At 41.9% G+C, this 72,089-nt stretch overlaps 2 protein-coding genes across 2 annotated transcripts; one reads left to right on the plus strand and one right to left on the minus strand.

Annotated features, from left to right (window-relative positions):
• Window positions 1–14,586: 14,586 nt before the first annotated feature.
• Window positions 14,587–18,029, minus strand: LOC124676827 (zealexin A1 synthase-like). Its single transcript, XM_047212852.1, has 2 exons — window positions 17,133–18,029; window positions 14,587–15,374 (listed from the first exon to the last, which is right to left on the minus strand). Exons 1-2 carry the CDS (start codon window positions 18,027–18,029, stop codon window positions 14,745–14,747), a joined length of 1,527 nt encoding a protein of 508 aa, XP_047068808.1. The 3' UTR covers window positions 14,587–14,744.
• Window positions 18,030–27,305: 9,276 nt separating this feature from the next.
• LOC124673546 (syn-copalyl diphosphate synthase-like) lies at window positions 27,306–34,154 on the plus strand. The gene is made up of 13 exons (XM_047209606.1): window positions 27,306–27,377; window positions 27,489–27,804; window positions 27,892–28,078; window positions 28,263–28,477; window positions 28,855–28,975; window positions 29,056–29,168; window positions 29,247–29,473; window positions 31,710–31,825; window positions 32,353–32,451; window positions 32,540–32,782; window positions 32,885–32,987; window positions 33,660–33,851; window positions 33,936–34,154. The coding sequence occupies exons 1-13, from the start codon at window positions 27,306–27,308 to the stop codon at window positions 34,152–34,154; spliced, it is 2,223 nt and encodes a 740-aa protein (XP_047065562.1).
• The last annotated feature ends 37,935 nt before the right edge of the window (window positions 34,155–72,089 follow it).

A 72,089-nucleotide genomic window follows, 5' to 3' on the forward strand; every position in this document is an offset into this window, starting at 1 on the left:
CATGATGAGGGAGAAAATTTTCGATCAACTGTTTATACTCGTCTTAGTTGGTTAATGATGCTTAATCTGCCTATGGACTACCGCAATGAGGAGTTCTTGCGGGATTCTGTCACCAAGTTTGGTAAGATGAGGGGATGGATTAGAGAAGATCCTACCCCTGCACGTACTCTGATTAGAGTTGCTTATGGAGGAACTAGAGATGTGCCCAGGTCTTTAGTTATTAGGGAACCACAGAGGTATGGGGGGACAGTGGTTTCATGGACAGTTCCAATATACATATTGACTAGTGAACCAGAGGATGTTCTGCCACCTGATGAATCCCCTGAGCCAGAAAATGGTAATCCCCATCCTCAATTTTTTGTTGGTCCTGTTCCACCACAAGAACATTGGGTTCCCCCAATGAACCAAGGTTGGGATGATTGGAATGTATAAGGTCATGCTGGAAATGACAATGTTAATCCTGGATGGGATTTACCTGGGCCAGGTTTTATGCAGCAGCTCCCTTCCTCATTGTCTATTCAGTTCACTGATCAGACTATCTCTTCTGTTCATTTTGTTCCTGGAGAAGGGCCAGTCCTTGTACAGCAAGGAAACATAGAGCTTATTGAGATAGAAGACATTACTGAAGATTTGGAGGAAGAATATTCACAGAATGCAGTAGTACATGAGGTGCAGGAGGATATGAATGCTCATCTTGCCCTGGTCCCATACAAGTTCTCTGTCTGGCACTCTGTTTGGTCTCAGGTTGGCTCATCTGCAACTACTGATCACCATGCTCTGCTCACTGATCAAGTGCAAGAAGATACTCTGGGAATGCCTGCCTCTCTGATGTTGTCTGTTACTGTTGATCCTGTTGTATCTGGTGGTAGTTCAGACTCAGATACTTTTGTGCAAGATCCTGCAGATATGCTACTTGATCAGCTGGTGGTGCCTCCTGTGGGGGGTACAAGGAAGAGGGGGAGGGGAAAAAGGTGGTGCCTGCTTCAGAAGAAGGGGTCAGGAGAAGTACTAGACAGGCTGCCATCAAACAGGGGTATAAGGCTGAGCCCATCAGTGATCAGCTGGAACCCAAGAAGGAGACAAAGAAGAAGCCCAAGTCCAAGCCCAGTAAGGAGAATGTTGCACCTTTTACTCCTGTCAAGGTGCTTCAGCAGGTTGGTGCAGCCCTGGAGATACCAGCAGACAAGTTGACTGAGGAGAAGCTTATGGCCTCTTCTGTGCAAGATTCTACTTCAGGGGTTTAAATGATAGTTCATCTTTATGTGATGCTTTTGTGCCCAACTGTGGGCTTATTTTGTTGCTTTAGCCACACTTATGGTGTCTCTGTGCAAGACTATCCATCTCAGTACTATATATATATGAACTACAATGATATGTTGCTTGGATCTTTTTTGTTGCCTTGTGTGCTGTATGGGCTGTTGGTTATCCAATGGCTATGTGTTGCTTTTTACTCAGTTATTTAATGGATAGCACAAAACAATGGCTAATGGACTGGCTGGTTCTGGATTGGAATGTGAGAGGTCTAAATGATAAGGATAAAAGATTGGCAGTTGATGTCTACAGGAGCTTCTATTCTTGTAGACAGTGTTGGGCCTCCAAGAGCAGAGGTTTGTAGAACAGCAGCAAGTTTCCCTTAAGTGGATACCCAAGGTTTATCGAACTCAGGGAGGAAGAGGTCAAAGATATCCCTCTCATGCAACCCCTGCAACCACAAAGCAAGAAGTCTCTTGTGTCCCCAACACACCAAATAGGTGCACTAGTTCGGCGAAGAGATAGTGAAATACGGGTGGTATAAATAAGTATGAGCGGTAGCAACGGTGGCGAGAAAAGTGCTTGGCGTGTAGTTGATGGTGGTGGTATTGCGGCGGTAGTAACGTGATAAAACGGTAACAAGCGGTAGTAACTCAGCGGTAGTAACGCAGCGGTAGTAAACAAGCGGTAGTAACTCAGCGGTATTTAGGAACAAGGCCTAGGGATTACACTTTCACTAGTGGACACTCTCAACATTGATCACATAACAGAACAGATAAATGCATACTCTACACTTTTGTTGGATGATGAACACATTGCGTAGGATTACACGAACCCTCAATGCCGGAGTTAACAAGCTCCACAATAATGCTCATGTTTAAGTAACCTTTAGTGTAAGATAGATCAACGCTACTAAACCAAGTACTAGCATAGCATGCGCACTGTCACCTTCATGCATATGTAGGAGGAATAGATCACATCAATATATCATAGCAATAGTTAACTCCATAATCTACAAGAGATCATGATCATAGCATAAACCAAGTACTAACACGGTGCACGCACTTGTCACCTTTGCACACATGCGGGAGGAATAAAACTACTTTAATAACACATTGCTAGAGTAGCACATAGATAAATTGTGATACAACATGCTGCAATCATAAAGAGATATAAATAAGCACCTCACTATGCCATTCAACGGTGAATAAGTATTACGTGAAATCTAGCCTAAGAGACCCACACGGTGCACACACTTGTCACCTTTACACACGTGGGACGAGGAGTCTCCGGAGATCACATAAGTAAAACTCACTTGACTAGCATAATGACATCTAGATTACAAGCATCATCACATGAATCTCAATCATGTAGGGCAGCTCATGAGATTATTGTATTGAAACACATAGGAGAGAGATGAACCACATAGCTACCGGTACGGCCCAGAGCCTCGATGGAGAACTACTCCCTCCTCATGGGAGCAGCGGCGGTGATGAAGATGGCGGTGGAGATGGCAGCGGTGTCGATGGAGAAGCCTTCCGGGGGCACTTCCCCGCTCCGGCGGGGTGCCGGAGCGGAGATCCTGTCCCCGGATCTTGGCTTCGCGATGGCGGCGGCTGCGGCAGGTTTTCGTGGGTTTCGTCAATTGGTCTCGGGTTTTCGATCCGGGGGCTCTTTATAGGCGGAGAGGCGGCGCGGGAAGGTCGAAGGGGGTCCACACCCTAGGGGCGCGCCCCCCTTGGCCGCGCCGGGCTAGGGTTTGGTGGCCTGTGCCTCTTCTCTGGCGGTTCTCGTGTGTTACGGATGCTTCGGGTAAAATAGGAACACTGGGCGTTGATTTCGTCCGATTCGAGAATATTTCGTTACTAGGATTTACGAAACCAAAAACAGCAGAAAACGAAGCGGCACTTCGGCATCTTGTTAATAGGTTAGTTCCGAGAAAATGCACGAATATGACATAAAGTGTGCATATAACATGTAGATAACATCAATAATGTGGCATGGAACACAAGAAATTATCGATACGTTGGAGACGTATCGGCATCCCCAAGCTTAGTTACGCTCGTCCCGAGCGAGGTAAAACGATAACAAAGATAATTTACGGAGTGACATGCCATCATAAACTTGATCATACTATTTGTAAAGCATATGTAGAGAATGCGGCGATCAAAACAATGTGTATGACATGAGTAAACAAGCTGAATCATAAAGCAAAGACTTTTCATGAATAGCACTTCAAGACAAGCATCAATAAGTCTTGCATAAGAGTTAACTCATAAAGCAATAATTCAAAGTAAAGGTATTGAAGCAACACAAAAGAAGATTAAGTTTCAGCGGTTGCTTTCAACTTATAACATGTATATCTCATGGATATTGTCAACATAGAGTAATATAATAAGTGCAATAAGCAAGTATGTAAGAATCAATGCACAGTTCACACAAGTGTTTGCTTCTTGAGGTGGAGAGAAATAGGTGAAGCTGACTCAACATTGAAAGTAAAAGAATGGTCCTCATAGAGGAAAAGCATCGATTGCTATATTTGTGCTAGAGCTTTGATTTTGAAAACATAAAGAGAGCATAAAAATAAAGTTTTGAGAGGTGTATGTTGTTGTCAACGAATGGTAGCGGGTACTCTAACCCCCTTGCCGGACAAACCTTCAAAGAGCGGCTCCCATTTTATTTTATTTTTGGATGGCACTCCTTCCAACCTTTCTTTCACAAACCATGGCTAACCGAATCCTCGGGTGCACTGCCAACAATCTCATACCATGAAGGAGTGCCTTTTTATTTTAGTTTTATTATGATGACACTCCTCCCAACCTTTGCTTACACAAGCCATGGCTAACCAGAATCCTTCGGGTGCCGTCCAACAATCACATACCATGGAGGAGTGTCTATTTTAGTTTGTTAATTTGGGATGGGAATCCCATTGCCGGCTCTTTTTGCAAAATTATTGGATAAGCGGATGAAGCCACTAGTCCATTGGTGAAAGTTGCCCAACAAGATTGAAAGATAAACACCACATACTTCCTCATGAGCTATAAAACATTGACACAAATAAGAGGTAATAAATTTTGAATTGTTTAAAGGTAGCACTCAAGCAATTTACTTTGGAATGGCGGAGAAATACCATGTAGTAGGTAGGTATGGTGGACACAAATGGCATAGTGTTGTTTGGCTCAAGGTTTTGGATGCATGAGAAGTATTCCCTCTCGATACAAGGTTTAGGCTAGCAAGGTTGTTTGAAGCAAACACAAGTATGAACTAGTACAGCAAAACTCACATAAAAGACATATTACAAGCATTATAAGACTATACATCGTCTTCCTTGTTGTTCAAACACCTTACTAGAAATTATCTAGACCTTAGAGAGACCAATTATGCAAACCAAATTTTAGCATGCTCTATGTATTCTTCACTAATAGGTGCAAAGTATATGATGCAAGAGCTTAAACATGAGCACAACAATTTCCAAGTATCACATTACCCAAGACATTATAGCAAATTACTACATGTATCATTTTCCAATTCCAACCATATAACAATTTAACGAAGAGGAAACTTCGCCATGAATATTATGAGCTAAGAACACATGTGTTCATATGAACCAGCGGAGCGTGTCTCTCTCCCACACAAGCATGATGTAATCCAATTTATTCAAACACAAACAAAAACAAAAGCAAACAAACGGACGCTCCAAGAAAAAGCACATAAGATGTGATGGAATAAAAATATAGTTTCGGGGGAGGAACCTGATAATGTTGTCGATGAAGAAGGGGATGCCTTGGGCATCCCCAAGCTTAAACGCTTGAGTCTTCTTGATATATGCAGGGGTGAACCACCGGGTGCATCCCCAAGCTTAGAGCTTTCACTCTCCTTGATCATAGTATATCATCCTCCTCTCTTGATCCTTGAAAACTTCCTCCACACCAAACTCGAAACAACTCATTAGAGGGTTAGTGCACAATAAAAATTCACATGTTCAGAGGTGACACAATCATTCTTAACACTTCTGGACATTGCATAAAGCTACTGGACATTAATGGATCAAAGAAATTCATCCAACATAGCAAAAGAGGCAATGCGAAATAAAAGGCAGAATCTGTCAAAACAGAACAGTCCGTAAAGATGGATTTTATTAGGCCACCAGACTTGCTCAAATGAAAATGCTCAAATTGAATGAAAGTTGCGTACATATCTGAGGATCATGCACGTAAATTGGAATAATTTTCTGAGCTTCCTGCAGGGCAGTGGGCTCAGATTCGTGACAGCAAAGAAATCTGGAACTGCGCAGTAATCCAAATCTAGTACTTACTTTTCTATCAACGGCTTAACTTGGCACAACAAAACTCAAAACTAAGATAAGGAGAGGTTGCTACAGTAGTAAACAACTTCCAAGACACAAATATAAAACAAAGTACTGTAGCAAAATAACACATGGGTTATCTCCCAAGAAGTTCTTTCTTTTTAGCCATTAAGATGGGCTCGGCGAGTTTTAATGATGCACTCGCAAGAAATAGTATTTGAAGCAAAAGAGAGCATCAAGAGGCAAATTCAAAACACATTTAAGTCTAACATGCTTCCTATGCATAGGAATCTTGTAAATAAACAAGTTCATGAAGAGCAAAGTAACAAGCATAGGAAGATAAAACAAGTGTAGCATCAAAAATTTCAGCACATAGAGAGGCATTTTAGTAACATGAAAATTTCTACAACCATATTTTCCTCTCTCATAATAACTTTCGGTAGCAACATGAGCAAACTCAACAATATAACTATCACATAAAGCATTCTTATCATGAGTCTCATGCATAAAATTATTACTCTCCACATAAGCATAATCAATTTTATTAGTTGTAGTGGGAGCAAATTCAACAAAGTAGCTATCATTATTATTCTCATCAAGTGTAGGAGGCATAGTATAATCACAACAAAATTTACTCTCAGCAGTAAGTGGCATCAAAAGACCACTATCATTATAATCATCAGAAATAGGAGGCAAAGTATCATCAAAGAAAATTTTCTCCTCAATGCTTGGGGGACTAAAAATATCATGAAAACCAGCTTCCCCAAGCTTAGAACTTTCTATATCATTGTCAACAATGGTGTTCAAAACGTTCATACTAATATTACTACCAGCATGCAAAGAAGATTTCATAGGTTTTTTAATTTTCGCATCAAACAATCCATGTTTTAAATCAGGAAATAGAATAAGAAGCTCACTCTTGTACATTATGCCAAACTAGTGTAAACAAGAAACAACAAGATGCAATTGCGGGATCTAAAGGAAATAGCTTTGAGCACACACACAACGGCGACGAGAAAAATACTTTACACGGGACCGTAGTATGAGAGCCTTTTTACCTTTCCTCCCCGGCAACGGCGCCGAGAAAAGTGCTTGATGTCTACGGGAGCTTCTATTCTTGTAGACAGTGTTGGGCCTCCAAGAGCGAGAGGTTTGTAGAACGGCGACAAGTTTCCCTTAAGTGGATACCCAAGGTTTATCGAACTCGGGGAGGAAGAGGTCAAAGATATCCCTCTCATGCAACCACTGCAACCACAAAGCAAGAAGTCTCTTGTGTCCCCAACACACCAAATAGGTGCACTAGTTCGGCGAAGAGATAGTGAAATACGAGGTGGTATAAATAAGTATGAGCGGTAGCAACGGTGGCGAGAAAAGTGCTTGGCGTGTAGTTGATGGTGGTGGTATTGCAGCGGTAGTACGTGATAAAACGGTAACAAGCGGTAGTAACTCAGCGGTAGTAACGCGGTAGTAAACAAGCGGTAGTAACTCGGCGGTATTTAGGAACAAGGCCTAGGGATTACACTTTCACTAGTGGACACTCTCAACATTGATCACATAACGGAACAGATAAATGCATACTCTACACTTTTGTTGGATGATGAACACATTGCGTAGGATTACACGAACCCTCAATGCCGGAGTTAACAAGCTCCACAATAATGCTCATGTTTAAGTAACCTTTAGTGTAAGATAGATCAACGCTACTAAACCAAGTACTAGCATAGCATGCACCCTGTCACCTTCATGCATATGTAGGAGGAATAGATCACATCAATATATCATAGCAATAGTTAACTCCATAATCTACAAGAGATCATGATCATAGCATAAACCAAGTACTAACACGGTGCACGCACTTGTCACCTTTGCACACATGCGGGAGGAATAAAACTACTTTAATAACACATTGCTAGAGTAGCACATAGATAAATTGTGATACAACATGCTGCAATCATAAAGAGATATAAATAAGCACCTCACTATGCCATTCAACGGTGAATAAGTATTACGTGAAATCTAGCCTAAGAGACCCACACGGTGCACACGCTTGTCACCTTTACACACGTGGGACGAGGAGTCTCACGGAGATCACATAAGTAAAACTCACTTGACTAGCATAATGACATCTAGATTACAAGCATCATCATATGAATCTCAATCATGTAGGGCAGCTCATGAGATTATTGTATTGAAACACATAGGAGAGAGATGAACCACATAGCTACCGGTACAGCCCAGAGCCTCGATGGAGAACTACTCCCTCCTCATGGGAGCGGCGGCGGTGATGAAGATGGCGGTGGAGATGGCAGCGGTGTCGATGGAGAAGCCTTCGGGGGCACTTCCCCGCTCCGGCGGGGTGCCGGAGCAGAGATCTGTCCCCGGATCTTGGCTTCGCGATGGCGGCGGCTGCGGCAGGTTTTCGTGGGTTTCGTCAATTGGTCTCGGGTTTTCGATCCGGGGGCTCTTTATAGGCGGAGAGGCGGCGCGGGAAGGTCGAAGGGGGTCCACACCCTAGGGGGCGCGCCCCCCTTGGCCGCGCCGGGCTAGGGTTTGGTGGCCCTGTGCCTCCTTCTGCGGCGGTTCTCGTGTGTTACGGATGCTTCGGGTAAAATAGGAACACAGGCGTTGATTTCGTCCGATTCGAGAATATTTCGTTACTAGGATTTACGAAACCAAAAACGGCGAGAAAACGAGAGCGGCACTTCGGCATCTTGTTAATAGGTTAGTTCCAGAAAATGCACGAATATGACATAAAGTGTGCATATAACATGTAGATAACATCAATAATGTGGCATGGAACACAAGAAATTATCGATACGTTGGAGACGTATCAGCGAGTTTATAATAAAATTGATGAAAGTAACTGTTCAGTAATATGTCTGCAAGAAACTAAGTGTGAAAATTTTGATCACTCTTTTATAAGGAGTTTTTGCCCTAAAAGGTTTGATCAGTTTGCTTTCTCCCCTTCTGTGGGAGCCTCTGGTGGCATTATTGTTTTATGGAACAGTTCCATTTTTGATGGCACTCTTTTGGAAGTACATAGATCAGCAGTGAGGGTCCTTTTCACCTCAAAGCACACAAAAGAGTCTTGGACTCTGGTTAGTGTCTATGGCCCCTGCAGAGGCATGGAGAGAGATAATTTTGTTCAATGGCTGCATGATCTTCAGATTCCTTTTGATGAACATTGGTTGCTAGTGGGAGATTTTAATTTTATGAGGTCTGTTGACAATAGAAACAAGCCTGGAGCTGATATGAATGACATTTTTATTTTTAATGAAATTATCAGTTACCTTGGTCTAGTGGAGATTCCCTTAAAAGGAAGGAAGTTTACTTGGTCCAATATGCAAGATCAGCCCTTGCTTGAGCAGCTGGATTGGTTCTTTACTAGTTGTCAATGGACTCTTAAATATCCAAATACTTTAGTCCATCCCTTGGCCAAACCAGTGTCTGACCATACACCTTGTGTGATTCAAATTGCCACACATATCCCTAAGGCACATATTTTTAGGTTTGAAAATCACTGGGTTGAGCAGCCTGGGTTTATGGATTTGGTTAAGGAGGTATGGGCTTGGCTAGTTAGATCTACTTCTGCTGCAGGCATTCTTTCAGCCAAGTTAAAAAACTTGAGGTATGAGCTCAAAAGATGGGGGAAAAGCTTATCTGCTATTAAACAGTTAATTCTGAAATGCAACCAAGCTATTTGATTCTTGATCAGTTGGAGGATGATAGGGAGTTGAGTAGGCCTGAATTTAATTTCAGGAATATAGTAAAGGAGCACTTGAAAGTTTTGATGCAGTCTCAGTCTGATTACTGGAAGAAGAGATGCACTATAAGATGGATCAAACTTGGGGGTGAAAACACTAAATTTTTTCACTCCAAGGCCACAGAGAGATATAGGCATAATGTGATTGCAGATATCATGGATGATTATGGGAACATTTTGTCCACTCATAATGAAAAAGCTAATGCCTTCCTTCATAGCTTCAAAAATAGGATGGGAGTTTGCAGGACAACTAGTCCTATGGATCTTGAAGCTGTCATTCAGAGAGTGGATAATCTTGATTCCCTGGTAACTCATTTTTCTGATGAGGAGATTGATAAGATTGTTCAGCACATGAAACCAGATAGAGCCCCTGGTCCTGATGGTTTCAATGGCCTATTCTTGAAGAAATGTTGGGGAATAGTCAAAGCAGATTTTACTAAATTATGTCATGACTTTCATTGTGGTCAAGCCTCTCTGCAGAGTATAAATGGGTCCTTCATTACTCTAGTGCCTAAGAAGCACAGTCCTGAGTCTATAAATGATTTTAGACCAATTTCTCTGACTAACACTTGCCTCAAATTCTTGACTAAGTTGGCTGCTAATAGGATGCAAAGTGAGATTAAAAGAACTATTCATGCCAATCAGTATGGGTTTATCCAGAATAGAACTATTCAAGATTGCCTTGCATGGTCTTTTGAGTTTTTGTACCAATGCCAGCAGTCCAAGAGGAAGATTGTAGTCCTAAAAATTGACTTTGAGAAGGCTTCTCTGGACCATGAAGCCATCATTCAGATAATGAGGGCCAAGGGATACCCTGAATTATTTCTGACCTGGGTAAAAGAGGTGCTGTCCTCAGGATCTTCCTCTATATTGGTTAATGGAGTGCCTGGTAAATCTTTTCCATGCAAAAGGGGAGTAAGGCAAGGGGATCCCCTGTCTCCTTTACTGTTTGTGCAAGGTGCTGATCTTTTACAGATTTTGGTCAATATTGCATATAGGGAAGGAATTCTGATTGCTCCTATTCCTGTTGGAACTGATTTTCCTATCATTCAGTATGCTGATGATACTATAATTGTATTACCTGCTGAGAAAGTGCAATTGGCTGCCTTCAAAAAGATCCTGGAACAGTATGCTGCTTTCACAGGTCTTAAGGTCAACTATAATAAATCCTCTATGATCCCCATAAACTTGTCAAATGATGAGGCTGCTGAGTTTGCCAGAGATTTTGATTGCCAGTTGGGTAGCATGCCTTTCACTTATTTAGGTCTTCCAATGGGAACCACTAAACCAACCATCAGAGATATGTCTCCTCTCATTGATAGGGTGGAAAGGAGATTATCTGCCACTACATCCTTTTTATCATATGGAGATCGATTGGTCTTGGTCAACTCAGTGCTATCCTCTCTGCCCACTTTTTTCATGCTCTCTTTAAGGATTCCTGTGGGAGTGGTAGAGGTAGTTGATAGAGCAAGACGGCATTGCTTGTGGAGAAGGAAAGATAAGGAGAAAATTCATTCTTTGGCTGCTTGGAATATGATATGCAAACCCAAGAATAAGGGTGGTCTAGGCATCATTGATTTAAGAATTCAGAATGTAGCACTTCTGTTGAAATATCTTCATAAATTCTATAATAATGATGATACACCCTGGGTACAATTAGTGAGGGACTCTTATTATTTTGAAACAGTCCCTCATGCCACAGTTCTTGTTGGCTCCTTTTGGTGGAGAGATGTGTTCAGCTTGGTGGACCAGTACAGAGCTGTTACTCATTGTAGGATAGGGAATGGTGAGTCCATCTTATTTTGGGCTGACAAGTGGAAGGAAGGAACGCTAGATGTCAGGTTTCCTAGGCTTTTTTCCTTTGCTAAGGATAGACTCCAGTCAGTCAAGGAATTTTGTAATATGGAGGACATTACAGATGGGTTTCACCTTCCTTTATCCACACAAGCTCATGGAGAAATGTTGCAGTTGAAAACTTTCATACAAAGTGTGGAATTAACAGAAGGGACAAAGGACACTTGGTTGGTGGAAAAGGGAAATGGGCAGTATAAGCCAAGTCTGATATACAGGTTACATTTTGGCTCAATGTTAAATCACACTCCTTCTGTTTGGTTGTGGAAGAGCAAGTGTACCTCGAAACACAAATTTTTTGCTTGGCTTATTCTTCATGACAGAATAAATACTAAGGACATGCTACTAAGGAGGCATTGGAATGTTTCGGATAGTCACAGCTGTGTTTTATGCCATGATGATTCATATGAAGATTGGAGACACTTATTCTTTAACTGCATGTACAGCATACGTATTTGGAATTATTTGCAAATCCCTTGGCAGCCAGGAGACACTCTTGCATCACTCTTCAATGCTAAGAGAAATTACCAGGGACCATGCTTTGTTGAAATTGTGATCATTGCATGTTGGAACATTTGGAAACAAAGGAATGCATGCATTTTTGAGCATATCAGGCCGACTTTCAGAGGTTGGAAGGCAGGGTTTTTTCATGATGTCACCATGCTTAAGCATAGGGTGAAAGCTGCTGATGTGGATCTTTTGTCAATATGGCTTAAGTCTCTTCCTTAGTTTTCCTTTTGTATATATTTTGGTTCTTTTTTCCCTGTTTTGTAAATATTGTAACTCTTTTGTTTCGTTGTTGGGTTTAATAAAGTGAGGCTGTGGGGGGCTCTCCCACAGTAGAAAGTTTCAAAAAAAAGTAGAAAAGAGACATGCTCCTCGGATGAACCAGCAGACAACAAAGCTCGGGCTGGTGCAACAGGTGAACTACAGCTGAAGATGACGAACAAAACACAGTACCATGCTGCAGAACAACACTACGACCGAAGCGGACATGCCCTTGAGCACCATCGCCCGAAATGACGTGGTCGTGCACCATCGCCGACCAAACACACTGACCATTGGGACGAGAAAGGTAGCACGTCATCACGAACCCCTGGACAGGGTGGAGAAGAAGACCAGACGATCAAGAAAAGAAAATGGTACGGGGAAGAACAAAAGAGAAGAGCCTTATGCAACAGCCAAGCCATGCGCACATAAAATTAAGATGGTCAAGCACAACCCAACATGTTGCACGCACCAACCAACGCGTCAATGTGCACCCCATGCAGGCTGCCACAAAGGCACACATGCCGATGACACTCGGCACGTTGCCGCATGGAACCCATACAGCCGATACGGCAAACCGATCGACTCTCGGATGCCGTCCCGTTAAGTCGGATGATGGCCGGCCTGTCCCAACACCTCAAGGACCATGCTGTGCACGGCCCGGTAGCCAACCCAGTAAGTCAGGCGATGTTTGGCTTGGCCTAGCCCCGCACATGCAGCAATTACGGCAGGAGTATCGAAGGTCCCATGCCGGATGATCGGAGAACATGTGTCAGCGTCTTGGCATGGCCCCACGGGTCAGACGCGCTACCAGCACACGAGTGGACCACAATGCAAGCCGGGCAAATAATGGTGGAGAGGATCTGACTCAAAAAAAAAAATATTGTCGTGCCAACAAAAATTGCCGGAGCACCCAAAAACGGAAGAAGAAAAGGAAAGGTACGATGTTTAGTTTAGTTAGTATATGATTTATTTTGAAAAAACATAAGGCCATCTGTCCGGCTTTATAGATAAAGCCATACACTGCATAAAAATAGAGTTATACAACCACTCACTCACACCTCAGACTCAAGTTCGATCACCCTGGGATCAAGTTTGGACATACAACATGCAGGGACAGAGCCACACATGTCGAAACTACAAGTCTGGATCATGCCCAAGCGTTGGCACTCGAGGTCGAACTCAAGTTTGCTCCACAATGGTCCACGTTTACAGCCTCCTAACATCGCCCACCGCCTCGTCTAGAATCGCCATGTCACTCTGTGTGAGCAAAACCTCCATCCTTGCATATGAATAAGAATTTGATAAAAAAACATCAGCAGGATTTCCAATGAGCTTGCCTTCAGTAGTTAGTTTGTTTCTAACATTCCAGATGGTCCAGCATTGGGCCGCAAAGGTAAACCAAACTAGCCTATGAAGAGGGCCGGAGAGGCTTGGGATAATGCAATGAAATCCCCCGCTATGCAGGTTCCAGTCACATTGTAGGAGTTCCCTAGCTAACTCCAGCCCACATTAACTGCATAATAGGACATGAGAAGAAGATATGGTTGCACTCCTCTAACTCGTGGCATAAGGAACACAACCCATTGGAGGGGCCATTTCTCTTAGCAACCTGCTCACAGGAGAATAGTCGTCCCCGTATGAGCTGCCAAAGGAAGACCTTGACCTTTGGGGGAACTCTGGTCCGCCAGACCTCCTTAAAGCAGGTGACTGCCACCCCTCACGACAAGCTGAGGTAAACCAACCTGGTGGAGTAGCCCCCTGAAGGCTCTAGGGACCATGAGAGTGTGTCATCCTAAAAGGACGTCGCGATAGCCTACACTTTCCTACAGAGGTTGTCCCATCCAATCCGCTCAGCAAGCCTAAGTTGTCGTCTAAACCGCATGCTCCACTCCCTGGGCTCACCGTCCAGGACCCCCGCTCCATGAACCGTAGCGAAGGGCACCGCACAATAGCTAAAGAAGCGTGGGAATCTGGCACGGAAGGGCCTCGCACCGGACCACCAGTCAAGCCAGAAGTAGGTTCGCCTCCCATTGCGAACCTCGTGTTTGCCCTGTAGCTTGAAATAACATAAGATCTTTTGGATGGCATTCCAGAATTGGGAGCCGCGGGGTGGGACCTCACTCGGGAAGAGGTCGCGGTCACCCAAGTATTTGGCCCGAACTAGGTCTGCCCACAAACCCTCCACGTTTTGATAGAGTTTCCAAATCCATTTAAACATCAGAGCTATGTTCATGAACTTGGTATTCAGGATCCCCATACCCCCGAACTCCTTCGGTTTGCACATAGTGGCCTAATCAACCGTGTGGTAATTCCACTTGTTCCCACCCCCTGCCAGAAGAAACGGGAGCGTGGTCTTGTGGGTGCTATCATGAATGAAGTATAGGCTCATGGCAAACATTGGCAAACTTGACAGGCAAGAATTGGTTATTTCTAATCTGCTTGCCAAGGCCAGGAACAATCCTTGACATGGGTCAACCCTGTGACCTACCTTTAGGAAGGTATAGTCCGCTACCCTAAGAGTCAATATGGTGTGTCTAATCTATGGACTTAGATGGTATTATGTTTACTGTGAATGTATTTATTTCTAAAGCATAACCCAGTCACACCAACATGCAAGGCATCAAGCATGACTGACTTTATTCACTTGAAAAAAGAGTACAAGAAATTGAATACGCCAAGCAAAAGTGGATGCCAAATATCCCCGATAAAGGATAATGTTACAACGAGATTAATATAGTCATGTGCTGGAGGTGCCCACGTATGCCATCATACATTTCAAATTAGACACTCATGTTTTCTCGCTCACTTTGACGGCATAGATTTAGAGCCCACATGTGGGATTGCTCTGAGTTTCAGGTCATACTTTCTTGTTAACGTCAACCCAAATTTCTCGGACATGTCAATCGAAGCCAGGGTAACCCCATCAGGAAGCATCCAGTCATAGTGATATAGGAAGTTTGCCAGTACGACGTCCATGACGGACGAGCTGAATTTCATTCCGGGGCACTGCCGCCGCCCAGCCCCGAAGGGAATGAACTCAAAATGTGTTCCATTGTAATCCAAGCTGTTGTTCTTGAACCTCTCGGGATTGAACTCTTGTGGACTTTTCCAATACTTTGGGTCTCTGGAAACTGCAAAGACATTAAGATAAACATTGGTGCCTTTAAGCATGTCATAACCCATGATTTTGCAGTCCTCTCTCGTCGCGCGAGGGAGTAGAGGACCAGGTGGATGCAACCTGAGAACCTCCTTGACAACCATCCGCATGTAGTGGAGTTGAGCAAGGTCGCAATTAGATATAACTGCTCGGTCTTTGCCTAGGACCTTACGGACCTCTTGTTGTGCGTTAGACATAACGTCAGGATGACAAACGAGTTCTGACATGGCCCACACGAGAATGGATGATATAGTTCCGACAGCGCCACATATGTCCTGAAGATGAGAGTTGTGGTAAATATGCATAATCAAATACTAATACTAGGAAGCAAATAGAATGTTTATCGAAAACTAAAGCATAACTATTTTTTGTATATATCTATTTGCTTTCTCGTTTATCGAAAGGCAACTGTCAGTTTCAGAGACAAAAGCTACAACCAAGTATTTGAATGGATGAAGCTAGAGTAACTTTGTCTTTCGTTTGGGACCTAGGATGCTAAAAAAAACCCAATAGGAATTACATGACGATATAGTACACCATATGATTGGCAGGAATTTAGAGCAGGTCTAACAGACCCCGTAAAAGGGGCAAACCCGTATAATAACCGCCGATTTGAGGGTTTCGCGTCTACCCGGCCGTCTAGCACGCCCCGTAAAAACGGCCCCCGCATCGATTTTTCCTGTTTTCGACTACGGGGCGGGTCGTCGCCCCCTACTTGTGCGGGGTGGGAGCGGGGATAGTGGGCGAAACCACTATCCCAATTCCGAAAGCGCGCGCGGACATTTCAGTTGTCCCCATCCTTCTTCCCCGCGCGCCGCCGCAGCCACCCGCGCGCCGCCGCCGGAATCCGTCAGATCCGCGGCCCTCCGCCGTCCGCCGAGCCGCGCCGAGCTGCGCCGACGCCCGTCGCACCTCCGCCGCACCCCGGCCGAAGTTCCGCGTCCCTCCGCGCGCGCCGCCGCCGTCCAGCCGTGGTCTTCTCCGCCGTTTGTCGCCGGTGAGTATTCCGCCGCGTTTTTGGATTGCCGGGGACACTCAACGACATCAACATCTTGAATAGATCCCCTTTGTTTGCAAGACTAGTTAGGGGTGAATCTCCACCTTGTAACTACAAAGTTATGAACAATGAGTACACCATGGGGTACTATCTCACAGATGGTATTTACCCTAACTATGCAACCCTTGTCAAGTCCATAAAAGAGAAAAAGGACAGGGCTTTGACAAGAAAGGAAGCTTGCTTCACCAAAAATCAAGAGGCATGCCGCAAGGATATTGAGAGAGCTTTTGGTGTCTTGCAAGCAAGGTTTGCAATTGTCCGGGGTCCTGCTAGGTTTTGGGACAAGGAAACTCTTGTTGATGTCATGACATGTTGTGTGATTCTTCACAACATGATCATTGAAGATGAACGCGGTTTGAACTTGCCGTGTTTCTATGACAATGTTGGCACCCGAGTGCAGCCCGAGAGGAACCCTGATCGGATTGAAGCTTTTCTTGCAGCTCATCGAGGCATTGAAAATGCCGAGACTCATCACCAGCTCACCCAAGATTTGATTGATCACCATTGGCAGTTGCATGGCCAATGATTTATTTCCTATTGTTGTATGTGTTAAACATTCATTTCCTATTGTTGTATGTGTGAAACATTTGTTTTTTATTTGTTTAATTCTTGTTGACATTTCCGAAAAACATTATTGTAATAATTATGACGATTATTGTGTGATGTAAAACATTTATTTTATGTGAATGGTGTGTTGGTTCTAATATGCAATTTGTCAAAAAACCCTGTTTTGAGGGGTTGAAAACTTCGGACGAGCTAGCAGACCCCGTATACCCACCCCGTAAAACAGAATATTCTGTTTTACGGGGTGGGTATACGGGGTCTGCTAGCTCGTCCGAGTTTTCGGCCGGCGAAAACCCGATACAGGGCCCTCTACTCGCGTTATACGGGGCGAAATTATACGGGGCCTGTTAGACTTGCTCTTAGATCTGTTAAACAAATTCAGATTCAGATGAATAAAAAGAGAAATACTCACAAACAAGACGCAGCCTATAATTTCTGTGGTTAGAGGGAACGGCAGTGAGCCCTCGTGCTGCAGATTTAGCAGTACGTCCAGCAGGTCCTCGTCGTCGGTGCTGGAGGCGCTGTGGCGGGCAGCTCGCACGGCGTTGCGCTCTTGGACAATGCCGGCGATGATGTGCTGCATGCGGTCGCAGCTCCTCCTGACGAGGCGCTCCCCATTGCTGAGCCACCGCACCAGCCTTGAGGACGGGAACATGTCAACGAGGCAGAAGCCACTCACAAGCTCCATTGTTTTTCTGAACTCGTGGAGGTACTCGTCCTGCCATGTGAACTTGGCGCCGAAGAGCGCCCCTGTCAACAGGTCGGTGGTAAGTGCGGCTACCTTCTCGCTGACGTTGACGGTGGTGCCAGTGCTACTGGAGGCGGTGATGGAGCGGAGGAGGTTGCCCATCTCCTCAGCCCTGATGCCCTCCATGCGCATCACCTGCTTGGCGCTGAGGAGCTGCATGATGCAGACCTTGCGCATCTGGCGCCACTGGTCACCGTAGGGGGCGAATGCGATGCCCTTGCCATTGAAGGCGATGTCTAGTGTCACGCTGCTCGGCCGACCGGCGAACAGCGGGTCGTTGGTCTTCAGCACCAGCTCCGCCACCTCGGCACTGGAGACCACCACCATGGGGATCTCGCCTAGCTTTAGGAACATCAAAGGCCCGTGACGGCGACACAGCTCCGTGATCTTGCGGTGCGGGAGGGCGCTGAAGACATGGTGGAGGCTGCCGATGATCGGGAGATTCCATGGCCCTGGAGGGAGGTTCTTTTTTGGCTTGTTCTTGCCACCTAAGAGCTTGAGAAAACCAAGTGCCAGTAGCGTCGGTAGGGCTATGAAATACAAGTTTATCCACCCCTCCATGACAGGCTTTCAGCTTACCGATAACAAGGAGACGTATATATTTATGGGGTATGGAGCAGGGCCGGGAAACGATGTGGTTGGTTACTGGGTGGAGGTGTATAGAATGCACTATGCACTTCAGGTATGGTGCTTGGGTGCCTTTTTGGGCCAACTCTCAAATATACTCGGTCGCTCCCATGTCGATCCCCCGGGGCGGCACCGGGGCGAAACCCTAGCGCCGCCGAAGACAAGGCACCGGTGGCGACGAGACGTAGGTCTAGGCTCCCGTCTAGATCCACCATCGACTTGACTGCCGGCCCCTCGGAGGCGCGTGGGGAGGCGTTGGCCTTGTTCTGGCGTCGTGCTCGGTATCTACACTACGGCAGAGCTGGGCGTTGCCGTGCAAGCAAATTGCTCGGCAAAGGGCAAAATCTGCTCGGCAAAGGCTTTGCCGTGCACTCTCGCTCGGCAAAGGCCGCTCGGCAACGTTTCGCCCGGCAAAGCTACGCTGCCGTGTGCCTCGCCAAAATTGCACGGCAAAGCCTTTGCCGTGCAACCAACACTTTGCCGTGCGCCAGCCCGTGTTGCCGTGCGCCAGCTTGTTTGCCGTGTGCTACCACTCCTCCCACACGGCAAAGCATGATTTCGAAATTAAAAAAAAAAACACGTCGGCCACCGCACCAGATGCGTGAGCAGCCGCGTTGCTTCCGTCCCTGCATCGCTTCGCTTCCGTCGACCGCCGCGGCCGCACCGCTAGACGCCACCACCGCTCGGGGCTGCCATGTCCTCGCCGCCGCACGCAAGGCCACCACGTATGCGTCACCACGCGGAGGAGAGGGAGGGGCCTGACCACTGCATCCGCACCGCCGCACGTCGACCGCCGCGTCCGTGCCGCCACACGTCACCACCGCGTGCGGCCGCTGTGTCTAGGCCGCCCGCCAGGCCGCCGCCGGACGTCGACCACCGTGCCAGGCCGCCGCGTCCTCGCCACCGCGCACCAGGCCGCCGTGAGCAGAGGAGGGGCCGCCGTGTCTAGGCCGCCGCACGCCAGGCCGCCGCCGGACGTCGACCACCGCCGCGCCATGCCGCCGCGACCTCGCCGTGAAGCAGCAGGCCTCCATGTCCACGGGAAGAGATAAGGCGTGGTGCTGGGAAGAGATAATGTGGGCGATGGGAAGAGATAAGGCGTGAGGCCGCGTGCTGTCCACAGAAATAGAGAGAGGAAAAAAAAGGAAAGGAAGAGAGAGAGAGAGAAGAGAGTAGAGAGCACGGATGGGTAAATAGATCGCGGCCCTTCAACACTATGAATCAACGGCGCCGAAGCACGATCCGCGGGATTCCGGTTCAACCAATCACGACGCAGAGCTTTTGCTGTGTACTAAACAAGCACATGGCCCATGGTCTTTGCCGTGCAAACCATCTGCGCACTCGGCAAAGGTGTCTTTGCCGAGCGGCTTCACTTTGCCGTGCGCAGTTATTTGACTCTGCCGTGTCATCTGGTTTTGCCGTGTACTTTGCTTCCTCTTTGCCGTGCACATTTCTTTGCCGTGCGTTTAGTCATTCTTTGCCGTGCGATTTTTCTTTGCCGTGCGTTTAGTCATTCTTTGCCGTGCGATTTTTCTTTGCCGTGCGTATTTTTTTGCGTCGGCCGGCAAAGATTTCTTTGCCGTGCGAATCGCACACGGCAATGTCTCGCCGCACGGCAGCGACGTTTTTTCCCGTAGTGCTAGCTCGAGGCGGACCAGCGGGCCGGCGGGTAAAGTTCGAGTTGGCTTGCCTCCTCTTCCACCAATGGGGGTCAGCCGGCGGCGAGGGGGCCTGGCTATCTTCCTAATAAAGGTAGGATCATGGGGTTCATCTCACACCAATATGAAGATATGCTTGATGCTTTCCCTCTTTGGGCGATGATGGTGCTTGTGCACTATTTTGTTTCTGGAAACGATAACACAGGCTTGTGCACTGTTTTCTTTTTGGAGGTGTCGTTTTTGAAGAATTTGGATTTCATGTGTTGTCTGAGTGGTGTTTGTACCGCCGCAACAAGGAATAAATCATTATAGCTGAACTTTCCTTATTTAGCTTGTTCTTTTTGAGGTTGTATGCGTCCGTAGTGCCATTAAAGTACTGCTTGTTATATTGATATAGGGATTTAACTGTGATATTTAAATTTAAATTCTTGTATTTTCTTTCGTATAGACGGTTTGAACATACACCCATGATTCCAAAAATATAAGCGTTTGTGACGTGGCATCGATGTAGACACACGCAAAATAGGAGATCGTACGTAACACACACGTGGAAAGGAAATTCTTCTATAAACAGGGGTGGACCCAGGATCAAAATCTACAAAGACACAAAAAAAAATTGAGTGGGGGCATTTGCCCCCCATGGCTAATACTCTGGATCCACCCGTGTCTATAAATACAATCGATGGTGCTTAGCAGCTAATGACATATTTTGTTACCAGCAAAGGAAAGAAAGAAGAGTGACAAGAAGCGATGCAGATGTCACTTCTCCATTTTCCCTTGCTCCGGCCGACAACAAAGCAATGGCGACAAAAGTTCATGTACCAACCCCAAGTGGGAAATCGACGACATGGTAAGATATAATCTATCTCTTAAGTCTAAGTTGTTTGTTTTAATGATTGCTAGCTTTCTATTCAACCAAGGCGTCACTCCCCGATTAACAAAGCCATTAGGTGAACACAACTTTTATATAGGTAAGTATTAAGTAAAGGTGAACATATGCTAGCTAGCTAGCTATTTGATCATTGAAATTGCAAGATACAGTTACACATAAGACAGTGTGCTCTATTTGGTTATACTTGGCCCAAGGCTATCTAAATTTTGGCTTTAGGTAAATGCACCGGCAGTGCTACACAAATATGTCAGTTATGCTTCAAACCTGGGTGCTTCAATAACCTTTCTTGCACACTGCTTTTGGCTTTTCCTTCAGTTATCATACCACTCTCCTTATATCTAATACCCCCTATGTTCATAACTACCCTACATTCTAGATTTGGTCAAAATAAAATTTAGTAAACTTTGCCTAATTATGTAAAAAAATATCAACATTTACAATACGTAGCAAATATTAGTAGAATCATCATAAAATGCATGTGCTTATTATATATATATATATATATATATATATATATATATATATTCATTGTTACAAATGTTGATGTTTTTATCTACATGCTTTGTTAAACACTGAAAAGTTTAACTTTGATCAAATCTAGAGTGCAGGGTAATTCTGGACACACAGGAAGTATGTTTTTTTTCTTTCCTAAATGAGTAATAATTTGAGGAGCAACACCCATGATGTGATCTAGATCCATGTGGTACTTTCAGTTATCCCTATCGCCCGCACATCTTTTAAAATTATGTTCGCATGTTGGGATTTGTTTTCACTTTTTTGTCTAACTTAGTGAACTCCTATTCCTATACTAAATTTTGATTCACCTTATCTAAATTTTATTCACCATTAGTTTTGATCAGTTCTTTTTTTTCTCTCCCAAGATTTACGGTAACCGATCAGCAACTTGGAATACTGTTCACCCCAAAGAATACTTGATATGGGTAAACAAACCACACAAATTCAAATCTAAATGTTTGGAGAAGGTTCAAATAGTGTGTATAATTAATGGAAGCCCTTGGCCTAGCGAATATACATCAGTCATAATTTTTTTTTGTGATGTTCTTTGTCTCTGTTAGAGCACGTACAATGTGGTGACAACAGCCTTCTCTTAGAGGTTTCATATCGGATTTTTGCTTAGTTAGAGGAGAGAGAATAAAGAGAGAAGATTTTCTTCCCTTAGCTAAGGGATCATCTGTTCGAAAATAAAGGAAGCTATATTTCTCCATCGTACCACATGTCTTCCCTTAGCAAAATAATTTCCTTCAAAAAAATTAGTTAATAACAATTAACCGTTAGGGATGGTTGTAAGAGATAATGTATTGTATGACTTATATCTATTCTCTTCTCTAAATGATGTGGCGGGGTAAGGGCAGGCATGCCTTTACCATTATACATACCCTTAGTGACCTGTGACACTTAATAGCCCAGAATTGTTGATACAAAGAGGGGGTTCAAACCCTTGAAATTTTTGGCATGAACCAGTAATCAGGAATAAAGTTCACCTCCAGAAAAATGCATATCGAAAGAAGTAAAATCATTGGTTTTTATATGTTCCGCTAAAATGGAAAATATGTTCAACAATTCCAACTATACTGTGAACCATCACGTATTTGTGTGTTTCTTACACTATCTGACAAGTTCATCAATACTGAATATACACGTCCCAGTGTTTAGTAGACAAGGGGTAAGTTATGTACGTATGTGTGCGGGTGTACGTGTGTGTGACAGGGAGTGCCTATCTTCCACCATCATCAATGTAAATAGTGATCCGCTTCTTTTCCTTTTTCGTCCGGTGGTCCATCATTAGATTTTGTTTTTTCCTTATTTCTGTAGTGATTGCTAATGTGCGACCCATGTACGCAGCCTGCACTTGCACAAAGAAATTTGTAGTCACGATTTTGGTAGTTCTTGGTCCACCGAGGGTTACTTTAGGAGCCCGGCTGACTCTAGGACCGTTGGAATATATCGTGATTTATCTATCCTACTAGTATAAATACAAACTGACCAAGGTTCGATGTTTGTTACTATAATAAAGGTTGTGTGCATTAATCGATACAGAGACTGATTTATCCTTTTTCCGAAAATAAAGTTGTAAGTGATTGTAACCAAGTTTTTTCAAATTCAAGTGAGTTATAGCTAAGAAAGAATGGTTCACTCTAGTTGGAAAAATATTCTTGTAGTGGCATATTGTTTTATGACATCATGTGAATAATAATTAAACTAATTTTTGGATTTATTCTTGATTGACCTGACCACTACTCGCACACACTTTTAAAAATTTATCAAAGACCACATTCACATGTTACATACACTAGTTAAATGCCCGTGCGTTGCAACGGGTTGGTAGAATATATCTAGTTAAATATCTTTGTGTTGCCACCTAACATCGGTTTTTTCATATCGTCATTTTTTTACATAGTCAAACTCACTCCAACATCGCAACCACAATACTCCATAGTCCCCTATACTCCAACATGACACTTGATGTAGTAGTAGATTACCAGCTTTCCATTGTCCATGAATTTGAAGTTGCTAGTAGATAAGGCATTGTGTCTGAAAATAAAATAAAAATTAAATGGCATATATCTTTTGTTCTGAAGCCCAAAGATTCATGCACCAACATACTAATATAAGCCAAAACTTTATAAGATCTTACTAAATAGCTTGTCTTTCTTGTTTTTCTGCTCCTATCTTGACACTATACCAGATCAATAGAATAGGATATATTTGAGAAAATTTGAAACAGTACGTCACAACTAAACATTTGGCATATGAATTCCAAGTCAGTCAAGAGAAGGAACCTAACGTGCTACCAAATCTTCCCCAATTATCTAATTCTTGAATTGAGTGGTACAGGAAACAAAAGAACTGCTCACCAATCATCAGTTTGAGCACCTCGAAAAAATTAGCAGAATTAAACTTGTGGGCGCCGAGTGAGAATAGCATTGCATGGCCTTCTCTAGGCGGTACCACAACTTCTTGACAACTGGAAGTTCTTTCAACGCAAATTGGAGTGTGTTCTAGGCCATCGTCGCATAGTGTTAATGATGCTGCCATGTGCTATGATCAATTGAAGGAAGATCACGAATCACCAGCGGGGTTAACTGCACTGCACCGATCCTCCATCAACGGTAGAGCATATTATGTGCCACACAACCGCAGGTTGACCTGAGAAATAGAGCTACAAATCTGGGCTCCAATCATTCAAGAGGTAGAAAGCTGTCAAATTGTTTTCATACAATCCAAAAAGAACAAAACGCAAGCCTTTTGAGTAATTACTACTCCCTCTGATCCATAATAAGTGTTGGGGTTTAGTTCAAATTTGGATCGGATGGAGTACATAATTTGCAAACGTCATCAAAGAAAATGGTGTACAACCGAATCTAGTGAACCCTAAATTAAAGCTGAGTGCGGCCATCAGACCGAACAGAGTTTCTGCTGTTGAAAAATTAAAATATCTATGTAGAAGCACAGGACATGATGCAGTAGGTAATACATACACCAGTGGGACTTTAGGGGAACAGTTAATAAACAAGTTACATAAATCAGATACACAATCATTTCTGAGATATTCCATTTTATAAGTTCTGTTTCTAACATATTTATGTTCTTTATGAAATTGCCAACAATTTGATGAAAAATATAATATCAGATGTCTATTTGGATCAGTTATAGAAAATCTAACAAATTGGCCAACTAAAGGCGTGGTGCTAATGCTTATTTTTCCTACACAACATTGTAGCTTTTTCCTGACACTCCCAATCTGACATCTACATGCAAAAAACAAAAGTGAAGCACCTTGAGCATACTCCACTCTAAGATGCAACTGGTTCTACACAAACGAAGCATCGTATTTTTACTCTCCATAAGAAAATAATGGGGATCAACATAGGTTTTCAGTATTTTTATTCAGAAAATAGAGTTTCGGGGGATATTTGCTTAATACCTAAACTTCTTTAGGAAATGTATGTGAGCCTCGAAGGCAAAATTTTCACGATATTAATATGTGATCCTCGAAGAAAAAAAAATCACGATATTAACTAAATTTAGTTTTGTTGCTCTCGACATACTGTTTATATACAAAACATTATCAAATTAATTAATTAGTAAACAGGTACACAGGTCGCCGCCATTAGAATGGTCAATATCAAAAACTCTCTAATTCATAGCAAACATGAAGAGAAGAGAAACTTTTCCTTACAGAAAATACTGCATTACTACTGCTAGGGGTATACAACTGACCTTCCGACAATATGCCATATACACTGCTGGCTCATGGTGCTCTTCCTAAAACTAATCATGAAGGAGCAGATCCAAGGAACCCCCTGGAAAGTGAACAACTTGTTCTGTAAGAGAATCCTCTATATAGGTAATGGTCCACTAATTGCCATAGTGCTATCCAGTGAACTATAATATACTTAGAATTTTACATTAAACATTGAAGTTTTTCGGTAATCCAGGGGAAAAAATGTAAGTAGCAGCTCTAATTTTAAGCACCATCAAAATGACGAACTGCAGTAATGATGCTAATATCAGTGAAATTTATCAGCAGAAATTAAAACATTATATGCTGCTTGCTTGGCTTCCTATCTTTCCGTCTCATGTGTTCATGTATTTACCTCTCTCCTACAAGCTACGACCTCACAGCTGGAGAATTGATTTTTATAGGTGTGCCGCTGCTAAAATATATGACCAAGCTCACTGTAAAGAATATCAGCAGGTATGCGTGATAGTAGTGGAAGCCAATATAAGTTACTTAGATCTGCTGTAAAATGGCTTCCATATTGAATCTAGAAGTTAAAACACATCTAACAGCAAATGCTACTGCGTTCCACTGGGGCATACATATTCTAGTTTATAAAGTAGTTAGCGATCTACCATACGTGCAAAATTCATCAAACAAACGGGTGAGGCTTACCACAAGAAATATAAACATATTAATTTCACTAAAAGATAATCAACTATACATGAATAAATTAACACAAGCAACAACAACAAAACATAAGAAAGCTTCAGTTACCTATCTTTCTGCACACATACTTCGCAGAGTTACTTACTGAAAAGGAAAGACAACCAATAGTTCAGTTCATGCACGACGAGATAAAATTCTGAAAGAATATGGAGAAAAAATAAGGATATTTACATAAGAGAACCCACTTCTTGATGCAAGCTTTGCAGCCGACACAAACAATACACATAAGAGAGATATAGAAACTCACCGATATTTGAACAAGAAAAATAAATGACACGGCAAGTGATATATTGCTTCAATTCTCATCTAAATTTTTAATGTCATGGTACCTATACAAAGCTGCAATAACAGAACTACGTATACAAGTTGGCATAATTATCAATGGAAGTCCATGTTTTAAATCACGGCAACAGTGCCACATGTGTTGCTGCTCTTCTCTACCAAGTACTGGTGTCTGGCACTGAAGAGGATCTAACTCTCGTATTGATTTGTTTCACCCACCTTCAGTTTCTTATCACACATACTATATAGCTGAGTAATTTAGAGCGACTCGGAAAAGAAACTAAGAGCTTCAATGCTAAATTTGTGCTAGTACTCCTACCATTATTTTTCTTAATCAATTTGCTTTGTAAACTGATTAATCTGCAACCAAATAAAATATCGACAGCTAAAACCATTTGTGCCGAGAGAGGATTAAAGAATTGAAACAGAAGAATGTTTCTACATCAGGGTATTATATATAAAAAATGCTAACAAATCAAACTTATCCAAATCAATGATAGCAATGAAAAAATGAAAGTAACCTAATGCCCTGGAAAAGGTACCTCTTGGTGTGTACATATCTTGAACACAATAGTAGAATGGGAAATTCTGCAATGTGAAGTAGAGATTTAGAACAAGAAAATGGGGGAAGGCAGTATAGTCTGAATGATGTGCTCTGCTTACCTACTCGTGAAATCCTTGGAAGTGAGGACCGTGCGTTGAGCTCATTACGAGCAGAACAGACCAGATCAAATCGATTAAGCATTGTGCAAATAACTCCATGAAGGACACGATGCTAAATTCATCAGCAGCCCACGTCGATCGAGTATCTCATGAGCTGCGCGTACTGGTGCTGCTCGTGCAGTAGCGAGTCCGCGAGGGGGCTGAGCGCGGGGGTCATGGAGTCGCAAGCGGCGGCGGCGTGGGCGATGTTGACGAGCGCACCGAGCACGAACAAATCTTGGACGCAGAGGCGACGCTGATGCTATCAAAACGGACGTGATTGCCTAATTGGTGTTAGACGTAAATATTTGGTACCGGGACATGCCTGACCTATTCCTTGATTGTGGCCTTCTACTGATATAGCAATAAATCTGTACAATAAGCGATGACTGGGAAGGAATAGTAAAGATTTATTTCTTGATTGTGGTATTTTTGAGAATGACCTACCATTCTAACAATAAGTCATTTTAACAATAAGTCTGCATTGATTACAATTTATATCGTGATTAGCGATAATAATGGGAAAGAGGGGTAATTTATGGTGGGAAATAGATCGAACGGATGGATTTTCAGCGGAGGCATTGACTTAGATCGAACGGTTAGGATGTTCCCAATCTCCTTCACCAAACGCGTTGTATGACGTACGACCAACTCGAATATAATAGTAAAGATCACTCAATATTTCTGGACTTATAGGGTGGATAATGAAGGTATCAAATGAAGAGGCACTGGAAGCATCTATCAAACAAGTTGTTTTAGAGGTAGATGGAAAAAAGGTGCGTATAAATTATATCCTATGGCAAGTGGATGCAGGATTTGTATGAGGTTACACAATTATTTGTGTCACATATAATAATATAGCTCTGGATATCAATATAAATATCCAGGACGAAATCTCCCAAAAGGATGAAAAAAAGAAAATGCCACAACTGATCAATGACATCAGATCAATGATGAGATCAATAGGGGATGGTGAGATCAGCATTTCAGCATATGATACGGCGTGGGTTGCTATTGTAAAAAACATGGACGGAGACAGCCCACAATTTCCCTCTAGTATCCACTGGATAATTCAAAATCAACTGTCAGATGGTTCATGGGGCGACGAGGCCTTCTTCTTGGTCCAAGACCGAATGATCAATACCTTAGCCTGTATTATCGCACTGAAGTCATGGAACATCCACGAGGACGAGCAAGAAACAGGTAAATGTAACTATTTATAACCATTGCAGTTCTTCGGTAAAAAATATCTTGGAGTTTCATCCTAAGGAAATCAACTACTCATTGTAGGTTTGTCTTTTATTCGAGAAAATTGGTGGAGGCTAGAGAACGAGGAATTAGACGACTGGATGTTAGGTGGTTTTGAGATAATCTTTCCGCGACTATTAGAGATGGCGGTTGACTTAGGTCTGGATGTGCATTGTGATGAGTATGCCCTTCGAGGTGTATTTGCCAAAAGAGACCAAAAGCTAGCAAGGTGCACAAACATATTACAGTTGATTATACAGACAAAATTTATATCAGTGAGACCATAAGATTCTCTAGAAACAATGCACTGATTGTGAACTTTCAAAAATTAACAAATTTGTAATTCTTCAATGAAAAATCATGCATTGAAACATAGTGTGGGATACAACATTGACTGGTTGACCCATTTGTAGGATTCCTAAAGATTTATTGCACAATGCACACACAAGTTTACTTTTCAGTCTTGAGGGAATGCAAGACGTGGATTGGAAAAGAATACTTAAGCTCAGGTGTCCTGATGGCTCAATTATGTCATGTCCTGCATCCACCGCTTATGCTCTTATGCAAACTGGCGACAATAAATGCCTTGAGTTTCTTGACGGAATCATCAAAAAGTTTAACGGTGGAGGTAAAGAATACTCTTCTTATACATGTCGATTAGTATGTCACAATGCTACATTATGTATCGTTTTTCATGGAATGTACTATTTAGATCCAACAAATCATATTGGGCATCATAATTTTATCTAATGACCCAATTGATCCCAACCATTTGTACGCAATTGAAATTCACAAAAAATATCCCAAAGTATGAGTAAAAGAACAAACACACAATATTGTTAGTAGTTTTTTATGTTGCTAAACTTTACGTATAAGTTGCTTTAAGAAAACTTCACGTATAAATGGAATGCCTTATATTATTATGAACCTCTATGATTGAGTTATTACCTGCATCATCATGTTTTTTGGCATCCTACTGATGTTGATTCATCATTTCCCTTACAGCACCTACTTTCTATCCAATTGATCTCTTCGAGCACTTATGGTTAGTGGACCGGTTAGTGCGGCTGGGCATATCAACATACTTTACAAGTGAAATTAAGGAATGCTTAGAATACGTCTACAGGTATGAGATGGGAGTTTTAATAATATATATGTTTTACCTATATTATTGTCATGCTTCCTTCAGTATCGAGCTTTTAACAGGTATTGGAGTGACAAGGGATTGTTTTGTACGAGTGATGTTCCATTTCGTGATATCGATGACACTGCCATGGGGTTTCGTCTCCTCCGTCTGCATGGTTACCATGTCTCTCCACGTGAGTTTTTTTAGTGAGCAAGAGTCTAGTTTCCTACGAGTTCAGAAGCTTGATTTTTGTGATTACATCTTAATGCAGGTGCGTTGAAGCAATTTGAAATGGATGGAGAGTTTTTTTGCTTTGCAAGGGAGTCGAATAAATCTTTGACATGTGCGTTCAGCCTTTACCGTGCTTGCCAAGTCGCCTTCCCAGGCGAGGATGATCTCCAACGGGCGGAAATCTTTAGCCATCAGTTCCTTCATGATAGGCGAGACTCCCACAACTTAAAAGACAAATGGCTCATTGCCAAAGACTTGTCCGGAGAGGTACCAAATGTCATCACGACCTATATACTCGGGCAAGCACTAGTAAGGAAAATTCATAATAGTGACATGGAAAAAATTGTTATTAGTGGCGTAATGGTGTCACAACACTAATACAGAACCATTAGTATAAATTTTTAGTGGCGTGTTGGATCCACACCACTAGTTAAAAACATATTAATGGCATGTTTGTCCCACGTCACCAGTAATAGAAATATTGGTGGCATGCCACTATAGGGACACACCATTATAGTAATAAAAAAATTGTTGTTGTGTTTGACTAATTTCTAGTAACAATAACACTAATGTCATATAACAACACCAATAATAGCAATTAACATGTTCAACAACTAACATAGTATGACTAGTGGCATATAACATGTTCAACAACTAAAAGTAAGACTAGTAGCATATAACATATTCGACAACTATCATATTACTAACTTGTTAGAGTCCTCCTCTAGCTAGTTGTTTTAATACACAATGATGTTGTCATCACCTTTGGGGTTCGCGGTCATCGTCAGAAGCGTCCAAGTCGTCGTGGTACTTGTAAACACCTAGATGTCGTCATCACCATGGTTGAGATAGAGCGTGCATCTTCTCCTAGTTTCCATCTTATAGGCATGTGCAAGGTCTCTCTGACAAGAGTAACCGAAAAACGTTTGGTCTGCCTCGTTCGTGATGTGAACCTGAAGCCCCCATTCTTCATCATCTAGAGCAGGTTCATCTCTAATGTGATGTGGTGATCAATGAAAATGTTGACATGGTCCAGGAAATCCTTCCATGCCCTACAAGGGGATGGATTTAGAAACAATAAAAGAAAACAATTCAATTAAATTTTTTTTTGGACGCAACTATGAACAAATCAGGCAAAACATGTTTAATTAAAACATAAATACCATCCTAGTTAGAAAGCTCCGAGGAAGATTTATGAAAATCTACTAATATTTGCACTTGTATAGCCACAGTTGGCAGTTGGTGCACGCGTGGTCTTTTTGCAGCATTAGTGTTAACAAATTACACAGACATCACAATCAAAAACTAATAGAACACAGTTTCAAAGAATTTAGACACTCTAGAAGTTCAGTTCATAATTTACAAACTCTAGTAGATTATTGCATATTTTTAGACTCTCTAGTAGTTCATTATAAAATTAAACTATGATATCTTAAGCATATCTACTTAGCTTCCTCCCCATCTAGCTAGCCATCCTTCTTTTACTGTGGGTCGGCCTCCTCGTCGGTCCCATCCTAGATCTCGTCCCAGTAAATGTCGTCACTCTCATGGTCATCCTCTTTGTGCACCGATGAGCCTATGTTTGTGGGGATTGAACACCGAGTTGTGTACTCTGGCACACTTGGCTCGTTCTTGATGATATGCGACACCAAGGGATTATAGATCTGTGCCTCGGCCTAACGGTGCTCCTTCTCCTCTGGCTTGGTGTCTATCCAGAACTTTTCCGACGCAAGGGTATATTGTGGCGTCTTTGCCCTCGGGTAAGTTGAGCTCCGTCAATTTTCCGAACTCTTGAAGCGCAAAGTGGTCATACCGCGCTTCCATCTCTGGTGTTTCGCATGTGCCATACCAACACTTCTTTCCCTTTCCACTGATTTCCTCCCATGACTTCTTTCCCTTCTAGTTCACACCACGTGCGGCACCATGTCCAAAAATGTTAACAAATAAGCAAAACTACTTATTAGAATTGACCACAAAAATTGGCATGGCCATTACTAAATATTGGACATTGAGTGCTACAAATTAAATGAAATGGAAGTCAATTAATCAACGTTTTTGCCAAAATGTTGGCACTCATTTTGAATACCTGCAAATTTCAGGCTACATTGCACAATGAATTCTACGCTACACTACACATTTCATTTTATATTCAAGTCTACACTACAATTAGGGGTGTGTTACTTACACGAACATACCACTATAAATAGAACCACTAGTGGAATGTGGTTAATAGAGGATGCGACTAACATACTAGTAATGGCGTGTTACGTGTGTGTGCCATTTTGGCATGCAACGGGTATTGCCAGGGCTGTGTTAATATATTTGCGCGGCACTAGTCTACAAAATCTTGATGGGACTAAGTATGAAAATGATCTTTGATAGATATATAATTGTAGATAACCCACTCATATGGTCCTGGTGTCTGCATTAGAAAGTGCACATAACCAAAATAAAAGTATCAGCATTCATGGTTGTGGTATCTTTTTTGTAAAAAACCGAGCAGGTCGGATACGCTCTAGACATGCCCTGGAAAGCTAGTTTGCCACGCATCGAGACAAGGATGTATCTAGAGCAATATGGTGGCAGCAATGATGTATGGATCGCAAAGGTCCTCTACAGGCAAGTCTTCCAAAGATATCATATGTGTCAAAGTTGATTGATTTACAAATCAAATATATACTTTATATGGTTTAGTGCCACATCGGATAATAAATATATAGAAACCCAACTTATAAGGTGAGACGAACTTTTGTTGTGTTTTGCTTGGTTATGAAGAAGCATGCCACTAGATAAGTGAGACAAGCTTTACCCATAAGAATAAGACTTCTTTTTAGATTTTGTTTGGTATTAGGATTTTAACGAAATTTATAACACGCTCACGTTAGTAGGCGTGCGCGCACCAGGGGCAACGCCACACCAGCTGGCCGATTTTTCCAAGGACAGCCGGGATGGCGACTTTGCATTTTCAACGTGCCAAGTGGAAATTATCCTTGGGTCGTGTCTTTAAATGCAGCGCCCTATTGGGGGCCTAATTTAATTGTGGGCTCCAGTGTTTTTTGGGTTGGTAAATGCATATACTGGTGTGTGACAAGATAGAGCAGTGCACTCTAACATACCTTACTAGATGTTTCAAACATATTTTGCAGGATGTATCTTATCAACAACGACATATTACTCCAGGCAGCTAAAGCTGATTTCAGCAGTTTCCAAAGAATGTGCCGACTTGAATTGCATGGCATAAAAAAGTGATTATCGAGTCTCTCCTCTCGTCCAGTTTAATCTTATTATGCCTCCCCCTAACTTGACTCCAATTTTCATAACGTACAAGTGCAGGTGGTCCAAGTGGAAAAACCTTGAAATGTATGGTGTGTCTCCAAAGAGTGTGTTGCAAGCTTACTTCTTAGCTGCATCCAGCATCTTCGAGCCAAACCGAGCAACGGAGCGCCTAGGATGGGCTCGCACAGCTGTGCTCGCCGAGGCCGTCTCCTCGCACTTCCGACGTAGTACTTCTCCAGACAGCACCAGGGAAGGCTTCGTTAGTAAACTAACCGGCGACCGTTGCAACAACATAGAAAGGTTCGTTTGCTGCACTTAGAGAGAGAGAGAAAGAGAAAGGAGATATGCTTGTAATCTTCTGAAATCTGATCTCCAGAAGTTCCATGTAACTAACACTTGCAGCGGAGCGAAGGGTTCAGCGGAAAGCAGCCTACTACATGCACTTCATGAGCATATCAGCTTCCTTTCGTTTGACGATGCGTCCTCTGACAACCTTTGTGAATCCGTACGTAAAATGCCATGAACAACCTTACACCCATACTAGCATAGATCTTTACCTCTTTCTTATCCTCCATTCCAGAAAACAAGGTGTATATGTTTAGTCAAAATTCATGTATTCTAAGTTTGACTAAACATATATACACAAAAAAAAAATTACCCCCGCAAAAAAATTAATACTTATACTAGATAAATACACTATAAGAAAATACTTTTATGCTGAACCTACTGATATAGATTTCACATTGTAAGTGTTTATATTTTCGTGTCTAAACTTAGTCAAGCATAGAAAGCGTTGACTTTTAACTGAATTAATATGCTTTATTTTATGGAATGGAGGTAGTATGAAATTATGTAACGTATTTACATGAAAATATGGTTTCACAAAGATGTTTCTCTTTTGCAATAATTCATTGGAACTTCAGATCTTTAATTCTATTGACACATGCATGCAATTAAGTGAATTAGGATGGCGGAGATACTTAGATCTAGTATAATGATTAAGTGGAAGTCTATGTTTCGGCATTTTTAAGTTAAAAGCATTGGAGAAAATTGTTTAATTAGAAATCAAAGGTCCAATGTTTTTTATTGTTGTGGGATTTTCTAGCTCTTTCTATCTTCTTTTGGCAGGCTGATAGCTAATTCTAGTATTTTATCCATGTTCGTTTTACAATTGCAGTGGAAGCAGTGGATCGTGACCTGGACTAGCCGGGACTGTCAAGGGAATGCAGCACTACTGTTGGTTCGCGCAATTGAGATATGCTCCGGAAGGCATGGTTGCTTGACCGACCAGAAACTGGAGCTTTACAAGTATTCTTGGCTTGAGCACCTAACCTCTTCAATCTGCCGGAAAGTTTGCGCAAAAGCTCAGGTTCGGGCTTCTGCATGTATATAGTGTCTTGAGTTTTCTGTGAATGAGCTATATATTTATGAAAAGAAACTATCAAATAATCAGGATCGGCAAAGTACGGAGAATGCTGGGGACTCCAATCATCAAGTAGATCTGGAGATGAAAGAGCTGGCACGATGTGTTCTTAAGGGTGACGGTGGTATAAGTGAACCCACTAGGCACACATTTCTCGACGTAGTTAAGAGCTTCTACTATGTCGCACACTGCTCTCCTGAAACAGTTGATAGCCACATCTCCAAGGTGATATTCGAAGATGTAATTTAGAAGCCATCTACTTCTCCCTATATCTCTGACGTTCAAGTTCCCTAAAAGCCCATCAGTTGGTGTGTATCGAGACATGCTTCTCTATGGTATTGAATTGCTTATTGCTGTATCATGATTATAATTTTGTGACGGGGAGAATCCACAGATGGCCCGCTGTATTAATTGAGGTGCATGGTGCCAACAAGAACTAAGGGCGCGATTGATAGGTCGTAGCCTTTTTAGGGCTCTCGGGGAAAGGCGCTGGGAGTCACGGATGTAGCGTGTGACCCAAAACAAAATGTTGTGCATTGCGTTTGATCGCTCACATGAGAGTTTGGTTGCCTCTCTACTCAAGCTGAGTCTCGCCACTTGTTCACATGGTGAGCTTACCTCACACCACCACACTTGAACTAAGTAACGGTGGCCGGCACTGGGAGTAGCCGCCAATGCACGAGCTCCACCTGTGAGCTCGCCGTTAGCACGCGGAATTCGACGGAGTGGAAATCGTCGTGAACTGTGTCAGCATGATCGCTGCCTTTCGTTGCGCCCGCCACACCTCATCGTCAGCATTGAACTTGGTCTTCAAAAGTTTCTCAAGGTTTGCGCAGGTCGGCGGTGAGCACGCAACGTGGGTCGGAAGGGAGCAAGCGGACCACCGGCAACGACGGGAGGCCCAGCGAGCGCCGCTGGTGCAGCGAGTGGATCACAACAAAGATGGACACATCCATGAGCACCTCCACGACCTTCTACAGCTCTGGGAGCAGGGTACTCTGACTATGTTTAAGACACCACTCACTACAACCAACACCACGCCGGCGCGCGGAAATACCACCATATCGATGTCGCCGACGGTGGCCAAGGCGGTTACAATGCCTACGTGTAAGACACCTCTCACAACTACAACCAGCACCACACCACCGTCTACAAAGCCGCGCACAAGGCCTACCACAATGGTGCGCAGAAACACCACCATGACATGCCGCACATATGTACACAAGTTATATTATACTAGCGAGTTGCAGATATATTCGTTTACGTATGTCGAAACAAAAAATTTACAACACGAGAAGTGTGCGAAACGGAGAGGTGAAGTTACTGGTAAAAGAAAATTTTAAACAGTGAAGCATGTGCGATAAATTTGATAAAATTTTGTCACAAACGATTTAAACAAGAACGCAAAATTGGAGATTTACACCAAACAAAACTTGAAACCGATAGTCAGAATGGAATCACCTTGTCGACGCACATATTTTTAATTTACAGCTTATTTTTATTTTAAATATAGTTGTGTTGATTAGAAGTCAATAGAATAAGGGTGCCCATGTACATTCAAAGAAGGCATGGAATATGGATTCTTCAGCCCCACATGATTTGCAAATAGAGATCTCGTCCATATGTCTGTATTTGAGTATTTGGTGACATGGAATGAAGCCATTTCCTACCCTCCACCAAAACAACCTCACCTTGGGCGGCACCGACATCTTCCAGAGCAATCGCCAAAGACGACCTGCCCGGTCTCCAGATGAGGATTCTTGAGGTGGATCAATATTTTGGGTCGCAAGCAATCTGTAGCATGACCTGGTAGTAAAGTTTCCACTCTTCTCAGGATCCCATGCCCATACATCATCCATGAAGCGGCCAAACGGGATGGAGCATATAGCCGAAATGTCAGGTTCAACAAAGTTCTCATTTATCTTCTCCATGTTCCATTGGCCTGAATCAGGACATAGCAACTCATTCACCTTAATCACCTAGGAGTCAGGTAATCTTACCACGGGTGTTTTCTTAATATGTGAAGGAATCCAGGGATCATCCCAGATCTTAATGGAGGTACAAAATAGCTTTCCATATATGTGAACTGTTGGGTTTTCTTGTTGCCATCACGAAGTCCTTGTCATGGAAGTACTTGCCTCGGATAACTCGCACAAAGACTCTGGCCTATCCATTAGCCTACATGCTTGTTTAGCCAACATAGCTTGGTTGAATAGCTCAAAATCCTTAAAACCCATGCCACCATCCGATTTAGGGATCGCAATTTTCTCCCATTTCCTCCAATGAATTTTCCTCTTTTTCTCATCTCCTCCCCACCAAAACCGTGCAACACAGCTTGTGATTTTCTTATAGAGTTTCTTCGACAACCTGACACAGCTCATTAAGTAAGTGGGTATGCCCTGACAAATGGCTTTTTACTAACACTTCCCTCGCCGAGCTGCTCATGGTTTTAGGAGTCCACCCTTTTATTAACTTCCTTATCTTAGTAATGATGTGCTCGAACTCTGAATCGGTTGATCGTCCCAAAGCAGTAGGGAGTCCAAGGTATTTCTCTCCCAGCGCCTCAGAGGTAATACATGTCGCCGAGTGGACATCATGCTTCATACCGTCAGTACAATTGCCACTGAAAAAATTGCCGATTTATCTTTATTTACTAGTTGACCTGAACCCTGTCTATAGGATTCCAGGATTGCATGCAATCTGGTAGCCCCCAACACTGATGCCTACGAAAGTATTAAGCAATTATGAGCGAATAGGATGTGGGACACACCCATGGGGCATGGACTCCAACCCTGATTCCCCTAGCCAGATGAGCTTGTCCATTATACTGCAACATGGCACTCAATCCCTCCGAGCATAGAAGAAAGAGGTAGAGCGAGATCGGGTCTCCCTGCCTTATGCCTCTGGAAGGTTTAAAATACTCTGAGAGTTGTCCATTCATCCTTAGAGAGAACGATATAGACTTCACACACTGCATAATCAGATTCACCCAGCCCGGGCAAACCCCATTTTCAGCATAATAGCCCTCAAATAGCACCACTCCACTCTATCATAGGCTTTTGCCATATCAACCTTTAGTGCACACGCCCCAGACTTCTCTTTTTTCTTCTTCAGATAGTGTATGCACTCAAGCGCCGTGATAACATTGTCCGTGATCAACCTGTCGGGCACAAAAGCAATTTGTTCTTCAGAAATTAACTCATCCAAAATATGGCGCAACCTGAGCGCTAGAACCTTAGAAACAATCTTATAGAGCACATAACAGAGAGCTATGGGTCTGTACTGTGTGAGATCCTGAGGTTGCTTCACTTTAGGGATAAGTACCAGAATTTTGTTATTTACTACTTCAGGCATCTGTCCTCCTTCCATAAACCCCCGCACCGCACTGCAAATCATTCTTCAGCACATTCCAGTGTCTGATATAAAAACCTGCCGTGTAACCATCTTGCCCTGGTGATTTATTTGGATACATCATGAATAATGTATTTTCAATCTCAGTAACCGGAGAACGGAGGCGCTCATTCATAATATCTTAGACCTTCGGTTGAAGGAACTGTGTAATAATCTCCAGAGAAGTCTGATCCTGAGCAGTGAAGAGATTAGTATAGAAATCAGTAGCCAGAGACTCCAACTCAGTTTGTGACGATATATAGGTCCTGTCAGGTTTCTTCAGCGTCACAATCTTGTTTGTTCTCTCACGTTCACGTGCTTTCGCGTGGAAAAAAGATGTGTTGAATTCATCCTCGTGTAACAATTGAATGCGAGAGCGCTGCTTCATCATAGCCTCCTCCCTTGCTAGGAGGTCCGAAATTTTATTCATGAGATCACATTCTTCTCTAGTCGGACCCGACCTGACGGATGTGGATCTTAAATCATCTAGCTTCCCTCTCATAGATTTAAGTTTCTTCTTAACTGACCCAAACTCATTTTGAGACCATGCCATCAGGTTATGCTGCATTCGGCCCAATTCGCCTATTAACTCGGCAAGGCTTCGGGCACCTGCCTGACAACCATTCTCCACAACCTGGTTGTACCTCTCGTGGTTACACCACATATTCTCATAACGAAAAGGTCTTTCACCTCCTCCACCTTGCAGCCAGTCAGGTAATCAAGAGACAACAATGATCAGATGACGTAGTTTGTACATACGGACATATGTGTTGTCAAACTTCTCTATAAAGAGCACATCACCTAGTGTCCTATCCAATCTGACCTTGATAGTATTAGGGGACTGCTGCATATTACTCCATGTGTAGGGCAAGCCAGAGAAGCCCAAAATCAGAGAACTGACATTACACTATAGCTTCCCTAAAGCCTTCCATCATACATTCTTGCCTTTCATTGCCACCAATCTGTTTGGTGGTATCCAGCACTTCATTGAAGTCACCCACACAGATCCAAGGATTATCAAATTCCCTCCTTAAGAACTGCAGCAACTCCCAGTCTCTCTTTATCCTTGTTCTCATAGGGTTTCCATAGAACCCTGTAAACCTCCACTCGCCCTCCCCCATTGAGTCATTCTTTATCAGGACATCAATGTGAGAACGACTAAAAGATTTCAGAGACACCACTGAATCGTCATTCCAAAACAAGGCTAGACCTCCACTCAAGCCCTCGCTTTTCACACCAAACGCATGATCAAAACCCAAACTCCACCACAAGTTCTGCACTTTAACATTTGACATTTTGGTCTCCGAGAGGAAAACCAAACTAGGGCGATGCAGCCGCACCAAGCTGCGCAATTCTTGAACTGTCTCGGATCGCCCACAACCCTAGCAGTTCAAACTTAGAAGATTCATTGGGCCCGCGGTCCTCCTCGAGGAAGGCCACTGATGTTTCCAAAAGTTTTTAATTTCCAATGTTCTTCTTAAGCTTCTTCTCCTTAGTTTTCACATATAGGGGTGGGGGTGGTGGAACAGGAGGATCGTCAGCAACTTTTTACCATCAACTTTATCTCCTTGCACCCCTTTGTCCCCCACAGCAAGCCTCCTTCTTGTATTGGTATTGGAATCGTTATCTTCCTCCTCTTCAATATCTGCCTGATCAGTTTTCATTGGGCTGTCTGCAGTAGACTTCAGATCTCGCTCATCATCCCGAGAAGCGTCATCCGACGATCTCTTTCTCGGCCCTAGCGAGTGTCCTTCACCTCTTCCAGACCATCCACCTCTCATCAGGGCTCTAGGTGTAAAATGATGAGGAGTTGGCGCCGTTTGATTAACCCTGCGAACAGCTAACATCCATGTACCATATTACAGTTGTTTCTCCTCCCAAATCCCATCTCGACATTCCTCGTGATCATGGCCTATTAGACCACAACACTTGCAGAAGAAAGGTACTTTCTCATATTTCACTGGTAACCTTTTCCTCCCCTCAGGGAGTGATAGAGAGACAAAGCGCATCAGGGGATTAACTACATCAATTCTGACTCTAATGCGCACATAGTTACCATTAAAGAATAACTTTGGGTTCATATGGACTTCCTTCACCTTACCAATTCGTCTGGCTAGATCATCAATCACCTCAATCTTTTGGTAGAGCTCCGGCACTCCATGAATTTGGGCCCAAACATGCATGCCACTAAATACAAAATTCTCTGGTGTCCTAATGCCATCATAGTATTCTATGAGCAGTCCCCATCCCCTAAAGGTCCACGGACCCTGGTGAACAACTTTCTTCCAATCACCCAAGCAATGCATCTAGAAAATAAAAGATTCTCACCAGCTTCACGGCAGTTTGGTTCGCGCGTCAGATTCCATACACTCTTCATCTTCTCAAAGAGAGCTTCAGAGTGGAACGACTGATTTGTGAGTACCTTCCCAAACGCCAACCATCTAAATGCTTGCTGATACACCTTGGCTTCCTTGGTCCCAATAACGACATCATCTAGTTCATCGTCGTTGAGTTCAAGGTGCGAGAACATATCATCGATTTCCCCTTCCTTCCCTCCTATCAGATCGGAGGTTTCCGAGGCAGCCGGTTCCGCCATGGTTCCAAACCCTAACCGTCGCCGAGGAGAAGTGCTCGACGAGAGCTGATCGTGAATATCAATCAATAGGTGGAGAAGCAATCTCCCGAGCGGTTTGTATGTATACAAAGACAAGGATGAAGCTGGATCCGATCCGATCTCATGGTGGCGCCAGGGACACCGCCAGAGCACGTGAACCCAAAATGAGAGGGTAAGAAAAAAACGGAATAATCGGCAACACTACCATAACTTATATAGCGCTACAGTTGGTTCGCACAGTTGAGATATGCTCCGGAAGGCATGGTTGCTTGACCGGCCAGACCTTTACAAGTATTCTTGGCTTGAGCACCTAACCTCTTCAATCTGCCGGAAAGTTTGCGCACGAGCTCAGGTTCGTGCTTCTGCATGTATATAGTGTCTCGAGTTTTCCGTGATCGAGCTATATATTTATCAAAAGAAAACGTCCAATAATCAGGATGGGCAGAGTACGGAGAATGCTGGGGACTCCAATCGTCAAGTAGATCTAGAGATGAAAGAGCTGCATCGATGTGTTCTTAAGGGTGACAGTGGTATAAGTGAACCCACTAGGCACACATTTCTCCACATGGTAAAGTGCTTCTACTATGTCGCCCACTGCTTTCCTGATAGCCACATCTCCAAGCTGATATTCGAAGATGTAATTTAGGAGCCATCTACCCAAAACCTCATTCTTGCACCTGAACAACACTACTCCCTGTATCTCCGCCGTGCAAGTTCCCTACAAGCCCATTAGTTGGTGTGTATCGAGACATGCTTCTCTATGGTATTGAATTTCTTATTGGTGTATCATGATTATAATTTTGTGACAGGGGATAATCCACAGATGGCCCGCTGCATTACTTGAGGTCCATGCTGCCAACAAGAACTAAGGGCGTGATTGATAGGTGGTAGCCTTTTTAGGGATCCCGGGGAAATGCGTTGGGAGTTATGGACGTAGTGTGTGACCCAAAAAAAAAAATGTTGTGCATTTCGTTTGATCGCTCACATGAGAGTTTGGTTGCCTCTCTACTCAAGTTGAGTCTCAACACTTGTTTCACATGGTGAGCTTACCTCACACCACCACACTTGAACTAAGTAACGGTGGACGGCACTAAGAGTAGCCGCCAATGCACGAACTCCACATGCGAGCTCGCCGTTAGCACGCGGAATTTGACGGAGTGGAAATCGTCGTGATCTGTGTCAGCATGATCGCCACCTTTCGTTGCGCCCGCCACACCTCATCATCAGCGTTGAAATTGGTCTTGAAAAGTTTCTCAAAGTTGGGCAGTGATACGTCCATTTTGCATCACTATTTTATATCATAATTTACTGTTATTCATTGATATATTTCATATTTAGAGATGATACTTATGTTATTTCACCTATTTTGCATGTTTCATGATTATTGGAGAATCATTCACCGGAGTCAGGATTCTGCTGGAAAAAGCACCGTCAGGATACAATATTTCTGAAGATCAACAATTGACGGAAAATATACCGAAGCTCCTATTTTTCCAAATGACGGAGCCAGCCAGAAGGGGAGGCCGAGGAGGGCCACCACGGGACCCCCCATAGGCCGGCGCGGCCACCAGGCCTGGCGCACCGCCATGTGGGGAGGGGGCCCACAACCCCCCTCGGCCGTCTCCCTTTCGCATACTTCATCTCCAGAGAACCCTAAGGTGTACAGAGGCATCGAGAATAGACAGAGCCGCCTCTGCGGGGCGGAGAAACACCAGAGAGAAAAGAGCTCTCCGGCAGACTGAAATCTGCCGGGGAAATCGTCGCCATCATCACCTTCATCGAGCTGGACTTCATTGGGATCATCATCATCATCATCTCCACCGCCGACACCATCATCTCCACCGCTGCACCTCGTCTCCGCTGTAACATCTAGGGGTGAATCTTGATTATTTCATAGGGGAGTGATACGTCTCCGACGTATCGATAATTTCTTATGTTCCATGCCACATTATTGATGATATCTACATGTTTTATGCATACTTTATGTCATTATTATGCGTTTTCCGGAACTAACCTATTGACGAGATGCCGAAGGGCCGGTTCTCGTTTTCTGCTGTTTTTGGTTCCAGAAATCCTAGTAAGGAAATATTCTCGGAATCGGACGAAATCAAGGCCCGAGCATCCTATTTTTCCACGAAGCTTCCGAACACCCGAGAGTCGCCGGAGGGGGCCACCGGGCCCCGGATGACAGGGCGGCGTGGCCTAGGGGGCGCCCCCTAGTGTGTCACCGCCTCGTCGCCTCTCCGACTCCGCCTCTTCGCCTATAAAAGGTCCCCGACCTAAAACCTCGATACGAGAAAGCCACGGTACGAGAAACCTTCCGAGCCGCCGCCATCGCGAAGCCAAGATCCGGGGGACAGGGAGTCTCCGTTCCGCACGCCGCCGGGACGGGGAAGTGCCCCGGAAGGCTCCTCCATCGACACCACCGCCATCTTCATCAACGCTCGTTGTCTCCCATGAGGAGGGAGTAGTTCTCCATCGAGGCTCGGGGCTGTACCGGTAGCTATGTGGTTCATCTCTCTCATATGTACTTCAATACAATAATCTCATGAGCTGCCTTACATGATTGAGATTCATATGATGATGCTTGTAATCTAGATGTCATTATGCTAGTCAAGTGGGTTTTACTTATGTGATCTCCGGAGACTCCTTGTCCCACGTGTGTAAAGGTGACAGGTGTGTGCACCGTGTGGGTCTCTTAGGCTATATTTCACAGAATACTTATTCACCGTTATGAAGAGCATAGTGAAGTGCTTATTTATATCTCTTTATGATTGCAATGTGTTTTGTATCACAATTTATCTCGTGTGCTACTCTAGTGATGTTATTAAAGTAGTTTATTCCTCCCGCACGGTGTAATGGTGACGAGTGTGTGCATCGTGTAGTACTTGGCGTAGGCTATGATTATGATCTCTTGTAGATTATGAAGTTAACTATTGCTATGATGGTATTGATGTGATCTATGCCTCCTTTCGTAGCGTGAAGGTGACGAGTGTGCATGCTATGTTAGTACTTGGTTTGGTTATGTTGATCTGTCGTGCACTCTAAGGTTATTTAAACATGAACATCGAATATTGTGGAGCTTGTTAACTCCGGCATTGAGGGTTCGTGTAATCCTACCACGCTTAGTGGTGTTCATCATCCAACAAGAGAGTGTAGAGTCTAGCATCTATCTATTTATTCTCGTTATGTGATCAATGTTGAGAGTGTCCACTAGTGAAAGTATGATCCCTAGGCCTTGTTCCTAAATACTGCTATCGCTGCTTGTTTACTGTTTTACTACATCTTTACTTCCTGCAATATTGCTACCATCAACTGCACGCCCGCAAGCACTTTTCTGGTGCCTTTACTGCTGCTCATATTTATTCATACCACTTGTATTTCACTATCTCTTCGCCGAACTAGTGCACCTATTAGGTGTGTTGGGGACACAAGAGACTTCTTGCTTTGTGGTTGCAGGGTTGCATGAGAGGGATATCTTTGACCTCTTCCTCCCCGAGTTCGATAAACCTTGGGTGATCCACTTAAGGGAAACTTGCCGTTGTTCTACAAACCTCTGCTCTTGGAGGCCCAACACTCGTCTACAAGAATAGAAGCTCCCGTAGACATCAAGCTATTTTCTCGGCGCCGTTGTCGGGGATGAAAGGTAAAGGCTCTCATACTCCGGTCCCGTGTAAAGTACTTTTCCTGCGGCGCCGTTGTGTGTGTGCTCGAAGCTATTTCCTTTAGATCCTGCAATTGCATCTTTTTGTTTCTTGTTTACACTAGTTTGGCATAATGGACAACAATGAGCTTCTTATTCTATTTCCTGATTTAAGACATGGATGGTTTGATGCGAAAATTAAAAAAACTATGGAACCTTATTTGCATGCTGGTAGTAATATTAGTATGAACGCTTTGAACACCATTGTTGATAATGATATAGAAAGTTCTAAGCTTGGGGAAGCTGGTTTTCATGATCTTTTTAGTCCCCCAAGCATTGAGGAGAAAATTTTCTTTGATGATACTTTGCCTCCTATTTATGATGATTATAATGATAGTGGTCTTTTGGTGCCACCTACTATGGAGAGTGAATTTTATTATGATTATCATATGCCTCTTACACTTGATGAGAATAATAATGATAGCTACTTTGTTGAATTTGCTCCCACTACAATTAATAAGAATGACTATGCTAATGTTGGGAGTAGTAATAATTTTATGCATGAGACTCATGATAATAATGTTTCATTTGATAGTTATATTGTTGAGTTTGCTCATGATGCTACTGGATATTATTATGAGAGAGGAAAATATGGTTGTAGAAATTTTCATGTTACTAAAACACCTCTCTTTTTGCTGAAAATCTTGAAGCTGCACTTGTTTTATCTTTCTATGCTTGTTGCATTATGCTTCATGAATTTGTTTATTTACAAGATTCCTATGCATAGGAAGCATGTTAGACTTAAATTTGTTTTGAATTTGCCTCTTGATGCTCTTCAAATACTATTTCTTGCGAGTGCATCATTAAAACTGCTAAGCCCATCTTAATGGCTATAAAGAAAGAACTTCTTGGGAGATAACCCATGTGTTTATTTTGCTACAGTACTTTTATTTTGTATTTGTGTCTTGAAAGTTGTTTACTACTGTAGCAACCTCTCCTTATCTTAGTTTTGTGTTTTGTTGTGCCAAGTAAAGTCTTTGATAGTAAGGTTCATACTAGATTTGGATTGCTGTGCAGTTACAGATTTCTTTGCTGTCACGAATTCCGACCTGCCTCTCTGTAGGTAGCTCAGAAAATTAAGCAAATTTACGTGCGTGATCCTCAGATATGTACACAACTTTCATTCAATTTGGGCATTTTCATTTGAGCAAGTCTGGTGCCTCAATAAAATCCATCTTTACGGACTGTTCTGTTTTGACAGATTCTGCCTTTTTATTTCGCATTGCCTCTTTTGCTATGTTGGATGAATTTCTTTGATCCATTAATGTCCAATAGCATTATGCAATGTCCAGAAGTGTTAAGAATGATTGTGTCACCTCTGAACATGTTAATTTTTATTGTCCACTAACCCTCTAATGAGTTGTTTCGAGTTTGGTGTGGAGGAAGTTTTCAAGGATCAAGAGAGGAGAATGATGCAATATGATCAAGGAGAGTGAAAGCTCTAAGCTTGGGGATGCCCCGGTGGTTCACCCCTGCATATTTTAAGAAGACTAAAGCGTCTAAGCTTGGGGATGCCCAAGGCATCCCCTTCTTCATCAACAACTTATCAGGTCACCTCTAGTGAAACTATATTTTAATTCCGTCACATCTTATGCACTTTACTTGGAGCATCTGTGTGCTTTTGTTTTTGTTTTTGTTTGAATAAATGCTTGTGTGGGAGAGAGACACGCTCCGCTGGTTCATATGAACACATGTGTTCTTAGCTTTTAATGTTCATGGCGAAGGTTGAAACTGCTTCGTTAATTGTTATATTGTTGGAAACGGGAAATGCTACATGTAGTAATTGGTATGATGTCTTGAATAATTTGATACTTGGCAATTGTTGTGCTCATGTTTAAGCTCTTGCATCATATACTTTGCACCTATTAATGAAGAAACACCTAGAGCTTGCTAATTTGGTTTGCATATTTGGTCTCTCTAAAGTCTAGATAATTTCTAGTATTGAGTTTTGAACAACAAGGAAGACGGTGTAGAGTATTATAATGTTTACAATATGTCTTTTATGTGAGTTTTGCTGCACCGGTTCATCCTTGTGTTTGTTTCAAATAACCTTGCTAGCCTAAACCTTGTATCGAGAGGGAATACTTCTCATGCATCCAAAATCCTTGAGCCAACCACTATGCCATTTGTGTCCACCATACCTACCTACTACATGGTATTTCTCCGCCATTCCAAAGTAAATTGCTTGAGTGCTACCTTTAAAATTGATATCCTTCACCTTTACAATATATAGCTCATGGGACAAATAGCTTAAAAACTATTGTGGTATTGAATATGTACTTATGCACTTTATCTCTTATTAAGTTGCTTGTTGTGCGATAACCATGTTTCTGGGGACGCCATCAACTACTCTTTGTTGAATATCATGTGAGTTGATATGCATGTCCGTCTTGTCTGAAGTAAGAGAGATCTACCACCTTAATGGTTGGAGCATGCATATTGTTAGAGAAGAACATTGGGCCGCTAACTAAAGCCATGAATCATGGTGGAAGTTTCAGTTTTGGACATATATCCTCAATCTCATATGAGAACACTAATTGTTGCCACATGCTTATGCATTAAAGAGGAGTCCATTATCTCGTTGTCCATGTTGTCCCGGTATGGATGTCTAAGTTGAGAATAATCAAAAGCGAGAAATCCAAAATGCGAGCTTTCTCCTTAGACCTTTGTACAGGCGGCATGGAGGTACCCCTTTGTGCCATTTGGTTAAAACATGTGTATTGCGATGATCCGGTAGTCCAAGCTAATTAGGACAAGGTGCGGGCACTATTAGTATACTATGCATGAGGCTTGCAACTTGTAAGATATAATTTACATAATACATGTGTTTTATTACTACCGTTGACAAAATTGTGTCTTGTTTTCAAAATAAAAGCTCTAGCACAAATATAGCAATCGATGCTTTCCTCTTTGAAGGACCATTCTTTTACTTTTATGTTGAGTCAGTTCACCTATTTCTCTCCACCTCAAGAAGCAAACACTTGTGTGAACTGTGCATTGATTCCTACATACTTGCATATTGCACTTGTTATATTACTCTATGTTGACAATTATCCATGAGATATACATGTTATAAGTTGAAAGCAACCGCTGAAACTTAATCTTCCTTTGTGTTGCTTCAATACCTTTACTTTGATTTATTGCTTTATGAGTTAACTCTTATGCAAGACTTATTGATGCTTGTCTTTAAGTACTATTCATGAAAAGTCTTTGCTTTATGATTCAGTTGTTTACTCATGTCATTACCATTGTTTTGATCGCTGCATTCATTACATATGTTTACAATAGTATCATCAAGGTTATGATGGCATGTCACTCCAGAAATTATCTTTGTTATCGTTTACCTGCTCGGGACGAGCAGGAACTAAGCTTGGGGATGCTGATACGTGTCCGACGTATCGATAATTTCTTATGTTCCATGCCACATTATTGATGATATCTACATGTTTTATGCATACTTTATGTCATTATTATGCGTTTTCCGGAACTAACCTATTGACGAGATGCCGAAGGGCCAGTTCCTGTTTTCTTCTGTTTTTGGTTCCAGAAATCCTAGTAAGGAAATATTCTCGGAATCGGACGAAATCAAGGCCCAGCATCCTATTTTTCCACGAAGCTTCCAGAACACCCGAGAGTCGCCAGAGGGGGGCCACTGGGCCCCCAGATGACAGGGCGGCGCGGCCTAGGGGGGGGCGCGCCCCCCTAGTGTGTCACCGCCTCGTAGCCTCTCCGACTCCGCCTCGTAGCCTATAAAAAGGTCCCTGACCTAAAACCTCGATACGAGAAAGCCACGGTACGAGAAACCTTCCAGAGCCGCCGCCATCGCGAAGCCAAGATCTGGGGGACAGGAGTCTCTGTTCCGGCACGCCGCCGGGACGGGGAAGTGCCCCCGGAAGGCTCCTCCATCGACACCACCGCCATCTTCATCAACGCTGCTGTCTCCCATGAGGAGGGAGTAGTTCTCCATCGAGGCTCGGGGCTGTACCGGTAGCTATGTGGTTCATCTCTCTCCTATGTACTTCAATACAATAATCTCATGAGCTGCCTTACATGATTGAGATTCATATGATGATGCTTGTAATCTAGATGTCATTATGCTAGTCAAGTGGGTTTTACTTATGTGATCTCCGGAGACTCCTTGTCCCACGTGTGTAAAGGTGACAGCGTGTGCACCGTGTGGGTCTCTTAGGCTATATTTCACAGAATACTTATTCACTGTTATGAAGAGCATAGTGAAGTGCTTATTTATGTCTCTTTATGATTGCAATGTGTTTTGTATCACAATTTATCTGTGTGCTACTCTAGTGATGTTATTAAAGTAGTTTATTCCTCCTGCACGGTGTAATGGTGACGAGTGTGTGCATCGTGTAGTACTTGGCGTAGGCTATGATTGTGATCTCTTGTAGATTATGAAGTTAACTATTGCTATGATGGTATTGATGTGATCTATGCCTCCTTTCGTAGCGTGAAGGTGACAAGTGTGCATGCTATGTTAGTACTTGGTTTGGTTATGTTGATCTGTCGTGCACTCTAAGGTTATTTAAACATGAACATCGAATATTGTGGAGCTTGTTAACTCCGGCATTGAGGGTTCGTGTAATCCTACACAGTTAGTGGTGTTCATCATCCAACAAGAGAGTGTAGAGTCTAGCATCTATCTATTGTAGATTCGTGTAGTACTTGGCGTAGGCTATGATTGTGATCTCTTGTAGATTATGAAGTTAACTATTGCTATGATGGTATTGATGTGATCTATGCCTCCTTTCGTAGCGTGAAGGTGACAGTGTGCATGCTATGTTAGTACTTGGTTTGGTTATGTTGATCCTGTCGTGCACTCTAAGGTTATTTAAACATGAACATCGAATATTGTGGAGCTTGTTAACTCCGGCATTGAGGGTTCGTGTAATCCTACAGGTTAGTGGTGTTCATCATCCAACAAGAGAGTGTAGAGTCTAGCGTCTATCTATTTATTTTGTTATGTGATCAATGTTGAGAGTGTCCACTAGTGAAAGTATGATCCCTAGGCCTTGTTCCTAAATACTGCTATCGCTGCTTGTTTACTGTTTTACTACATCTTTACTTCCTGCAATATTGCTACCATCAACTGCACGCCCGCAAGCACTTTTCTGGTGCCGTTACTGCTGCTCATATTTATTCATACCACTTGTATTTCACTATCTCTTCACCGAACTAGTGCACCTATTAGGTGTGTTGGGGACACAAGAGACTTCTTGCTTTGTGGTTGCAGGGTTGCATGAGAGGGATATCTTTGACCTCTTCCTCCCTGAGTTCGATAAACCTTGGGTGATCCACTTAAGGGAAACTTGCTGTTGTTCTACAAACCTCTGCTCTTGGAGGACCAACACTGTCTACAAGAATAGAAGCTCCCGTAGACATCAGGGAGACTCTCCCGGTATTGATTACTCCTTGTTATTGATGCTATTGAGTGAAACCATTGAACCAAGGCTTATGTTCAGGTTGTTATTCATCATCATATCACCTCTGATCATGTTCCATATGATGTCTCGTGAGTAGTTCGATTAGTTCTTGAGGACATGGGTGAAGTCTAAATGTTAGTAGTGAACTATGTTGAGTAATATTTAATGGTTTGATATTTAAATTGTGGTGTTATTCTTCTAGTGGTGTCATGTGAACGTCGACTACATGATACTTCACCTTTATGGGCCTAGGGGAATGCATCTTGTATTCGTTTGCCAATTGTGGGGTTGCCGGAGTGACAGCAACCTGAACCCCCGTTGGTATATCGATGCATGAGGGATAGCAGGATCTCAGAGTTTAAGGCTGTGGTTAGATTTATCTTAATTACTTTCTTGTATTTGCGGATGCTTGCAAGGGGTTTAATCACAAGTATGTATTAGTCTTAGGAAGGGCGGTGCATTAGCATAGGTTCACCCACACAACACTTATCAAAACAATGAAGATTAATCAACTATAAGAAGCGAAAGCACTAGACTAAATTCCCGTGTGTCCTCAAGAACGTTTGGTCATCATAAGTAAACAAACCGGCTTGTTCTTTGTGCTAAAAAGGATTGGGCCACTCGCTGCAATTATTACTCTCACATTTTACTTACTTCTACTTTATTTATCTGCTATATCAAAACCCTCTGAAAACTTGTCTGTGAGCATTTATAGTGAATCCTTCATCGAAACTGCTTGTCAACACCTTCTGCTCCTCGTTGGGTTAGACACTCTTATTTATCAAAAGTACTACGATACACCCCCTATACTTGTGGGTCATCAAGACTATTTTCCGGCGCCGTTGCCGGGGAGTGAAGCGTTATTGGTAAGTGGAATTGGTAAGGAAAACTTTTACTGTACGTGCTGTTTTTATTTCTGCCTGCTGCTATAATTCATTATGGAGAGATCTTCTCTTGAATTCCTATTTGGAAATCTACTACTACTGCAACGGTAGTGGATGAGGCGCCAGGTGAGAAAGAGGTTCCATATAAAATACCTATGAAGATTATTGAACGTGTTGAGGATAACCGCTATGAAGGGGATGGAACTGTCCATCCTGGTGATCATTTATTGTTTCTACATGAATTATGCGGGTTATTCATGTGTGCAGGTATTTCTATGGATGAAGTTAGGAATAAACTATTCTCTATATCGCTGTCTGGTAAAGGGGCGCATTGGTATAAATTGCTGAAGAATGGGAACTCTCTTGATTGGAAGGATATTGTGCCTCTATTTTATTCTAAATTTTATCCTCCAAGTGAAATTCACAAAGACCGAAACCGCATATATAATTTCTGGCCTCATGATGGAGAGAGTATTGCCCAAGCATGGGGGAGATTGAAGTCTTTAATGCTCAAATGCCCCATTCATGAGCTTCCTGGTAATATCATCATTGATAATTTCTATGCAAGACTTTCTTTTCAAGATAAAACCTTGTTGGATACTGCTTGTTCTGGATCATTCACACGCAACAAAGAAGAGTTTAAATGGGACCTTCTTGATCGGATCCAAGAGAATACTGAAGGATGGGAGAACGACAAAGGTAGAGAGTCAGGTATAAATTATGATTACGAATGCATTGAAACTTTTATGGATACTGATAAATTTTGTAATATGAGTGCTACTTATGGTCTTGACTCTCAAGTTGTTGCAAATTTTTATAAAGCTTTTGCCTCTCATTTTGAATTACCTAGGAAGAATTTTGATAAGTATCATGAACCTTATAAAGATAAAACTGATTCACCTATAGGTAAATGTATTGAAATTAAAACTGTTGATCATATTCTTCCTGAATCTTATATTGAAAAAACTTCTTTCCCTGCTAAAATGAAGGAGTATTCTGTCATAACTAGTGTGGTTAATAAAAGTGCAAAGAAACCTATAGAACCTGAGGAGCAAATAAATGTTTAACCTGCCGTTGCAATAGTTAAAGACCTTGTGACTGAAAATATAGAAGATGGTCACATCATTTTCTGTGAAGATGCTTCTAATATTGTTTCACATCCTAGTAAGTCTAGGAAAGCTAGTGTTCCTATGCTCTCCGTTAGAATTGGTGATCATTGTTATTATGGTTTATGCGATATTGGTGCAAGTATTAGTGACATTCATTATGAGCTTGACAAAGAAATCATGCATGAAATTGGTTCTTGTGAAATTGAAGATATTGATGTGGTTATTCGGCTAGCTAATAGATAAACTATCTCTCCTATTGGTATTGTTCGAGATGTGGAAGTTCTATGTCGTAAGATTAAATATCCTGCTGACTTTTTGGTACTTGGTTCGGCTGCTAGTAAGACTTGTCCTATCATTTTTGGTAGACCTTTTCTAAATACTTGTGGAGCTATTATAGATTGCAAGAAAGAGAAAATTGTGACTAAATTTGCTGGTGAATCTTATGAGTTTAATTTCTCTAAATTTGCCAAAGCTCCTTATAAAGCTGAATTGCCTAACGATGATTTTAGAGTTGAACAGTGTGCATCTATTGCTCTTGCTCCTAATAATCCTTTGCAGCAACATTTGGAGGATCATGAAAGTGAAGTCTTTAGGGAAGAAAGGAATGAGCTTGATGAATTTTTCCTTCGTCAACCTATTCTTAAACATGACTTACCGGTTGAAGATCTAGGTACAACACCACCACCAAAGGAAGATCCTGTTTTTGATTTGAAACCGTTGCCTGATAATCTTAAGTATGCTTATATTGATGACAAGAAAACATATCCTGTTATTATTAGTGCTAAGCTTTCAGATTTTGAGGAAGAAAGACTATTGGAAATATTGAAGAAACACCGAGGAGCTATTGGCTACACTCTTGATGATTTGAAGGGGATTTCTCCCGCTATTTGCCAACATGCCATCAATATGGAAGATGATGCAAAGCCTGTCGTTGAACATCAGCGTCGTTTAATTCCTAAGATGAAGGATGTGGTAAGGAATGAGGTATTAAAACTTCTTGAAGCTGGTATTATATATCCTATTGCTGATAGTAGACGGGTTAGTCCTGTGCATTGTGTTCCTAAGAAAGGAGGAATAACTGTTGTACCTAATGATAATGATGAGCTTATCCCTCAAAGAGTAGTCGTAGGGTATATAATGTGCATTGATTATCGAAAAGTTAATAAAGTTACTAAGAAGGATCATCACCCTTTACCATTTATTGATCAAATGTTAGAAAAGGTTATCTAAAAATACTCATTTCTGCTTTCTTGATGGTTATTCTGGGTTTTCACAAATTGATGTTAGAACTAAAGACCAAGAGAAAACCACTTTCACTTGTCCCTATGGAACTTATGCTTATAGGCGTATGCCTTTTGGTTTATGTAATGCTCCTGCTACTTTTCAAAGATGCATGTCTGCTATTTTTCATGGCTTTTGTGAAAAGATTGTGGAGGTATTCATGGATGATTTTTATGTCTATGGGAATTCTTTTGATAATTGTTTGCGAAACCTTGATAAAGTTTTGCAGAGATGTGAAGAAACTAACCTTGTTCTTAATTGGGAGAAGTTCCACTTTATGGTTAATGAAGGAATTGTATTGGGACATAAAATTTCTGAAAGAGGTATTGAAGTTGATAGAGCTAAGGTTGAAGCGATTGAGAAGATGCCCTATCCAAGGGATGTTAAAGGTATTCGTAGTGTTCTTGGTCATTTATTAAAGATTTCTCTAAAATTTCAAAGCCTCTTACTAATCTTCTTCAAAAAGATGTACCTTTTGTTTTTTATGATGATTGTAAGAAAGCTTTTGAAACTCTAAAGAAAGCCTTAACAACTGCTCCAGTAGTTGAACCTCCTGATTGGAATTTACCTTTTGAAATTATGTGTGATGCTAGTGATTTTGCTGTTGGTGTTGTTCTTGGACGGCGAGTAGATAAAAAATTGAATGTTATTCATTATGCTAGTAAGACTCTTGATGCTGCTCAAAGAAATTATGCTACAACTGAAAAAGAATTATTAGCTGTAGTTTTTGCTTGTGACAAGTTTAGACCTTATATTGTTGATTCAAAAGTCACAATTAATACTGATCATGCTGCAATTAGGTACCTTATGGAAAAGAAAGATGCTAAGCCAAGGCTTATTAGATGGGTGCTTCTTTTGCAAGAATTTGTTTTATATATTGTAGATAGGAAAGGTGCTGATAATCCTGTTGCTGATAATTTGTCTAGATTGGAAAATATTGCTTATGATCCTGTTCCTGTTAATGATAGTTTTCCAAATGAACAATTGGCTGTAATAAAGGTGAGCTCACGAGATAGTCCTTGGTATGCTGATTATGCTAACTTTATTGTTTCCAAGTACTTGCCTCCAACCTTTTCAGCGCAGCAAAGGAGGAAATTCTTTTATGATTTGAGGCATTATTTTTGGGATGACCCACATTTATATAAAGAAGGAGTGGATGGTATTATGCGAAGATGTGTCCCCGAATATGAACAACAAGAGATATTGAGTAAGTGTCATGGTAGCGTTTATGGAGGACATCACGCCGGAGATAGAACCGCACAAAAGGTTCTACAATCAGGTTTTCATTGGCCGACTCTCTTTAAAGATGCAAGGAAGTTTATCTTATCTTGTGATGAATGTCAAAGAGTTGGTAATATCTCTAGACGCAATGAAATGCCTATGAATTATACTCTTGTTATTGAAACATTTGATTGTTGGGGATTTGACTTCATGGGTCCTTTCCCTTCTTCAGAAGGTAATACTCATATACTTGTTGCTGTTGATTATGTTACTAAATGGGTAGAAGCTATACCCACAAAAAGTGATGATGGTGAGACCTCTTTAAGAATGCTTTTAGATGTTATTTTTCCTAGGTTTGGAGTACCTAGATATATTATGACCGATGGAGGTTCTCATTTTATTCATGGTGGTTTTAGAAAAACTCTTGCTAAATATGGTATTAATCATAGGATTGCTTCCGCTTATCATCCTCAAACTAGTGGGCAAGTAGAATTATCAAATAGAGAAATTAAATCTATCTTGCAAAAGACTGTTAATAAATCTAGAAAAAATTGGGCTAGTAAGTTGAAGGAAGCATTGTGGGCTTATAGAACTGCTTATAAAAATCCTATGGGTATGTCTCCTTATAAAATGGTTTATGGAAAGGCTTGTCATTTACCTTTAGAACTAGATGAAAGATCGAGATGTCGCCTAGAGGGGGGGTGAATAGGCAATTACAAACTCTTGCGGATTTGTCTTGTAAGAATGCGGAATTAAACTATCGTTTAGTTTACAAGCACAAACCCTAAATATGCTAAGCTCAACTAAGTGTAACAATAGCAACTAGAGCTAAGCAAGATAGGCACAAGATATATGTAGCACAAGTGATAGCAAGATATATATACTTCAAGCACGATGGCTATCACAAGGAAAGAGAGCTCGGGTATAGAAATAACCGAGGCACGTGGAGACGAGGATGTATTCCCGTGTTCCCTTGCTTTGCAACAAGGTACGTCACGTTTGGAGGAGTGGAGGTCCCACGAAGGATTCCCCGCGCCACGAAGGCTCACCCTATTCTCCGAACCACACCCACGAAGGATAATGGCCCTTTCCTTATGGTTAGCTTTTCCTCCGCTCCGGAGATGGCAAGCTCCACAACCACTTCACAAGCTCCACGAAGGAGAAGCCCGGCCCCTTCACAATCCGCCACGAAGAGATCACCGGGACACCAACCAAGCCAACTAGGAGGTCACCCTCCAAGAGTAACAAGCTCACGGTCTCTCACTCGAACAAATCGTGGTGGAGAGCTCAACACTATGCAATGATGCAAAGCAAGAACACCGGAGGTGTTCAAGTCCTTCACACTCAAATCCCACCAAAGCAACGAATGCTAGGATGAGATTGGAGAGGAAGAACAAGGGGGAAAGTCAACTAAAGACTCCAAGATCTAGATCCCAAGAGATTCCCTCACTTAGAGAAGAATTGGTTTGGTGGAAGTGTAGATCTAGATCTCCTCTCTTAGATCCCTCAAGAATTAGCAAGAACGGTTGGAGGAATCAAGGGGGAGAGCAAGTTCTTCAAATAGCAACAATGGAGGTGAGAGAATGGGAAGAACTACTTGGGCTCAAGGTGGAAGAAAGGTATTTATAGCCCAAGTGGAAAAATAACTGTTGGGGGAAAAAGACAGAAAAACGGGCAGCAAATTGGGCAGGAAAAACGGCCCGACCCGGTCACCGAGCCGGCCGACCGGAGCAACGAGCCGGACATGCCGGTCAGCAGCCCGGTCGGACCGGCCCAGCAACCGGGCTGAGCAGCAGCCGCGCGGGCGGCAGGAAATCAAGGGGCGCGCGGGAGGAGGCGGCCCAGCTGGGCGACGCGGCGCTCGGGCGAGCAGGCCGCGTGGGCGCGGGCGGCCCAGTAAGGCGCGGGCGGCAGGTAGGCGCGGGGCGCGCGGGCTGCGCTGCGGTGGGCCGAGCGGGGCGGTGAGGCCCAGCCGGAGCTGAGCCCGGTCAGGCCGGGAGGTGGGCAAAACCTATACACCGACCAGGTCGGTGGCTACCGGCCACCGCACACCCCCTGGTCGGGTATGGGCCAGGCCCATTTAGGTCTGTTTAGTCTGTGTAGTTCGTTTTTGCTTTTTCTTTTTTCTTTTCTGGTTTTTTTTTCTGTTTTCTGTTTTTTTTTCTTTTTTCTGTTTTCGGTTTTGTTTATATTTTTTAGATTCGAAAATTTTAATTTTTAAAAATTGTTCAAATTGAAAAAAAATTAAATTAATAAATGTTCAAATTTGAAAACCGTTCAAATCTAAAAACCGTTCAAATATGAAATTTGTTCAAATTCAAAAATTGTTTAAAATGTTCAAATTTAAAAAATGTTCAAATTTAAAAAAATTTCACATCGAAAATTGTTCAAAGTAGAAAATTGTTCAAATTAAAAAAATGTTAAAATTAGAAAATAGTTTAAACTTAAAATTGTTCAGATTAGAAAATTGTTGAAACTTAAAATTGTTCAAATTTAAAATTTGTTCCAATTTGAAAATTGTTCAAAAGTTTTTTAAAAAAAATCGAAAAACTTTTAAAAATTGTTCAAAGCAGAGATGCTCACTTTTAATTTTTAAAGTATTCAGATTTTGATAATTTTTTATTTTTCAAAAATATTCAAATAGTAAAAATTTAACAAACATAAAAGAAACGAAAAAAAATTCTTACCTGTTTCTGTTGGGCCGGGCCCAGTAAGCCACGCCGGGGTCGTACGTTCATCCGAACAACGATCAAACTAAATGGGCCGAGCCCATACACGCCCGGGGAGATGTGCGGTGCGTTCCCCGCACCGACCAGCTCGGCGTATAGGAGCTCCCGGGAGGTGCGCCGGGCAGGCCGGTCACGGACCGGGCCTGCGACCGGACTTGGGCCAAAAGGCCCCGGGAGGCGGCCCGGATGGCACCAGCGCCGGACCCGGTCGCGGACCGGGTGGGCCGGTTGCTCGGGCCGGTCGACCGGCCGGCTCCCTCCCCTTTTTCCCTTTTTCTTTTTATTCTTTTCTCATCTTTCCTATTTCTTTAATAACTATTGCTCCCGAACTCCGATTGACATGAAACCAATTTTGTTTGGAAGATAACAACGAATGCTATCTAATAGAAAGTGAAAACCCAAGAATCTGTAGGAGGGGATTTTATCATGAATATAAAAGGTAGAACCTTATATCATGAATAACCGGTAAAATCACCCAACATCGAAAACGCAATAGAAGATGCATGTGAACTCCGTTTTCGATGAACTTGGGCTTGTTGTAAAGCTAGCAACAAGCTCAAGAACCTCACACCGAGAAATACCAAGAAGCAATAAGAATGTGCAAAGTATGCAAAGGATTGAGATCCCTAAGACGATGTGATCAAGTTACCCAACCGAAAGCCCCTCTTAATAGTGCGGCTATCTATCCTATAATCCGGTCTCCCATCAACCACCTCGAGACCGGTAAAAGGAAAACCTATCAAGGTCATACCTTTGCCTTGCGCATACCGCTTGATCTTGATGATAACTCTTCAAGCTTCACTCAAGCCGGAATGCCTTACTTGATCGATGTTGCTTCGTGAAGACTCACAAATACTCCCCCATACACTATGATGGGAAAGCCCCATTGATGCACATCTTCACATGTCCATTATCACCAAATGGACGGCAAGCTTCAAGCATGTGATTCACTCAATATGCTCATCTTGAACTTGCCCAACTCAACCTTGTATCTTCTCATACTCACGTAAGATAGAGCATGGCTAATATTGAGTTCCACATAAGAACTCCATCTTCATTTCTTCTTCTTGATCATATCACTTATATATCTTCATACCGATGATCTTGATGCCAATACACAAGGTATACCTTTATCTTCATGGCATCCATACTTGAATCCAACACATGGAGAGCAAGTAGTACCTATGGAATATTCCTTCATATAAACTCAATGAAAACATTAGTCCATAGGGGTTGTCATTAATTACCAAAACCACACATAGGGGCAATGTACCCTTACAATCTCCCCCATTTTGGTAATTGATGACAACCACAATATAAGGGTTTATATAATGAATATTAGTGACAAGTACGCAACTTATCCGAGAATAAGTTGTATACAAGAGGTTGTATTTGATATGGTCAAGTAACACAAAGCAACTAGTCCATATCAAAACCGGCTCTACTCACACAACTACAACAAATGCAATGGATGTGAGTAGAACCAATATATATAGAGAAAACTCCCCCACAATGTATGCACGTGTGATGAACATGAATTCATTGCATACATTGTCAAGATTAACCTTTGGGATAGTTTCCACTATATATATACAACCATGCAAGACATATAAATATGGAATGCATGAGAGGCAAAACACTTAAGCACAAACCAAGCTTAAGTATAAAACCATTCCCTTAAACCCTCTAAACTTCTCCCCCATTGGCATCGATTGTCAAAATGGGTGAAAAATTTAGAAGGCCAATATAATGTGAGTTCCTCCCCAAAGTGTGCACTTCTCATAATTTGAGTGGAATCAAGTGCACATATCCAATGATGAATACTTGAAGGAAATCAAACTATATTGAGGATCAAAGATTGCATAAAGATAACATGGTGAGGTGAACTTCAACAAATAAAGCAAGCAATCAAAGATCCAATTGGACAAACAAAGATATCATGATAAGAGAAATATAGTGCTCAAAAAAATAAGAAAGCTCCCCAAGGTTCGTGCACAATTTATAATGTTTGCATTTGAATACAATATGCACAAACATGGAATCCTTACTCCCTATATATCATTTAGAACACAACAAAGATAAAGAGAATATGCTTATCAAGAACAACTTGAGTCCAACAATTACGAGATATGAGTGCATGAAGAGACACAAATAAACCAAGCACTCATAAATCTTCTTTACCAATAACACCAAAATCAAAAGGATAAGAAGATAGTTGGCAAAGAACAAGGATATCAAGGTGATGGATTAACGCTCTTATGTATATGAGTTTCTAAAGTGGACAAAGTGATCCATAAAGAAACATGCACACACAAGAGGTTAACAAAATAGATAAGACAAGATATCCAAGATGAAGGCATAAAATATACCAAAGGATGTTTGCTTAAGAAGCATATATAGCCTATGGCTCCAATTTTCACTTATGGTATATATGAATGAACTTCAACCAAGTTAAACCTCAAAAACATCACAACTAATAATAAGGGAAGTAGAGCTAGTTGGAGTGTTTTGAGGAAGGCAACAAGTATCATAAATATGGATTTATTTCGTAATTTCATCAATATTGCACATAAGAGCTCTTTGAGGAATTGATATGCAATAAATTGCTAGAGGGTATATTTGGGTAGGTGAATCATAAACATGATGTATATATATACCCAACATATGCGTCTTCTTAAATTACTCAAATGTACAATAAAAAGTTTTACTTTAAAAGGGTTTTTCAAGAACCGCAATATTTTCGAAATAAATAATTTCATGCCAATATACAGCCTACAAGAGGTTGGATGCTATATGAGAGTGCATGAATAAGATACTTGTTACCGAGATAGCAATGACTTGATGTAGTAGATAAGAGTTCATTGATCATCCTAGCTTGACTCCAATTCTCATATGGTGATAACACCTTCCTTATAGATGAGACAAGCCTCCATTGCATCTCCAATGTACCTAAAACATTATTCAAGTACATCTTGGTCCCCAAACTTATTGGGTCCAACATGGTTAGACTAACCACAATATATAGGACACACTCCATATAAACATGTGCATATTTAGATGAAGTTTGAATTTCATGCACATCTTAGCCATTTAGGATTTGACGGAGTATATCCTACATAATGGATCGAAAGAAAGCAAGCATGCTACAAGTATAAACATATTACATATAAGCATGCACCAAAACTTTTAAAGATCCAAGAAAGATATACTTTGGACAAAACACCAAAGGAATTAAATAAGGCATAGAGGTGTCACAAAACAAATTTGTTGTCCAAATTATATCTAAGAAGCAAATCACAAAAGATTTGTTCAACAAAGTTCAACAAATGAACTAAGAAGAGACCATTGAGCATAAAGGATGAAATAAAGCAAACACGCTCAAAGATCTTATCTCATTCAACATATAAAGCATAGAAGAAGGAATGAGATAGCAAAACTCCCAAAGGAGCAAGGTTCGAACAAATAAACCAAACTCACTACACTTTTCACAATGGCACAATGTACCGTAAGGAAAAGGTATGTATTCCAAAACAAACACTTGATATGAATCAAGGGGATTTATCAAAAGATTTTTCAAAGGGACAAGGAAGACATATGGGAGTTATAAAGATTTCTTTGAATAAAATAAGGAAGTAAGAAACAATCCAAGGTGAAGATGATCCAAAAATTCAACCACATACAAGGTTATCAATTGTCAAAGACAATGAGTATATTGGAAATAATTTCCGGTGGAGTATTGACAATGATAGTAAGGATCAACTTCACAATAAAAGGCATAGGATAAGTATATAGAATTATGCACTATGCACGGATGAAGATTCTTGATAACTTCAACTAGTCACACAATCACGCACGGCAATGATTAGAATAACTTGAAGAAAACGGTGTCCCAAATAAGATATAGAGATATGTATTTGAGGAAAAACCGCACCAAGAATTTCATATTCAAACAAGAGCCCACAAGATGAGTAATAAAATATTTTTATTAGGAATGGAGCTTGTTTGAGCAAACATGCCACCTAGGAGCAAGATAATTAAGAGCATCAACTCTAAGTGGCATAACCTCATATGTTCACATTTTCTAGGCTTGTGATATGTACAAAACATATTACTCCCCCATAATGTGATAAAACATTTCTTCTAAATAAGAGGCAACTAAAATTCAACTAGAGATGATTAATGGATATTTAGAATTTGAATTTCTCATGAGTATGGCACACCACATAGTGACTAGATAATCTTGCAATATCAATACTAAGTGGTGGTACCCATGTACACACATTTTAAAGGAAGAGAGATGCACAAAGCATATCACTCCCCCAAAATGGGATGTTCCATTAATCACTTCAAAGAGAGCCAAATAAGATATCATCAAGATGCATTAGGCTCAAAACAATACACAAGTATATGATGAGTCAAACAAACATACTTGAATACACAAGATCGGCAAGTAAGACACAACACATACATACACATATTTGGTACAAAACCAAACATGCAAAGGGGCAAGTAACTTACAATAAACATGAAGAGTTGAAGTATAAGTTACCGCAAAGAGGAACATTGGATATAAGATATAGATGATAATCCATACGACTTGGCTTGGTAAAAATATAATATATGAAGATCCCTTAATTCTTCATGAAGTAGCCAAGTCTCCAATGACCTCCACTTGTACCTATTGATCAAGTTTGAGATTGTTGGTCCCCAACCAAGTTGGGTCCTAAGAGATTAGTCACAATAGGCTTGGCAACCCAAATGGTTCTTTTCTTGAAACCACTTTGAGTTCCAACAAACTTGGCAAACACATTGCCATCCTTATCCTTCCCTAGAGAATAATCATCATCAACAATTATAGGGTTAGATAAGGTACCACCTAAGCAAGAAGAAGCAAAGTGCCCCTTCTCACGGCATAAGTAGCAAGTGTTGCCCTTTCTCTTCTTTATTGATTTCCTCTCTTGGGGAACATTATCTTGATTCTTCTTGGGAAGTGGCCTATCTTCAACTTGAGGTCGAGCATGAGCTTGACCTTGACCTTGTGGCCGTTTCCCTTGTTGTTTCTCACTCAAGTGCTTCTTCTTCAATGGGCATGATCTAACATGATGCCCTTCAACCTTGCACTTGAAGAAAACCAACTTGGCCGGATCATTGACTTTATCTTGGCCCTTCTTCTTGTTGCTCTTGCTCTTGGACTTGTTCTTGTTATTGGAGTTGAATCCAAGTCCACTTTTGTCATTGGGGGATTGTTGCACACTTAGCATCTTGTCAAGTGCGGATTTCCCTTCATGACGCTTTTCCAAGTCTTTCTTCAAAGAAAGGACTTGAGCCTCGAGCTCTTTTATTTCCTCTACATGGTTAGTAGAAATACAAGTACTAGAGGAAGTAGAAGCTTCATTGTTAGAGCAACAAGGCAAAGTGAGTAATCCAACACAAGGTGTATCACTAGTTTGACTTGATGGATTACAAGGACTAGCACATGGCAATGTAACATTTGTAGTATAGATTGTGCTAACATCCATATGAGGCTCCCAAGATGTTACCTTAGTGATACTTGCCTCATGAGCTAACTTTAGCCCATCATAGGAAATTAGAAGATCATCATGAGAGCTTGAGAGCTTTTTATGACTTTCTTCCAATTCCCTATAATTGCTAGTTAGCAACTCAAGTTGAGCCCTTAGCTCAACATTCTCCTTTAAGGTCGATGCTTCACAAGAATTAGAGTTAGTAGCACAAGCATCAACAATAGTTTTCTCATTTTCATGCATATAGGATTCAATTTTTTGTGTAATAGCTTTCAAAAAAAAAAAATTTGTGTAAGCATGAAATTAGCATGCTTCTCATCTTTTAGCTCATGCTTGAGGAGAGTGAATCTTATTTCCCCATTTTCAACATGGGACTCCAACTCCACTATGGTTTCCCTATATTTATTCAAGGTATCCATAGAGTGTTCGAGATAAGCACGAGCTTCTTTATTACCACGAAGAGAAGCATATACCATTGCCATATCATGCACCAAGATATTATGTTCTTCATCATTATCATCATCATCACTCTCATCATTAGAGGATGTGTTAGGAGTCAAAGTAGGAGATACCTTTGGTCCATTTGCCATAAGGAACATGTGCATACCGAAGGATGAAGATGAAGATATTCTTGAATCCTCATTTGAAATCATGTCTTGATCCATAGAGTGTTCGGTTTCCTCTACAATGTTAGTCAACAAGCAACTAGAGGAAATAGAAACATTTTGATTATGGGAGCAAGACAAGGCAAGCATATCCTCATGAGATCTATGTAAGCAATTTACACATGATATGCAAGGACTATCAACACAAGCATGTAGATTATTTTCAATGCAAGATGTGTTTAAGTCCAAAGAGGAACCATTGCAATGAGATAGAGATGAAGAGTCATCACTAATGAGCACAATATCAACATTGCAATTTCCCTCACCACTCACCATATCATTACCTTGTGTCTTGCAACACGTTGGTGAAGTGGAAGAAGATGATATATCATCACGACCGGAGGTGGAAGCAACTTGGAGCTCTTCATGATGTGAAGGGGAAGAGAGCTCCTCGGAGTCACCACCGACCAATTGAGAAGTGGATCCACCAAACATTTCCTTAAGCTTGATCCACATCTCATGAGACGATTTTCGCTTTATATATATCAAGAACCTACGAAAATCGGGTCTCAAAGAGAATAAAAGCTCATTAGATACTTGAGCTTCAAGATGTAAGTTTTTCTCATCCTCTAAAGATAGATTTTGAGAATCCATCGGAGGAGAAAAACCGACATCTAGAAATTGCTCTATATGTGGACACAAGGTCCGAAGCTTACAAAGCAAGCAATTTCTCCACAAAAGATAATTTGTGCCATTAAAGACAATTGTGTCATTGTGCACTATACTAGCCGACATCTTTACTCTCAAGGCGGTGAAGCCTTAAACAAGGAGAGACCTTGCTCGATACCAATTGAAAGATCGAGATGTCGCCTAGAGGGGGGGTGAATAGGCAATTACAAACTCTTGCGGATTTGTCTTGTAAGAATGCGGAATTAAACTATCGTTTAGTTTACAAGCACAAACCCTAAATATGCTAAGCTCAACTAAGTGTAACAATAGCAACTAGAGCTAAGCAAGATAGGCACAAGATATATGTAGCACAAGTGATAGCAAGATATATATACTTCAAGCACGATGGCTATCACAAGGAAAGAGAGCTCGGGTATAGAAATAACCGAGGCACGCGGAGACGAGGATGTATTCCCGTGTTCCCTTGCTTTGCAACAAGGTACGTCACGTTTGGAGGAGTGGAGGTCCCACGAAGGATTCCCAGCGCCACGAAGGCTCACCCTATTCTCCGAACCACACCCACGAAGGATAATGGCCCTTTCCTTATGGTTAGCTTTTCCTCCGCTCCGGAGATGGCAAGCTCCACAACCACTTCACAAGCTCCACGAAGGAGAAGCCCGGCCCCTTCACAATCTTCCACGAAGAGATCACCGGGACACCAACCAAGCCAACTAGGAGGTCACCCTCCAAGAGTAACAAGCTCACGGTCTCTCACTCGAACAAATCGTGGTGGAGAGCTCAACACTATGCAATGATGCAAAGCAAGAACACCGGAGGTGTTCAAGTTCTTCACACTCAAATCCCACCAAAGCAACGAATGCTAGGATGAGATTGGAGAGGAAGAACAAGGGGAAAGTCAACTAAAGACTCCAAGATCTAGATCCCAAGAGATTCCCTCACTTAGAGAAGAATTGGTTTGGTGGAAGTGTAGATCTAGATCTCCTCTCTTAGATCCCTCAAGAATTAGCAAGAACGGTTGGAGGAATCAAGGGGGAGAGCAAGTTCTTCAAATAGCAACAATGGAGGTGAGAGAATGGGAAGAACTACTTGGGCTCAAGGTGGAAGAAAGGTATTTATAGCCCAAGTGGAAAAATAACTGTTGGGGGAAAAAGACAGAAAAACGGGCAGCAAATTGGGCAGGAAAAACGGCCCAGCCGGTCACCAGGCCGGCCGACCGGAGCAGCAGCCGGATATGCCGGTCAGCAGCCCGGTCGGTCCGGCCCAGCAACCGGGCTGAGCAGCAGCCGCGCGGGCGGCAGGAAATCAAGGGGCGCGCGGGAGGAGGCGGCCCAGCTGGGCGACGCGGCGCTCGGGCGAGAAGGCCGCGTGGGCGCCGGCGGCCCAGTAAGGCGCGGGCGGCAGGTAGGCGCGGGGCGCACGGGCTGCGCTGCGGTGGGCCGAGTGGGGCGGTGAGGCCCAGCCGGAGCTGAGCCCGGTCAGGCCGGGAGGTGCGCCGGGCAGGCCGGTCACGGACCGGGCCTGCGACCGGACTTGGGCCAAAAGGCCCCGGGAGGCGGCCCGGATGGCACCAGCGCCGGACCCGGTCGCGGACCGGGTGGGCCGGTTGCTGGGCCGGTCGACCGGCCGGCTCCCTCCCCTTTTTCCCTTTTTCTTTTTATTCTTTTCTCATCTTTCCTATTTCTTTAATAACTATTGCTCCCGAACTCCGATTGACATGAAACCAATTTTGTTTGGAAGATAACAACGAATGCTATCTAATAGAAAGTGAAAACCCAAGAATCTGTAGGAGGGGATTTTATCATGAATATAAAAGGTAGAACCTTATATCATGAATAACCGGTAAAATCACCCAACATCGAAAACGCAATAGAAGATGCATGTGAACTCCGTTTTCGATGAACTTGGGCTTGTTGTAAAGCTAGCAACAAGCTCAAGAACCTCACACCGAGAAATACCAAGAAGCAATAAGAATGTGCAAAGTATGCAAAGGATTGAGCTCCCTAAGACGATGTGATCAAGTTACCCAACCGAAAGCCCCTCTTAATAGTGCGGCTATATATCCTATAATCCGGTCTCCCATCAACCACCTCGAGACCGGTAAAAGGAAAACCTATCAAGGTCATACCTTTGCCTTGCGCATCCCGCTTGATCTTGATGATAACTCTTCAAGCTTCACTCAAGCCGGAATGCCTTACTTGATCAATGTTGCTTCGTGAAGACTCACAAATACTCCCCCATACACTATGATGGGAAAGCCCCATTGATGCACATCTTCACATGTCCATTATCACCAAATGGACGGCAAGCTTCAAGCATGTGATTCACTCAAGATGCTCATCTTGAACTTGCCCAACTCAACCTTGTATCTTCTCATACTCACATAAGATAGAGCATGGCTAATATTGAGTTCCACATAAGAACTCCATCTTCATTTCTTCTTCTTGATCATATCACATATATATCTTCATACCGATGATCTTGATGCCAATACACAAGGTATACCTTTATCTTCATGGCATCCATACTTGAATCCAACACATGGAGAGCAAGTAGTACCTATGGAATATTCCTTCATATAAACTCAATGAAAACATTAGTCCATAGGGGTTGTCATTAATTACCAAAACCACACATATGGGCAATGTACCCTTACACTAGAGCACAAAGCTTATTGGGCTGTAAGAGAACTTAATAAAGATTTTAAACTTGCCGGTAAGAAAAGGTTGCTACAATTGAGTTCTTTAGATGAATGGAGAAGTGAAGCTTATGAAAATGCTAAACTTTTTAAGGAGAAAGTTAAGAAATGGCATGATAGAAGAATTATTAAAAGATAATTTAATGTTGGAGATAAAGTCCTAATGTATCGGTCTCATCTTAGATTTTTTGCAGGAAAATACTCTCAAAATGGGAAGGACCATATGTCGTTGTGGAGGTGTATCGTTCAGGGGCACTAAAAATTGGTTCTCTGAAAGGTGATGCCACACAAGTGGTGAATGGACAAAGACTCAAGCATTATATTTCCGGAGATTCTTATAATAAAGATATTGACGTTATGCAAGTGGTGACTCCGGAAGCTTTTGATACGTCCATTTTGCATCACTATTTTATATCATAATTTGCTGTTATTCATTTATATATTTCATATTTGGAGATGATACTTATGTTATTTCATCTATTTTGCATGTTTCATGATTATTTGGGGATCGCGCACCGGTGCCAGGATTCTGCTGGAAAAAGCACCGTCAGAATGCAATATTTCGGAAGATCAACACTTGACGGAAATTATATGAAAAATCCTATTTTTCCAGATGACGAAGGGAGCCAGAAGGGGGAGCCGAGGGGACCCGAGGTGGGCCCACCTCATAGGCCGGCGCGGCCCAAGGCCCGGCCGCGCCGCCCTGTGAGGAGGGGGCCCACAGCCCCCTCTCGCCTCCTTTTCTTCGCGTACGTCTTCGTCCCGAAAACCTAAGCTCCAGAGGATAGTCGCAAGAGTCACAGCCGCCTCTGCGGGGCGGAGAACACCAGAGAGAAGGCAGGCTGAAATCTGCCGGGGAAATTCCCTCCCGGAGGGGGAAATCGACGCCATCGTCACCGTCATCGAGCTGGACATCATCTCCATCGTCATCACCATCATCATCATCATCATCACCGCCATCTCCGCCGCTGCACCTCGTCACCGCTGTAACGATTTGGGTTTGATCTTGATTGTTTGATAGGGGAAACTCTCCCGGTGTTGATTTCTACTTGTTATTGATGCTATTGAGTGAAACTATTGAACCAAGGTTTATGTTCAGATTGTTATTCATCATCATATCACCTCTGATCATGTTCCATATGATGTCTCGTGAGTAGTTCGTTTAGTTCTTGAGGACATGGGTGAAGTCTAAATGTTAGTAGTGAATTATGTTGGTTAGTATTCAATGTTGTGATATTTAAGTTGTGGTGTTATTCTTCTAGTGGTGTCGTGTGAACGTCGACTACATGACACTTCACCATTTATGGGCCTAGGGGAGTGCATCTTGTATTCGTTTGCCAATTGCGGGGTTGCCGGAGTGACGAAACCTAAACCCCCGTTGGTATATCGGTGCGGGAGGGATAGCAGGGATCTCGCAGTTTAAGGTTGTGGTTAGATTTATCTTAATTACTTTCTTGTAGTTGCGGATGCTTGCAAGGGGTATAATCACAAGTATGTATTAGTCCTAGGAAGGGCGGTACATTAGCATAGGTTCACCCACACAACACTTATCAAAACAATGAAGATTAATCAGCTATATGAAGCGAAAGCACTAGACTAAATTCCCGTGTGTCCTCAAGAACGTTTGGTCATTATAAGTAAACAAACCGGCTTGTCCTTTGTGCTAAAAAGGATTGGGCCACTCGCTGCAATTATTTCTCTCGCACTTTATTTACTTGTACTTTATTCATCCGTTATATCAAAACCCCCCGAATACTTGTCCGTGAGCATTTACGGTGATTCCTTCATCGAAACCGCTTGTCAACACCTTCGCTCCTCGTTGGGTTCGACACTCTTATTTATCGAAAGTACTACGATACACCCCCTATACTTGTGGGTCATCAAGACTATTTTCTGGCGCCGTTGCCGGGGAGTGAAGCGCTATTGGTAAGTGGAATTGGTAAGGGAAACTTTTTACTGTACGTGCTGTTTTTATTTCTGCATGCTGCTATAATTCATTATGGAGAGGTCTTCACTTGAATTCCTCTTTGGGAAATCTACTACTACTGCAAAGGTAGTGGATGAGGCGCCAGGTAAGAAAGAGGTTCCATACAAAATACCTATGAAAATTATTGAACGTGTTGTGGATAACCGCTATGAAGGGGATGGAACTCGTCCATCCTGGTGATCATTTATTGTTTTTACATGAATTATGCGGGTTATTCAAATGTGCAGGTATTGCTATGGATGAAGTTAGGAAGAAACTATTCTCTATATCGCTGTCTGGTAAAGCAGCGCATTGGTATAAATTGCTGAAGAATAGGGATTCTCTTGATTGGGAGGGCATTGTGCCTTTATTTTATTCCAAATTCTATCCTCCAAGTGAAATTCACAAAGATCGGAACCGCATATATAATTTCTGGCCTCATGATGGAGAAAGTATTGCCCAAGCTTGGGGGAGATTGAAGTCTTTAATGCTCAAATGCCACATTCATGAGCTTCCTGGTAATATTATTATTGATAATTTCTATGCAAGATTGTCTTTTCAAGATAAGACTTTGCTGGATACTTCTTGTTCTGGATCATTTACACGCAATAAAGAAGAGTTTAAAAGAGACCTTCTTGATCGGATCCAGGAGAATACTGAGGGATGGGAGAACGACAAAGATAGAGAGTCAGGTATAAACTTTAATTACAAATGCATTGAAGTTTTTATGGATACTGATAAATTTCGTAATATTAGTGCTACTTATGGTCTTGATTCTCAAGTTGTTGTAAATCTTTATAAAGCTTTTGCATCTCATTTTGAATTGCCTAGGAAGAATTTTGATAAGTATCATGAACCATATAAAGATAAGATTGATCCATCTATAAATAAATGTGCTATAATTGAAACTGTTGATCATATTCTTCCTGAAGCTTATATTGAAAAAACTCCTTTCCCTGCTAAAATGAAGGAGTACTCTGTTATATCTAGTGCGGTTAATAAAAGTGCAAAGAAACCCGTAGAACCCGAAGAACAAATTAAGGTTGAACCTCGCTGTTGCAATAGTTAAAGATCTTGTGACCGAAAATGTAGAAGATGGTCATATTATTTTCCGTGAAGATGCTTCTAATATTGTTTCGCATCCTAATAAGTCTAGGAAAGCTAGTGTTCCTATGCTCTCTGTTAGAATTGGTGATCATTGTTATTATGGTTTATGTGACATTGGTGCAAGCATTAGCGCCATTCCTTATGAGCTTTATACGGAGATCATGCATGAAATTGGTTCTTGTGAACTTGAAGATATTGATGTGGTTATTCGGCTAGCTAATAGAGAAACTATCTCTCCTATTGGTATTATTCGAGATGTGGAAGTCCTATGTGGTAAGATTAAATATCCTGCTGACTTTTTAGTACTTGGTTCTGCTGCTAGTAAGTATTGTCCTATTATTTTTGGTAGACCTTTCCTAAATACTTGTGGAGCTGTTATAGATTGCAAGAAGGAAAAGATTGTGACTAAATTTGCCGGTGAATCTTATGAGTTTAATTTCTATAAATTTGCCAAAACTCCTTATAAAGCTGATTTGCCTAATAACGATTTTAGAGTTGAACAGTGTGCGTCTATTGCTCTTGCTCCTAATAATCCATTGCAGCAACATTTGGAGAATAGTGAGAGTGAAGTCTTTAGGGAAGAAAGAAATGAGCTTGATGAAATTTTCCTTCGTCAACCTATTCTTAAACATGACTTACCGGTTGAAGATTTAGGTACAACACCACCACCAAAGGAAGATCCTGTTTTTGATTTAAAACCATATATCCTGTTATTATTAGTTCTAAGCTTTCAGATATTGAGGAAGAAAGGTTATTGGAAATATTGAAGAAACACCGAGGAGCTATTGGCTATACTCTTGATGACTTGAAGGGGATTTCTCCCTCTATTTGCCAACATGCTATCAATATGGAAGATGATGCAAAGTCTGTTGTTGAACATCAACGTCGTCTAATTCCGAAGATAAAGGATGTGGTAAGGAATGAGGTATTAAAACTTCTTGAAGCTGGTATTATATATCCTATTGCTGATAGTAGATGGGTTAGTCCTGTGCATTGTGTTCCTAAGAAAGGAGGAATGACTGTTGTGCCTAATGATAATGATGAGCTCATCCCTCAAAGAGTAGTTGTAGGGTGTAGAATGTGCATTGATTATCGAAAAGTTAATAAGGTTACTAAGAAAGATCATTACCATTTACCCTTTATTGATCAAATGTTAGAAAGGTTGTCTAAAAATACTCTTTTTTGCTTTCTTGATGGTTATTCTGGATTTTCACAAATTGTTGTTAAAACTAAAGATCAAGAGAAAACCACTTTCACTTGTCCCTATGGAACTTATGCTTATAGGTGTATGCCTTTTGGTTTATGTAATGCTCCTGCTACTTTTCAAAGATGCATGTCTGCTATTTTTCATGGCTTTTGTGAGAGTATTGTAGAGGTATTCATGGATGATTTTTCTGTCTATGGGAATTCTTTTGATTATTGCTTGCGAAACCTTGATAAAGTATTGCAAGAGATGTGAAGAAACTAATCTTGTTCTTAATTGGGAGAAATGCCACTTTATGGTTAATGAAGGAATTGTATTGGGACATAAAATTTCCGAGAGAGGTATTGAAGTTGATAGAGCTAAAGTTGAAGCAATTGAGAAGATGCCCTATCCTAGGGATGTTAAAGGTATTCGTAGTGTTCTTGGTCATGTTGGGTTTTATAGGAGATTTATTAAAGATTTCTCTAAGATTTCAAAGCCTCTTACTAATCTTCTTCAAAAAGATGTACCTTTTGTTTTTGATGATGATTGTAAGGAAGCTTTTGAAACTCTAAAGAAAGCCTTAACAATCTGCTCCTGTAGTTGAACCTCCTGATTGGAATTTACCTTTTGAGATTATGTGTGATGCTAGTGATTTTGCTGTAGGCGCTATTCTTGGACAGCGAGTAGATAAGAAATTGAATGTTATTCATTATGCTAGCAAAACTCTTGATGCTGCTCAAAGAAATTATGCTACAACTGAAAAAGAATTATTAGCTGTAGTCTTTGCTTGTGATAAGTTTAGATCCTATATTGTTGATTCAAAAGTTACAATTCATACCGATCATGCTGCAATTAGATACCTTATGACAAAGAAAGATGCTAAGCCAAGGCTTATTAGATGGGTACTTCGTTTGCAAGAATTTGATCTGCATATTATAGATAGGAAAGGTGCTGATAATCATGTTGCTGATAATTTGTCTTGATTGGAAAATATTACTTATGATCCTGTTCCTGTTAATGATAGTTTTCCAAATGAACAATTGGCTGTAATAAAGGTGAGCTCGCGAGAAAGTCCTTGGTACGCTGATTATGCTAACTTTATTGTATCCAAGTACTTGCCTCCAACCTTTTCAGCTCAGCAAAGGAGGAAATTCTTTTATGACTTTAGGCATTATTTTTGGGATGACCCACACTTATATAAAGAAGGAGTGGATGGTATTCTGCGAAGATGTGTTCCCGAATATGAACAAGCGAGGAGATATTGAGTAAATGTCATGGTAGTTTTATGGAGGACATCACGCCGGAGATAGGACCGCGCAAAAGGTTCTACAATCAGGTTTTTATTGGCCAACTCTCTTCAAAGATGCAAGAAAGTTTATTTTATCTTGTGATGAATGTCAAAGGGTTGGTAATATCTCCAGACGCAATGAAATGCCTATGAATTATACTCTTGTTATTGAACCATTAGATTGTTGGGGATTTGACTTCATGGGTCCTTTCCCTTCTTCAGAAGGTAACACTCATATACTTGTTGTTGTTGATTATGTTACTAAATGGGTGGAAGCCATACCTACAAAAAGTGTTGATGGTGAGACCTCATTAAGAATGCTTTTAGATATTATTTTTCCTAGATTTGGAGTTCCTAGATATATTATGACTGATGGAGGTTCTCATTTTATTCATGGTGGTTTTAGAAAAACTCTTGCTAAATATGGTATTAATCATAGAATTGCTTCTGCTTATCATCCTCAAACTAGTGGGCAAGTAGAATTATCAAATAGAGAGATTAAATCTATCTTACAAAAGACTGTTAATAAATCTAGAAAGAACTGGGCTATTAAATTGAAAGAAGCACTATGGGCTTATAGAACTGCTTATAAAAATCCCATGGGCATGTCACCATATAAAATGGTTTATGGGAAAGCTTGCCATTTACCTTTAGAACTAGAGCACAAAGCTTATTGGGCTGTGAGAGAACTAAATAAAGATCCTAAACTTGCCGGTAAGAAGAGATTGCTACAATTGAGTTCTCTAGATGAATGGA

Source organism: Lolium rigidum, chromosome 7 (assembly GCF_022539505.1).
Source record: "Lolium rigidum isolate FL_2022 chromosome 7, APGP_CSIRO_Lrig_0.1, whole genome shotgun sequence".
Taxonomy (NCBI): Eukaryota; Viridiplantae; Streptophyta; class Magnoliopsida; order Poales; family Poaceae; genus Lolium; species Lolium rigidum.

Bases quoted from the DNA above. Each gene is read 5' to 3' on its own strand.
- LOC124676827 (XM_047212852.1), bottom strand. From the start codon at position 18,029: ATGGAGGGGTGGATAAACTTGTATTTCATAGCCCTACCGACGCTACTG. The intron at 15,375-17,132 runs GTGAGTATTTCT...TCTCATCTTCAG, and splicing joins TTATAGGCTGCGTCTTGTTT to GACATATGTGGCGCTGTCGG.
- LOC124673546 (XM_047209606.1), top strand. From the start codon at position 27,306: ATGAAGGTATCAAATGAAGAGGCACTGGAAGCATCTATCAAACAAGTT. The intron at 27,378-27,488 runs GTGCGTATAAAT...ATAAATATCCAG, and splicing joins TAGAGGTAGATGGAAAAAAG to GACGAAATCTCCCAAAAGGA. The intron at 27,805-27,891 runs GTAAATGTAACT...TACTCATTGTAG, and splicing joins CGAGGACGAGCAAGAAACAG to GTTTGTCTTTTATTCGAGAA.